Genomic DNA, 56,594 nt, shown 5'->3' on the forward strand with positions numbered 1-56,594 from the left:
CGGTACAATATTAAAGCTTGGATCATTACATTTTTTATTAAAATGTGTTATTAAAATTATCGCTTAAATTTGTGCGACTTGAAATATTGTGTGTATCTACTTGTCGCATTTATGTAACGTCGCATTTAGGGTACCTAAGGCTCAGCTTATGCTATGGGTGTCGCCTATTATCACTTTGATTGTTTTTTTGTCTTTCAGAGTCAGCCTCGAGTAAAGCCCTCGTCTATGATACGATAGGATTTTTGATAATTCACGACTGATAAGGGTTTTAATGCTGATCATCTTTCCAAGTAGAAAAGACACGAGTACGGTCTATAAAATAGAATGCAGAGTTTTCTTGTGAATGCTCATACATTGTCGCAGTATATTGTTAGTAAATGATAATAACATTATATCAATATTTTTTAAAAGATGATACAACCGATGATACGCTTTTGAAATTAATACATTTGTGAGATCTGCATGGTGCATGCCCAACGGGGTGTCTACGTCTTCCAGTGGATGTAACTAAAATTTAGTTAGTCTCTTTAGAGATCCTGACTGGAACAATTATGTGCATCAACAATCCGAGGAGCGACTTCTTCGTACGGTGTGACATTCGCTGAAGCCAACTCCTGCGCCACTTCCTTAGCCGAACTCAATACCCTTAATAAGTTCAACCCAGCCAGTTTCTGCAGGTCCTCTATGCTCCAGCCATCTTCCATTAGTTCCGCAAACAGTAGTGGGTAAGACGACACATCCTCCAAACCTTGTGGGGTACTGAATATAAACATTATATTAGTTGTCGTTCTTAGGTAAATATAACTTCAAATACATGATAGTGCAAATTTAAAATTTCTTATAATTTTAGTTACGAAAATGTGTTAATGACTTTATTGAAAACATTTCTCTTAGGTACATTAATAACAAGACGTCTTATAAAGCATTTTATATTGGTGGTAATTATGTCAGTTCAGTTTTTTATGAATGTGGAAAGATTGATGATAAACTTACTAATTAATTCCATCGTAACCAGCGCCCAGGCCTACGCTGTCAACGCCGGCAATGTTCCGGATATGATTTATATGAGCTGAAAATAAGAGCCATATTTTAAACTTTGATCGTTTATTGTTGTATATTGGTCCTGGTTGTAATATCTACGTTTATTAAGATCCCTTCGGATAATTAATTTACTGTACTTAATGAGAAGAAAGGAATTTGAAGTAGGTACCTATATAGTTTTAATAAAGAAATATTTTGACTAAACTTATGAAACATAGGTAGTATTTATCTATTAAATTTTATTTTATTTATTTGGCTATTAAAATTTAGAAGTAAAATAGTTTTTGATTCCTGGCGAACCCACTATTGAACTAAAAATGTACATATCAGAATTATGTCCTCATTGTTTGTTTAGTTAATTTGGTTAACGAACCTACTGAGATACGTGTAACTCCGACGTATGTATGTACGTGACGTTGTATCATAAGTCTTAACATAAAACTTACCAATAGCATCTTGAACGGTAGCGCTATCACCGCAAGTCAGAAAGGACGTGTAAAAGTTGACCATGATTAGGCCTTTGTTGGCCGCCAGGAGCCGCAATACGCTATCTGGTACATTTCGCGTGACGTTGCAAAGTGCGCGGGCCGATGAGTGGGAAAATAGCACTGGAGCGCGTGACACGGCGAGCGCGTCACGCATCGTCCGCTCCGATACGTGGGACAGGTCAACCAACATGCCCAATCGGTTCATCTCCTTTATAACAACCTAAAAATAATATAAACTTTACAATTTGCACCGAATACAATTAATAAAGTTAAAGCATCAATGAGAAATATTAAAATAGGTTTATTTGAATATATCTAACAATGAGGTCTTATAAGTTAATGGGGACAGCCACAATATCAAAAAGAATTTGCCCGAATTCCGGCTATCAATGTTGAAAATATAATCTAACCCAGATTTCTTTTTAAATCGCTCACTTAACTATACGTTTGGGAGGCGGCAAAATCTTACGGAATTCGGCTTTTTCGTATTATAATTTGTATTTCGATACCTTAATTCGCAAATCAGCCAACTCCACTTTTTGTCAAAATGTTTTTTTTATTTATTTTGATTTCGTTGATTTTGTTCAACGCCATTTACTATCAAAATGAACAAAAAAATCATTTTGACAAAAAGTGGAGTTGGTTGATTTGCGAATTAAGGTATTGATTTGTGAGTATTCCAACTCAATTGTCGGTTGCATTTTAAGGTGAGGGGATATTAATAAAAGGACGTTACGCTACGCCACTGGTTCCATTGTTAAATAACATTAATATTAACCGGTTTGAAGGTGGTAGAACCCTTTGTGGTTCAACTCCGGCGGCACCACCACTACACCTATGTTACGCGCTGCTGTGTTCCGGTTTGAAGGGTGTGGTAAGGGAGACAGACTTTTCCGAGGCGTTTCAGCTTAGTCCTCAGGGGTAGTGGCGCATCTGTGGCCGACCTCAGGTAGAAATATCTAATCCTATCTGGGGTTGATTACAGATGTCCATGGGCGGCAGTAGCTACTTACCCTGCATGTTCATCTGCTATTCCTATATTATAAAAAAAATCGATAGTCGTCCTCTAAAGTGTATGATTTATTTAATTTAACAAAATTAAAAAAGCGTAGTACAGCAGTTATAGCAACTTATAAAGTTCTTATAAATAACTTGTAAAGTACAATTCTTTATCGACAGAGTACCAACTAACATGAGCTATTGTTCAAAGTCGAACAGTAAATAATGTGGAACAGTTTCTCTACATCATAAACGTACTTTACTATGCATATAATTGGTACTCATGCACCGCTGGGTTGCACGCAGTGAGTGGTTTCAACAAAAGAAAATATTACGGGAAGTACCGTTGCATGAAAAACAAAGAAACTGCTTCGCAGGCAGCCGGAGTTCGTACAAAGCGAAATATTGCCGTAGCACAGGATGTTTATGATTATGGCACACTCACTCTGCTCGACGACGTCTCAATCTTTACGGTATTGTTTCGGGTACGTACCACCCTGTATATTACTTCGAATGGGTGCCAAGAGGAAAGTAACAAGACTATTAGGCATTTACTGGAAATCTTTAAGTTACTTACTCTTCCGAACGGTGTTAGACCGCCTCGTTGGGTTGGGTCGAGACGATCAGTTGACGCGCACTCAGCCCAAGGTGTGTCGCAAGTGGATGTGAGGGTGAGGTACCGCACACCAACTTGGTAAAGAGTCCTTAAGACACCTAGGGATCCACCGATGGCATGACCGCCCTCAACGCCTACTAGTGAACATAGTCGGTGATTGGCGTGTGCTGCTAGTATATCTGTAAAATTAATCCAAAATGTTGTTTGCTCTTGAGATACAGTATTCAAAATGAAAAATCAGAGCCTAGTACGATTACACATCTGCCACCTGTCCGTCTACCTGTCTTTCATGGGCGCTCTTTCTAATTTTCAGACTGTATTCAGCAAATAATACAAAATATTCGTTTTGTGCTCTTTGTATTAAGAAGTCAAATACAGATATGAACTAAGCGAACTGTGAACTAAGTGAGGCGATGGTAAATTATTAATGTTTGCATTTTAGTGAATACGTCTTATGGTACTATCCATATATCTATATCATGTATTAGGTAAATCTTAGAAATTATCTAATACGTGGTCAAGTAGACGAGTATATCCAAAGGATTGTTTTTATCCAGCCTTTGCCCCAAATGTACAATATTATAATGATATAAAATGAAATTAAGCATTCCATACTGAATTTATACCTAACAGTTTAATAGCATCTGAATTGACTGTAATCTCTTCAAATGATTCGACGAGAAAACCAGTTAAATAATCTTTTACGACTTTAAAAGTTTTATGAAGCCTTACCATGCTTTAACTGGCTTTGAATGGTAATTACAGAGCTCTACAAATGCTGCAGACTGCCTACTAACTCAAGCTGTTATGATATTAACAACATTCATGTAATATTAGTTAGCTTTTAAAACTAATTCGAATGTTATGCGAGGTGTAAGTAATGTACAAATTTGTAGAGATAAACATTTCTAAATACATATATTTTACGCCGTTTACTTTACGGTCAAGCATAGTACGTAGTTGGTTTGGATCATAGTGTTTGAAATAAAGTTGAAAAGCAAACGAAAACGAATATCTTGTTATTTATTCTGGACTGGCTCTATCTGTATTTTCCTATGCTACAGAGGTAACAGCGCATCACATTAACTGTTAGATAGCTCGCAATGAATCAGACCTTCTAAATTTAACTTTTATTTCGATTTATGAATATAAACAGACCAGAATTTACTCTCCGTGAATTCTATTTACGCCACGATTAGTTGCCGTCATGCTCGCAAATGTAGCTGCCAAAACTAACGACATTTCGCACTCGGTCTGGACTTTTGATATTTCATCTTTATACATTGAAGTTTGAGGTGGGACCAACTCCCAAAAGGTTTCCTTTCTTTTATTTCGTCCTTTTGCTTTTATCTAGTATTTTTCTTTTTTGTATTTATGATTGATATTATTTTTGTCCTAAAGTAGAATCATAACTGATTAATGTGTATTGTGTGTATAACAGTCAGCAATACGTTGAAAGGTTTTGGTTATGCTATGAAAATATTCAAGATCTATAATGTTTCATATTAATCGCCTTTTTGATGACGAGTGGAAACATTCAAAAGATACCCGCTGCGTAGGACCAACACTATGTTATATGGGATTTTTATTCACTAAAACCCCCAGTGGCTGTCCCGAGCGCTATGTGGAGGTTTCCGGCTTCTCAAATAGAATACAGCCGGAGTGCTACGAGGCGCTATTTTTATTGGATATTAGGCTCAACCCAAATGACCATTTATGCCCATCACATCTTCGCGTGTTCATTGCAGTAGGCGGTCTTTAATCCCTTCGTCCGTCCCGAGGTAGCTGGCTAGAGCTTTGAGCTCCCGTTCTTTTCAACCCTGGGAGTTGCCTCTTACGACAGACTGAGAATACGGTAACTCTATTCTGATCCCAAGACTTCAGGAATTTATATTAAATGCCTCCTTGATTTATTTTTGCACGTGAGATACAAAATTCAGCATTTTATATGCATTTATGTCCTATATAAATAATCTTTATCTAAATCGTGGAGTTTACTTTATATATTAATTTTTTATAACAGTATGTTAATGAATGTCTTTGAATAAATTGACAAAAGTCCTTATATAATAGCACTTTGCAAAAGTAAGATACATTTTATTCAAAGCTTTTAAATAACAAAAATAATTTGGCTTAAGAAAATACAGGGGTAGGTAGATTATACGAAGACTTTATGCTAATTTGAGCTTTACCGCTGATTTATACCGCTCTTATCCCATTATTTGCTAAAGAATGAATTGCAGACAATAGAATAATATTGATATTTATAAGAGAACAGAATTTGTATACCGCACAATCAAATATTAAAAATAAAGGTACATGAGAGTGATGTATCACTACTATATATTTATTATGTATTTACAGGTTATAGTATTATTCCTATACTAGGATTAGATGTCTAAAGTTTTATCTGTCTAGCCAGCCAGAAGAAACTGTGACATGATTGTTTAGAAGGTAACGTATTGGTTTACCCAACAACAAATATGATCACTGCCTTTATTAGGATATTTTTTTATATTATTGCCTATCAGATTTTCTTTGGTAAGCAAACGAACAAGGTAGTAGCAATAGTGTTAACTATTACGTTTAACTGATAAGTTATGAAAAATTAAATCATCAGTATTAACATGAAAGAACCTTCTTTTGTCCTTCCAGTTTTGATAGAGTTTTGAGCCTAGAAGTGAGGTATACGTGGGCTATATTTAAGAACTTGTAAATAATCCAAGGCTTTTGGAATACACAACAAAGCGCTCTTTTACTTTCCAAGGAGCACGAGAGGTAATCAATATTCCGGGTATTAAAGGAAATATAAGGAAGGGTGAGCGAGCCAATTGAGCGCATTCATTTCCGTAGAAATTGCCCGTATCTACTATATAAGTACAACAAGATATTATATATATAAAATAAACATAGATTAGTAAAGATTACTCACTCCTAACAAGAAAATGTAACCAGTTTTTTTGAGAATTGAATTAGTTGCGTAAAAAAGTTTTGCCACGTCTCCGTGCTAAAATGTGCCTAAAATATTTGAAATAATTATTTATTTATTATGTAAATTACGCAGTATTAGTTATTTATTCGTAAATTTCCTCTAAAAATGTTTTTATTTGTCAAGATTTCAAAAAAGAACTTACTAATAAGCCGTTTGTGGGTTCATTCAATTTCGAGGCAGCGAAGTATCTTTACTAATGTATGAAAATAAATAACAAAACAGCCGCTGAAATTTTGTCGGCAATACGATAATTACTAAAATTATGTTGTGTTTAAATAGTTCGTTTCGGTATTGACTATTTATTATTTTGATTCGTATGATAAACTGTAATGGAACGACTTAAACGATTTTGACGCAACTTCATTTGAAATGAAGGCTTTCCAGGACGAAGCTATTTATTATCCCGAAATTATTCAGGGTCTGCGTAAAAAAATAAAAACTGTGACGAATAAAGTTACAAGCATGCGAGCCTTATACGTACATAATATATCACTTGTGCTAACAGCTCGCATGTGTGTTGTTGAGCCATTCGTTATTATAATCCTTTATATATCCCATGGCAGGATTTATGCCTCAAGTGATTTATACACATAATTGAGACAATTAGATGGTAATCATGCATTACATTAAAGAGTGTTCACTCCAATTTTATGATCTGTAGCACTACCATGAGTTGGCATAGAAACGCCACTATAGAAATTGTAAATAGAAAACTATTGTCATTTTGCTAGTGAATTCCATAACTACTATCGTTACGGTATTTCTCGACAACGTCTGTCAAATTAATGACTCATGGGACCGAATTTGTATGGCAATAGATCATAATGACATTCGCTAGCGATTTGATTTCGATAGGTTTTTTACGTATCGAGTTACGCCACTACGGATTTTAGTTCTACGAGTAACCACCAGATGCGCTGTACAATTTTTCATACATTTATTTTACGCAGTCGCTAGCGAGTAATACTTTTGTAAACTCATGGTAGTGCTACTGAATTGCCTATAGAGCCACTGTAAACAGGCATAAATGAGGTTTCAACTTCAAAATTATTATTGAATGTAGGCTGCATTTTAATTAAAATCTACATGACTAAAAAGCTTGGTTTATCGTGATGATTGAGTGGAAAAGTAAATATGTTTACAGAAGAATTATTTACTTTTCTATGGTAAATCAACTTAAAATTTTTTGCATCTTTGAAATATATGACAGTAGCGAAAAAATATTATAAAGTAAAAATACATTCCCCGTTAAGCTATTGTGTAAAATATAGGTTTTACAAGCATAAAAGTCAATTATACTCTAAATAATATACTCCCACCTATAATAGGTTATTTATTTTAAGATACTAAAAGGTTATTTGAAAGGTAAATGTTGTACGGTTTGAAGGGTGCGACAGGGCAGACTGTGCAATATGAGAGTCCAAATTTAGACTTACCTACTACCCTAGTAATGCTGGGTTAACGCTAAGGCAGTATAATAGTAATAATTCTGAGCTAGATCTCACGTAGAATTGCAAGTCAATTTGGTGAAGGTAATTGATCATGGGCTATTAAAATATGCATATCAGTCTATTGCACGTATGTGTGCCGTATTAGCGAAGCCCGATACCATAATGTGACTTACTCACATGTTTGACAGTGGCGCACAACTATTTTTAAACACGATGTGATGTAATTTTCTTTGCAATTATTTCTCCTGGGCCCTCAATGTGCTCGTCATTTTCACAAACAATAGTAATTAAAATAATTCATCGCAATGGCCTAAGTATTTGCGTACATCTTTCATATACAGTCGACCTTGAGTCCAGAACAAAAATATTTAGTAATATATAATCTGGAACCCCCAGTCCAGACCCTAGGTTATGGACTCCTGGCATAGGTTACTCATTTTAGTAGAAGAGTGTCATGAAAAACACGACTGAGGCCACTGTGGGTTGAGATCGATGGAAATTAAAGGAATAATAGACAAGGTGGTAGAAACCTTTGTGGTTCGACTCCGGCGGCGCCACCGCCACACCTATTTCTGCCTAATAACAGCAGCGCTAGGCGCTGCTGTCTTCGGTTTTGAAGGGTGTGGTAAGGGAGACATACTTTTCCGAGGCATTCCAGCTTAGTTCTCAGGTAGCGGCGCATCTGTGGCCGACCTCAGGTAGGAATATCTAATCCTATTTGGGGTTGATTACAGATGTCCATGGGCGGCAGTAGCCATTTACCATCAGATAGACCGCATGCTCGTCTGCTACTTCTATATTATAAAAAAAAAAACACTGAAATACCTTACCTTCGGTAGAAGTGCACAGCGTGAGTTGTGGGTGGTACTTGTCCGTGAGCCTCTGTATCAGGTCGATCTGCTCGAACGTCAGCTGCACAGCGTCCCGGTGCTGAGCGTCGCAGGGCACGTATGCCGCCCAGAACTGATTTCAGAACATCACTTTGACACACAGTTGATTAAATGTCATGCACGACTTGCAAGCTGCGCTTTCTGAACGAGCTTTCATTCGTATTCAGCACGCACTGGCATGTAATAGGAAACGTGAGGTAGCTTCAGCGGTTAACCAAAATATATTATACTCTATATTATTTTTTATCGCGTTTCAGGTACGGGTGCCCGTGAATTTCCATTTATTTATGAGCTATTCCACCCTACTGAATTGTTCTTTGAAGTTGAAAATAATTATCAATTCTGTTTAATTAACAAGCTTGTCTCTCTAGTTTATGCTCATTGTGTCGAAATATCGCGATAAGGTTGGAGCACAAACGCGGTCTTGGTTATATTGTGTACCTATGTATAAAGTTAGCCCAGATAGGTATGTTCAAACAGTTTGTGGTTTGATCCAATGTTAAACTATTTTCATTAAACACAAAGGTATATTTTATAATGTGCAGAAATGAATATAATCGTAAGAACCGACTTAAAATAGCGTTCTAACAATATTGTAGATAGAATTTTAGTTAGAAAAAAGCATGGTTAAACAGGATGAAATTTTAGAACTTAACATTTAAGTAGCGATAGGAAATAGCAGTGGGAGTTTCTAAAAGTTGAATGTGAAACTTTTAAACTTTCTAGTTTTTCGTTAGTCGCACATTGTTGAAAATACATGGTATAATTTTATGTATAAAAGTAAATGGTTTTTAAGCTTAAGGATTTGTCTCGATTATTTATTATTTCGTACTCGATTATAGAGCTTTATAAAATTAGATAGGTTTGACAGGGAAATTAGAAATAGATATTCGATATAAAACTTCGTAACACAGTGATCACCACGAAGGGCTGCCGTGGGTAGCCATGAGTGGCTAGAGGGTAATAGAAAGAGGGTATTAAGGTAACTAGGAGAGGATAGTAGATATATTTTTAAATTAACAGGTATGTTTGGTATGTTTGTAGGAAATTGTGCTTACTTGTGCAGCAACTCTGCCTTGTTTCAGCCGCGGCAGATCGGTATGGCTCCAAGAGCTGGTGGCCCAAGGCGATATGGTCCGCAAGTCCTCATCAAACCTGTGTAATATACATACATTGTAGTGTATAAAACGAAACGAACGTTCTAAAGTGAAATGAATACTCAAAATTTTATTTACAATTCATATTTCAAACAAACCAATTTTGACTGTTTAAGTTTTAAAAATTATGATTGGATAATAAATTGCTTAATGAAAAACCTGGCCGAAAGTTTTAATCTGCACGAGTAATTAAAATTGTCGGTGTGTGCTTTCAACTAACGGCTACTTTTATCCATTCAAAAACAGTCGAAGCACACAGGTATTAAAAAGCTGGAATTTTCCAAACCAAGTAGTTTGATAAATTACCTAAAGTCTTTAATTCGGTTGTGTAAAAACTTTCTTATGTTCCAAGGTAAGTCGTTATGTCCGTCAATGAGGGGTGTATCGTGGAGGAGTCGTTCAGCGAGGCGGAGTCTCTCGTGCAGCGGAGCGCCCGGCGGTGCGCGCAGGGCCAGTGGTCCCGCCACGCACGCCGTACCCGCCACCAGGACCAGAATTGCCACACAACACCACCGTCGATGCCACGCTGATATACCTAAGATATAGTAAATTAAATGAATACTATAATATGTACTGGCTTGATTTTTACGACTATTATTTGAATAATACTAATTCCATTCATATGATATGATCTAAACGTCTTTCAAATCTCAATTCGTATATGATCTGAAATTTTCCGTATCTTTTCTGCTCTCAATTATTTTTCTTAAGTTACGCTTTTGTTAGCGTTAAGTTTCTCTTTGATAATTTTACTTGACAATATATTCAACTGTATCTGTCAAAGTCATTAAGATTATGTACGAGTACCTACCTACATTACATCCGTACATCGTAGTTATTACTCTACAAAATGAATCCAATGGACATTAATTTTATTAATCTACACAATTTCATATAATGTAATAATATGCGAATCCGAAAAAGGATGTTTTTTAAGGCTAATGTAAGTAAATAAAAGGAAAACTATAATTTTCTACATTACAGTAATAAACTTGCAAATGATACTTAAAGCTCGTTGAACCCGTACATCAGATAACGTCATATACTTCCATATCAAAATCAATTTGGGTCATAGCAATCCCGTTACGGCACGTCCGATAATCTCGCTGTCAAGCACACGACTGGTGCCCCGGCTTTCAAATACGAAATTATTGATGAATATGTGATCGACCGTAATGTAGATTAAAGTACGGATACTGTATAAATATAATCATCATCAATCTTTATACTAATGTCTTAATCAGCATTAGGTTCCGTTCCAATAGAGTACTAGCCACCCAGTTAGAAAAATCTAGATAATATCGAAAACCTCTATTTCTGTTCTGAATACGGCACGTCCGATATTCTCGCTGTCCAGCACACGACTGGTGCTACGGCTTTCAAATACGAAACTATTGATGAATATGTGATCGACCGTAATGTAAATTAAAGTACGAATACTGTTTAAATATAATCATGATCAATCTTTATACTAATGCCGTAATCAGCGTTAGGTTCCGTCACAATAGAGTACTAGCCACCTAGTTAGAAAAATCTAGATAATATCGAAAACCTCTATTTCTGTTCTGAATACGGCACGTCCGATAATCTCGCTGTGAAGCACACGACTGGTGCTACGGCTTTCAAATACGAAATTATTGATGAATATGTGATCGACCGTCATGTAGATTAAAGTACGAATACTGTTTAAGTACAATCATCATCAATCTTTATACTAATGTCTTAATCGGCATTAGGTTCCGTCCCAATAAGGTAGTAGGCACTATGTTAGAAATCTATAAAAATATAGATTTTTTTAAAGCAATCGCAAATCGTAATCAAAATCGTATATTTCAGTTCTAATTATCGTCAAATTTTAATTCAATTTCAAAATGCACTTGCCATTTTCATGCCAATATGACATCATTTCGATAAGGAACAAAGGATTTATCGGGTACTATCTGTTACTACTTTTTTTTCGTTTCCGGTTGTCAAAACAACAACACCATACCTAAAAGTGCTCCCGGTTTTAAGTGAAATAGAGTGAAAACAATCAACACTAGGCCGTCTATTGCACATCATCAACACAAATACAAAAATCGACGCGAACACATTAATGAAGATATACGAAAAACGTTGGCAGAATCTTTAAAACTACATACAAGGTACGAAAAATTATCGTATTCATTGTCTAGTTTGACACTGTCATATAACACCAGAGACAAGTTGTCATTCAGAAGCACCAACCTAACAAGTGAACTACGTTTCGTTACACGCAAAGCAAAGCGTTTAGTTCTTGCAAGATGAATACTTCCGGATTGCCGGAAGATATGACACAACTGTTCCAGATGATGAAAAATGAACTTGATAAACAAACTGCAACAATTACACAGACTGTAACGGAAAGTATCATGTGCAAGATGGACGAAAAATTACAATCAATATTGGAAGAAAATAAATACTTAAAATCTGAAGTAACAAAATTAAATAAAAAAATAAAATATTTAGAAGACAAAAACAAAAAAAATAATTTACTACTACACGGCATAAGAGAAACCGAAAATAATCAACAAGAACTGTTCAGTTTAATAAAAGACGCCATGGGGAATTTAGACATAAGTATAGAAACTTACGAGATAAATAATTTCTACAGATTGGGCAAAAAACAAGATGGGAAGAAAGTAAGACCAATACTAATATCTTTTATATCTTACTATAAAAAGATAGAGATTCTGAAAAATAAAAAGAAAATGCCAGAACAAACATATATTACAGAAGATTTTTCAAAAGAAACATTAGAAGAGCGCAAGAAATTGCAAGAAAAACTTAGGCAAGAGAAGCAAAAAGGAAAAGACGCATATATTCGAAATAATAAGATAGTAATAAGAGAAACATCAGAGGTTGAAAAGAGAAAAAGAGAAAACTCGATGTCACCTAACAACATTAATATATCACCACATTCCAGTGGCTCAAAAAATGTCATGGCACCTTCTAAAATGCACAAAACAGATGCATTTCAGTATATGAGAGCCAGGTCTTTCTCCTTGTCTGAAAAATCAACCCAAAAACATAAGGCATAGGAATCATTAGACACCGGTAACGAGATTGAATTAAACAACACAGGCGAAATATTGGAAAAAAACGAAAAAATCCCCAATTCGGTTGGTCACCGCGGGGTAATTGACCACTCCCCCCGAGAATTTACAACACTGATTACAAATAAAACAAGAAAACGTTTAAAGAAGAGACTATATATAGCAACACTCAATACAAGATCATTAAAGTCTCAAGAATGTCTAACAGAATTAGAACAAGCATTGCAAAATATCAATTGGGATATCATAGGTATAAGTGACGTACGTAGATCCGTGGAAAAAATAGAAGAACATGAAGAATACATTTTATACTATAAAAATGAAAAACCGGGACTATATGGCGTGGGATTTTTAGTCAAGAAATATTTAAAAAACAATATAATTGAATTTAAAGGAGTGTCAGATAGAATAGTTGTATTGAACATCAAGCTTCCTGGTCACACTTACCCGACTTCAATAGTACAGATATATGCTCCTACAGAAATAGCTAAAAAAGAAGTAAAAAACGATTTTTATGAAAACCTAAACAGAACAATGGAGACGTTATACAAAACAGTTATTGTGATGGGAGATTTTAACAGCCAAATTGGTGAGAGGAGAAAAAACGAAGACATAATAGTAGGACCCTATACAACCGGCAAAAGAAACGACAACGGACAAAGATTGATAAACTACGCTTTAGAAAATAACTTGCATATTATGAATAGTTATTATAAAAGAAAACTTGAAAGAAAATGGACGTGGGTATCTCCCAATGGGCAAGTACGAAATGAGATAGATTTTATAATTACAAATAAACCAAAACTTTTCTTAAACGTGGAAGTTCTTAACAACTTTAACTATTATACTGACCACAGGCTACTCAGGGGTCATTTACAACTTGTGGAGCCAAAACGGTCAAGAAAACATATACAAAAATCAAAGCTACCAATTACACTACCACTACCAAGTCAAGCTCTGGATACATTAAGGATAAAGTTAATACCAATCAGAGAACTTAAAACAGTGCAAGACAAATACGATACACTAGAAAAAGAAATAAAAGAAACCAACAAAACATTACAAATAGACAATACACGAAAAGATAAATTGGGATCAAAGGCAAGAGACTTAATTAAACAAAGGGCACTTCTTTTTAATGACCGAAAAAATAACAAACAAGAGATAACTAAAATAAGTAAAGAAATAATGATACAAATAAGAAAACACAGACAGAAACGGAAAAAAGAAACAATACAATTTCACATAGTAAAATCAGGGGGATTAAAAAACATATGGAGAGAACTTGAAGAAAATACAACCTGGATTAGTAAAATAAAACACCATAAGACCAAAAAACATAAAACTAAACGAAACGAAATACTAGAAACAGCGACCGATTTCTACCGTGAACTTTACAATGGCGTGCAAATAACATCAAATATAAACAACAACAAAGACCTTGAGGAACCAATTGCAAATATACTGAAAGATGAGGTTATTAAAGCAATAAAATCACAAAAGAGAGGGAAAGCATCAGGTCAAGATAACATTTCTAACGAACTTTTAATTGGAACATCTGAAATTATTTTGAATACACTCACGGACCTATTTAATGAAATTTTAACAACTGAATATATACCTCACCAATGGACTACGTCAACTATAATCTTACTACACAAAAAAGGAAAAATAGATGATATTTCAAACTACAGACCCATTTCACTTATGTCTAATGTATATAAATTATTCTCCAAGATAATACTAGAACGTTTAACAAGAACTTTAGATGAAAATCAGCCAAAAGAACAAGCAGGGTTTCGAAGTGATTTCTCAACTTTAGACCACATCCATACCATCAAACAAGTAATTCAGAAATGTAACGAATATGGAATAAACTATTACCTAGCATTTATAGACTATAATAAGGCATTCGACTCGCTTAAACACGATAAAATATGGGAAGCTCTTACCTCACAAGGAGTCCATAATAAGTACATTCGTATAATTGAGAACTTGTACAAAAATATGAAAGCCAAAATACGCACAGAAAAGGAAGGTGAATATTTTCCAATTAGAAGAGGAGTTAGACAGGGTGACCCATTATCACCTAAACTATTCTCTGCAACTTTAGAACATACATTCAGACAGCTCAAGTGGGAAGATTACGGTATAAAAATTAATGGAACAGTACTAAACCACCTAAGATTTGCTGATGACCTAGTATTAATTTGCGAAGACCCAATTACCCTACAGAACATGATTGAACAACTTGTATATGAAAGCGAAAAGGTTGGACTATCAATCAACACCGGCAAAACAAAGCTTATGACGAATCACTTGAAAATCCCCATTAAACCACACAACTTTATTGAATTAGACTATGTAAATGAGTTTATATACCTTGGCCAAATAATATCTACTACTGACCTCACCACGAAGGAAATCAATAACAGAATTAACATAGGATGGAAGAAATACTGGACTCTAAAAGATATAATGAAAAACTCAGATGTACCAATTAAAGGAAAAAAGAAAATATTTGATACGTGTATTCTACCAAGTATGACCTATGGATGTCCGACATGGAGTTGCACAAATAAAAACATTAAATCTTTAGAAACTTGTCAACACAAAATGGAAAGAAGCATACTCAACATAAAATTAAAGGATAAAGTTCCACTAACAACAATAAGAAAGAGAACAAAAGTAATAGATATAAAGTACCGGATCCTACAACAAAAATGGAAATGGACAGGACATTTGATTAGAAGTCATACTGTAAAATGGGCTAAAGAAGTGACGGAATGGTGTCCTAGATATAAAAAGAGAAGAAAAGGTAGACAATATCAAAGATGGGAAGATGATATTAAAAAGATGGCAGGAACGACTTGGATGAGAAAAGCAAGAGATAGATCTCTGTGGAAAACTCTCGGGGAGGCCTATGCTGGAAAGCAAGACAATCAAGAAACTGGTGTCTAAAAGAAAAATTGAATTAATTACCTACAAATGCTTAAAATAAATTAAATGTAAAAAAAATATATATATAAAACATAAAATGTAAGAATTAAGATTGTTAATAAAGGCTATCATTATCATTATCATTATCATTATCTGTTACTACAATGTTTACTAACGCAATGACATCACGAGCCAAACGGCACTTACGTGAAGAGTTTCCAGTCGCGGTGGAGCTGTGGCTGGTGGTCGAGGTGGTGGTGGTGGGTAGCCACTGTGGGGACTTGCACGCGGAGCAAGCCACCACGCGCCCTTGTGCGCGGTCCGTCACGTCAGGGGCGGGTGTCGCACGCTTTTTGCCCTGTTTTTAAAATAAATACCAAAAAAACATTACCCATAATTCTACACTCACAGCCTCACACTAGGATTCCCTGTGTCGTGGGTGCCATGGACACACACATAGACAAATACACAAACACCCAGACCCAGAAACAGAATTTAAATTCATCATTTAAACATCTGTCTGGCCGGGGATCGAACCCGGGACCCTTTGCGCGTCAGACCGGTATGGTGACCGCTCCGCCACGCGGGTCGTCTAATTCTAATGCCACATTAGGATTTTAGGCTACGAAAACAAAAACATTCATCTTAAATCACTATTATGATTTTTGCCCCGTTAGGTATGGTATGGTAACAGCTGTTCTGTCACTTGACTCATTATTCGAATTAACAAATAGCAGGATAATTTTATATCTTATCCTAGCTGGTCCAGCAAACAAATGGTACAAACATGTTTTTATATTACTGTAAATATTCCATAATGAGTATAAAGTTTATTAACACATCATATTGCACACGATCATAGAAGTACACACGGTCAAATATTGTATATAGGTGTAATTTCTATCAACATGAAGTCCTGCAGTGTCAAAGTTATGTTAGATCATTCATAATTGTGTGTTTCTAGTTCTAGATTCTAACTTTTACACCTTGTTTATTAGAATGTCATCCAGTTAACTGAGTCATATTTAGCACACACAACGACATTACTTTTACTTAAATTATTGATATTATTCGTATCAAATATTAATAGAAACTTACATGAGTGTCATAGAATATAGATGGAATTCGATCAGTGCGTGCCGGGTCGCAGGTGCAGTGAGCTTGAGTAGGCCGCGGAGTAGAGTGTATCATCCTATCACCGTCGATGAACGTTTGGGAATCGTCGTCAACTATCTCTGTGCGGATGCTTCTCGAATCAAAAATTCCCTCATCTTGAGACCATGACTGCGCTATCCGATCTCTGTATCGTTCGCTTGGGAAATCATTATATGACATCTGTCTCCTTATACCTCGGCAACGGCTGCGATTATCTAACGTTGAAAATTTCATCACCTGTCGCGGCGGAGAGCTCCTGGACAGAACTTCGTCGCTATTTTCGAATATCCTCATTTTTTGTGACGAATTTCTGCTCGTATCTGCATTCATGTTACAATTTCCAATCCTGTCAAAACACTGATCAACATTCGATGAAAAGTTTGCGTATGTTGTTACACTGTCTTTTAAGTCGTCTTTACTTTGTAGAGTTGAAGAGAAAATACAACTCTGGCTATCGACTTTCCGTTGTGACTTATCGACTAGCGACAACATCGACAGTTTCTTGAGAGAACTTGTAGAGCCGGCTGTTATCTCTGCTAGTTGGACTGCGTTTTGATGTTTCTTGGAAATTGCTTCGCCTCCGATCTTTTTTAAATTGCACAATTTCTTTTTAATCTTTTGAACTAACGTGTTTGTGTGGTCGTAAGCTATTAGCTGTTTTGAAATATAACTTGATACTCCAATTGTTTTACTTTTATTATGCCTTCTGTCTAGACTGCGATGCGATCCGATAGCAAGATTACTTCGTATTGTATCTCGTTTCATTCTTTCCAAATCATAAATATTTAATGTATGGCCCCTTGGCTTAGGAAGGTCCCTATGACAGTTTAGATAGTTGTTCTGTTGAACATTGCAGTTACACACTAAATCAAAATCATGATCTGATATGTGTTTATTTATACACTGTCGTTGAGCTGCTAAAGCTAGACAGGCCTCACAGTCTACGCCGAGAAGTAGCTCAAGACTCGTGTTTCTGATGAAACCATCACTGAATGTTCGTGAGCGGAAATGTGCTGCATGCTGTCCGAGTTGAGACTCAAAGTCAGATACAAGCCCTGCTTCTGTCCCGCTCCCATTGCCCACACCAGTCGACTCATCATCCATCATGGTGGCAGCGTCGCGGTTCACTTGAATGACGCGTGGCTGTCGGAATACACGACTGTCGCTGCGTATTGAGCAACGCGATGGTGATGGCGACGGCCGTTTGAAATTATCCAGTTGAATCATTCTCTCGTATTTCAGCTGAATCAGCGATCAGTTTCTTTGAAGCATCCTAAAAGATAAAACATAATGTTATAGTCTGGATGATAATAAAATTAATCTTAAACACTGATACACATAAACACTGATATACTTTAAAATGTTAGTATTATTTTGTTTTCTTTTCTGTAGACAGAAGAAATAAATTACAATATCAACATAAAGTTTATCGTTTACAATTAAATGATACGCAGAATAAAATTAAATTCCACGGGAAACAAAATGTGTGAGGTTAACAATTTGTCGCTATTTTGTCGTAAGAGGGTTGGGGCTTTGTAAGGCCGTACAAATGACACATCAAAAGCTCTGAAGATTTCTCAGAGATGAATGGTTTAGTTCAAACAGGGTCATAATTAATAATTATTTTAAATTAACATGGCAATAGCCCTTTTATTAAAAATGTACATTAAAGTGCTTTACCTATTTCATGTTTATTTTAATAAAACCTTATTTATTTTTTATTATGTTGTTTATTTTTGAGTTTCCTTTGCTTTATATTAATAATAATAGGCAAGTATTACCGTTTAATGAATACTGTAGGTAGGCTTTGTAAAATTGGTTTCATCTTCCTATTTGCATTTGTCGAAATCTGTAAACTTATCTAATTAGTATTTAGAAACAGGAACACATAAGATTTCTTAGTATAAACTAAATTCTTTCAATATATGGTAGACATTTTAATGCTTAATTTTTGTATTAGACTAATAGTGATTTATATTTCAACTATATTGTATTTATTGAATGAATGAATGTAATATCTAAATTGTAATTTCCTCCGATTATGCGTTAATTAAAAAAACAACTGTAATGCGTTCGCTTTTAAGAGAAATTGTCAAAAATTCCGAGTAGGTACTTGCGAAGCACCTTAAATATCTTTGCATGCATAACTTATTTCATTGTCGAGGCACAATTTAACAGAACATTGGCACATCTTTTCCGTCTTAATAAATCTTTCTTTCCTTACGTTTAAATGCGTATAATTAATAAGATAAACGAAATTGAAGATCTAAGGATAATTTTGTGGGAATAACTTATTGTATTAGTGACGATTTGTTGTGGATAAATGTTAAGAGGCTTGTTGTGGTTACTAGACTAACGAGATTCTAAGAAATTAGAATACAAGATTCTTCGTTAGAAAAGAAATTCCGTGATTAAATTTCAATACACACTATACAAAGAATCCTTAAAACTATACAAAAAGCCTTAGAATGAAAACGTTTATAAGAAAACCTTAAATAAAAAAGTTAAAAGTTAATAAGGTTATTAACTTAATAGTAATGCTATTGAAGCAACAATGTAGCAAAAACATTTACCATTTTCACAGACAGTAGGCAAACATTTTAAACATGTAATTATTACCTACTTCACACTGAGTTGGCAAGGAAGCGCAGATGTGGAGTTTATTTAAAAATTCATGGAAAGTGAAGCTCAGACAGACAAGTATGATATGTGGAGCTAGCATATACGTGTGTGGCTCTACATTTGTCTCTACAAGCGACCAAATGGACGCTGGGGGCACGTTCAATGTTATTAGCGAGTTGTTTCCGTTGAAAGCATAGCTGTTTACCTTGCAATGCTTGTTAACTAATCTACTGTTCATTTAAATGCTTGTACATAATAAGACTTCAAGCTTACAACTATATAACTTTTTTTTATAATATAGGAGTAGCAGACGAGCATGCAGTCCACCTGATGGTAAGTGGCTACTGCCGCCCATGGACATCTGTAATCAACCCCAGATAGGATTAGATATTCCTACCTGAGGTCGGCCACAGATGCGCCGCTACCCCTGAGGACGAAGCTGGAAAAGTCTGTCTCCCTTACCACACCCTTCAAACCGGAACACAGCAGCGCCTAACACTGCTGTTATGAGGCAGAAATAGGTGTGGCGGTGGTGCCGCCGGAGTCGAACCACAACGGGGTTCTACCACCTTCGACTACGTAAACACGTACTTGCTCTTTATTCTTCGTGCTAATTTGTTCGAGTGTTTTAAATAGCGTTTGTTATTCCACTCAGCTCATATTTTAATTAATAATATGGAGAATTTATAATGTATGATTATAACAAAGTGACATCGAGCATACTTATTTACTTACGTGATTTCAAACAATATGTAGTAAAAGAGAAAATGTGTAAGATTAATAAAATTTTAGAGTGCTTTATCATAGTTTTATGTTTCAAAGCTTTCAGACGTTTGTTGTTACTTTTAAAACCTCAACGAAAAATAGGGGTTGATAAGTTTAAAGTGTATATCTGAGTGTCTGTCAGAGGCATCATCCCTTCTTTACAGGTGAACGGATTTTAATTTTCTTTCTCTTTGAAAGATGTAAATCTTCAGTTGTTTGAATCATTGGGTATTTTTGATGGAATTGTAAAAGTTTTTTATTTTTTATTTAGGGTATTTGTGTTAGTAAAATTTATTATTAAACATATTCATCATTATCAACCCATTAGTGTCCCACTGCTAGGCACGGGTCTCCTCTCAGAGTGAGAAGGATCAGTTCATAGCCCACCGCGCTGGCCAAGTGCGTATTGGTAGACTTCACATACCTTCGATATATTTTTTTATAAATCTCTCAGGTATGCAGGTTTCCTCACGATGTTTTCCTTCACCGTCTAGCAAGTGATAATTATTTTCTAATACGCACATAACTTTGAAAAATCAGAGGCCTGGGATTTGAACCACGGACCCCTCGATCGAGAGGCCGAGTTTCTTAACCACTAGGGTATTACTGCCTTAAACAATATTAGTAATCAGTTATTTAATTTTTTAGTGACACACTAATATAATACAGCAGTATTTATTGTAGATAATTTATTATTAGGCGCTTATTGTAAATTTTGGGGGTTCAGTACAAGTAGCCGTTAATTTCAATTTATCTATTTGAAATGTCATTCCTTTGTAACAAAGGTCCGGACGGAAATTCGCAAACATTAAAGTTGCCGATTGTTGTAGTTGTCGCAGAGTTCTGGGCGGTAAATATTTATGCATACTTAATCATCATACATAAAATTTAAATGGTAATTTGAAACTAGTAATTTGAAGTATTTTTAAAAAATTAGTAGGAAAAAGTAGGAGATAAAGCAGTGATAGCCTAATGGTTTCAAATTCAGCCTTTGAGCTATTTCTTCGGATTCACTTCTGATTTTTCGAAATTATGTACGTATTAAAAAATGATTATCACTTTAGTTCATAAAGACTATGAATTCGTATTTGACTAGCGTGGTGAGCTATCACTTCCTTATTATGAGGAGACATTCGTACCCAGCAGTGACAATAATGGGTTTAGGATATTATGATAGAACATTTAACTAGAAATACATCGTTTTTTAAAAATTAGTTTAATTAATTTAAATTAGTCTACTGTACGTAAATAAAGTTTTTGGGTCAAGTTTACGCTAAGTTAATGAAAAATATCCTTATTTTAATGCTCTACGGGTACGGCCGCCATTTGATTTATTTTTTTAATTTAAGAGCTGTTACCCGCCATATTCAGATAAACGTGAAATATTAAAATTATACCTTATTTATGTTATTATATTGTGCACAATCATTTTTCGAATTTCGGGCAGAACTTAACTTTATTTCCAAGTACTTATACATTCACTAATAACTTTATATTCTACATTCGTCGGTTAGTCCTACCTATAAAAATCTTTTGAATTTCTTATACTGTATCTTTAATATTAAGAGAGTAGAAAAAAAGGAGAATATAGTAGGTAGATAAATAAATAAATAAAATAAAAAGCCTTTTATTTCTTGCATTATATAAAATACATTTATACATTATATAATATTTAAATTTTAGGATTGAATGAATATTAATTCTAATATTATTTTAACTATTTTTAATTTATTCATTATTTTTATTATTTTAAATTAATATTTATAATAAATTTGCAAGTAGTAGGTAGATATACTAACAAAAAATATATATACGCGACGAATAGATAACCTCTCTTCCTTTGAGAAGTCGGTTGATAATAATAAAAAAGTAAAATACACCACGCGCTTCAAAAATCAATACATCGTGCTACACTGTGCTAACCAACCAAATTAAAAGTGTTATGTATTTCCCCCAAAAACAGTTACCATACATTTAATTTGGGAATAGCGCGGCACCGACACAATCCACCGACATAATCCATTTTTATCATTGTTATTTTACTTTAGACAAGGCGAAACTCTCCAAATCACTTATGAAGGTAACTCTGCTTATGGGTGTATACGTAGAGCAATGTATACGTGGGGTTCAGGATTTCAGAGGGGGCGACAAGGACAAGGTGACTGAAAGATATTTGGGAGACGCGACGGCGTTAACGGACGACGATAAGTCATTTTGCTTTATGTTTGTTTTACCACTCCGAAATGTACAATCTGGCTTTTATGTGGAGTGTTCAATGTTGCATTCATTATCATCAGATTATACGCGCGGTGAATAACAATGGGTTTCTGTTATTAAAGCTACGAGTGGCCTTGCTATATGTCTGTTAAGACGGGGAGATAAAAATATTTTTCATTTGAGTTTTCTGAATAGATATGAGACGTAAGACCTTACATTCCGGAAAACTAACGGAGCTCTGCGAAAGAAAATTCATTGTTTTAAGAATACAATACATTCAGTACTGAAAATGCCTTTATGCGTTTATTAATGTTAATAAGCTTGATTAAATCTCGTTCGCAAGATTCTTGCCTTACTTCATTTATAAAGGTAAATAATGTGTTGTGTTTTGTAATTCCAAAAATTGTAAAAAGGTTAAAATTATTTGGTACTGTCCTTTACTCTTATTTCTTATTCATAGATTACATTTAGGTAAGGCAAAACAGCTAGCACTCCAATACGAGGCGTTAACACTTTACTTAGGCTTCAAGAATAGCAAGTATGTATTGATATTTTTTTATAATATATAGAAGTAGTATTTACCACTGTCGCCTATGGACATCTTAGGACAAGATAAGTTTGGAATTCCGTCTAAGGGTAGCCACAGGTGGTCTCTACACCTGAGAACTAAGTTGGAATGCCTTGTCTGATAGTCACTTACCACATCCTTCAAACCTGAATATAACAACCCATACCATTGCTGGTTTAAGGCAGTATTAATAACGGTTGGTCAGAAAAAGCCTATTTTAGCATTGACCGCGTAAAGTCGCACTTTTTTAGATCTTAAAGTCAGCGATAAAAAATACATAAAATGATCAACGTTAATTTACTTTGGCCGCATCAACATTTTTTAATGAACGAATTAATTCTTCTGAAGCACCTACAATTTTTCCTCAGTTCGTGTTTTCATTAAAGTGGCCTATTTATTTTTGTAGTCAGTTTAAAAATGACAAAATACGCAAAAAATGACTGCCATTTAAAGTTTAATATTTAAATTGCTACATAGGCAGTGCATCTTAAAATCCGCAATGCCGTCGTTGCAAAAGGATTTTATTTTTGTTCGAGCTCGCTTCGTGCTCCTGGGAACCAACTGAAGGCATCGTAACTCAGGCATCAACATCAAATTCCGTTGTTTTCCAATGTTAAACTACAATATCTTTTACATGAATTACTTTCAATATTTTTCCTTTCACATTTTTACGCCCACACACACATAACTCAGCCACATATGTAACGAATCCCGTCGTCGTTTAGATAGGCCTTCATTGTTTGGGCATCTCTGAACACCGTTCCATTAACAAAATAATGGAAGTATCTGCAGGAAGGAAAATAAAATGTAGGAGAGAGATTTCTGTACTAAGCGGTCATTTGTAAGCGGTCGAGAAAAATGCTCACTCGTCTAGAAAAAATAATCGAGAGCGGTAAGCGCGTGGTGGCTTCAGAACACACATCCTTCAACCCCGCCAAGAGTACATTGTAAGCTCTAACCTAATTAGGGGTTCCAAGCGATTGCACCGTACAAACCCGCAGTAATCACAGATGTTATTTGCCTGCTTTTTGCTTCAGTCTTACAAGTAATGATTGTGACCTTTGGTTTTAGTAATATCCACAAGTACTAGTAACTAATATTAGGTACTATTATAAACGTTTTTTTAATGTTGGCCTCTGTACTGGGATCCGGGGTAGGTATAAAACGACACACGTCTGATTTTACTTAAACAAATGATTTCACGGCTTTAACATGCCTAAAAGTTCAATAAAAACATTCTCAATTGTCTTTTGTTCTCTAATTTTAGATTTAACCGTGAATTAGTAAAGAAATCGTTATACTCAGTAATAATCCATTTCACATATCAATTTACATTTTTCCAAAATCATCTAAAACTGATATTTGATATGTGATGTTTAATATATTTGTGTTATTATATTAAATCTACGGTATATTTATGATATACACTACAAACTAAAGTTATCTACCTATCTATCGTAGTACGTGTTGGGAATAACAATCGCGAGTTCAAGCTTGGCAGAAATATTTTATAAAATCATATTATATTCAGAGAATAGCCCAGAAAATGAAGAATTCAATGGAAAAGCAATGTCTTCGCATAATGAGAGACGCTGGTCGATCGGTGGAAAGACTGAGAAAGCCAGGAGATTGAGATGGAAAGCCACTATGTATATAACTTTATTAAACTAATACAGAACAATTTGAGTTATTGTATTTTTTTTAATATGCAGCAATCGATGGTTAGTGGCCCCTGCAGCCCATGTAAATCTATAGATATCAACCTTATATAGAATTAAAATTTTACTTAAACTCGGCCACAGATAGGTTGCTACTCGTGAGTACTAAGTTGAAATGCCTCACATAAATATCTCATCTATAAAGATGGTATAGGTATAAACCTATATCCCTTAAAATACAACGCAGCAGCATATAAATTCCTATTTTATTATTGAAATAGGTGTAGCAGCGGTGGATCCAGAGTCGAACAAATTTGAAGAAAAACTTAACAAGTAAAGACGTATTTTTTTAAAAGACTTGGCACTGCTTGGAGAAAGCATTTACTTTTACGAAATCGGTTTATCCAATTAGAGGATAAACCTAATCATTAAGGCAACGGTGAATAGGCATTTTCTAGAAAAGCTTTTCTTATCTTAGGCCGCTTTTTCATCAAGCGAGATTGCATTCAAACGTTATTAGGAGACTCCATGCTTACTCGTGTACGCCATGATCACCTAGTATTAACAAAATAGAATACGGCTTTTGCTATTTGGCAAAATTGAAATATTTTTCATATTTGTTGCAAGCAGCCGCAACGCTTACATCCAATATGTTTGTGAATTGATAACTACGGTTCTTTTTGCTCAGCCATTTAACAAAAATTGAATTCAAAACCGCAGTGACGTTGATTTAAATGCCGCTGCTGTGTCCGACATGTAATATATAAACGTCTATCATCGATGTATGCATGGACTCGTTAGTGTTCATAGTTATTAAATAATCATAAAAATAAACAGAAATAAAGCGAATTTTTCGCTTCGTCATGATGATGAAACGAACTGTGAAAACGTAGTAAAATTTTCGTACATATTTTCATTTTTATAGATTGGTGTATTCAAATACCGTGGAAGTATAAATTTCTTTTCCACATTAAATCCCGAATCGTAGAAAAAATTAATGTTGCGTGCTTTCAAGTGCCGTTTTCATTTGTAAGTGCTTTTTAACGTGCTCTACTATGTTTGAAGCAAGTGAAACGTTGTATAAACCATTCATGATTTTTTTCGCATTAATCTTTACTAACTTGAACACGGCTCAAATACTGTGTAAACAATATATATTTTCGCTAAAACGTGTATTCGTAATTCAATGAGGATTCGGTGCGGATGTCATCAGGACTTAGATTTACCTGGATTATCCGGCAGTGACATGAGGGCGACACGTTTTTATGGGATATCTACGATCTGTGAAACCTTCGAAAGATGTGAATTTATTTTTATTTTTACGTAAGAAAATAGAACTTTATTTTAGCTCTATTATATATAAATGATTTTCTACCATTGTTGTAAACCCCGTCTTGACCGTTTATAAAAATAATTAATTGTATGAAACGTAGTCCATAATATAATAAGAACAATGTTTTAGGTATATAATTATATTCTTGTAGAATGTTACTTTGAGTTGACTTTACGAAAATATTTCACGTAATAATAAGTTACGTTATTTGCTGTAGGTACGTCTGTTACGTTTGTTCACGTAAATGAATTTAATGTAATAAATATAGTTCAAAAAACCAAAAAACACGCTTTTATGATAAAATCAACTAAAAAGTAGAAAAGTATTCTATTCCGTTCCTTCATACATGCAGGATAAGATAAGGATGTATTTTGATCTCTTTCTACTGAAAAACGGAGTTACTCACTGACAAACATACAAGTGAAGCTAATATAAAGCGTGTAAAAAATGATGCATTAAAGTGTCTTTCGTCAGGATCTAGATTCTCGACTAGGATGGATATGTATATATGATTAAGTATGTAGAAAAGTCTTATCATTTATTTAAAGTTATTTATTTATATTTTTTTTTATTTTCAAATTTACACAATGCTAGAAACTTGTCACGTGAGCTATACATAACATGTATGTTTTTACAGTTATCTCTGTACAAAAAACAGTTTTCAACAATTTGTATAATGGTTCCTTATTACATAACTACTATTATTATTGTATTTATATTGATTTGAAATTGATTTCTCCATGAATATTGTATTCCAATACATATGTTTTTGCTACATTAATACCAAACTCAAAGCAAACAGTTCATGATTTGCTTCATTTTATTTTTACATACAAATTCCTACTTCTAGTTGAGTGCTACTTAGCTTCGTTAGCATATGTAATAATTAATAACTTCTTGTTACTGTAACTCAAACCCGTGACCAAGTTTTCATTTCAGTTTTTTCAGTCATAAATATATTAAATTTTCGCTCGTGGAACTATTAGTTGACAAATTGCAGATTTGTTTTTTTTGCCAACTGCTAGAAGGATTAGTCTTTGATTAGACGTACCAGACTAGCAGAGTCCTTAATTTCACCCAACAACGGGTCATACCAGCTACAGGCAGTTGACCTCGACAAGTTGCCCGGGTAAAAAGGGGACCCTCGAGGCTCGAGCTCCCCAACGCGGTGTTGTACCTCACCGCAGGATGAAAACGCTAATTATTTACATATTAAAATCTATTGATCATAAACTTTTGGAACCAAAACATAGCTAGTATATCTCTTATTGGACGGGAGTCATGTTATATTTTGTGCTACTTAATGTAGACATTTCAGGGAGTAATTTTATGAGAATAACATAGCATGAATAAAGAACAATGACATATGAAAAGGTATTACCTAGAAATATAATAATTGAGATGGATCAAAAATAAGAAGGTGTTTGATAAATTATGATTTTTAATCGACTTCATCTATCTATTCCTAATCCAGTGGTGCTTTTTCTCTCAGGATGGGACGGGTTACAGTTGAAGAGTTACACAATATAGAGAACACTCAATCACGTATGTGCTCACGATGTTTCTCATTTTCTTTAAAGTAGTAAATATCACTAATTCTTAATACGAACATAACTTTAAAAACAATATCTTACAGCAACATATCACGTCTGTAATATTTTAAGATAAGCTTCTAATTTTAACTTAATCATAAAAATGACAAATTTTATCAGAAGCACATGAAAAATTGAGCGGCCCAATGACTACATTGAGCAATTAATTTGACCCGCAATGGATACGTGGATACGCGCCCTGACCAAAACAAATTTTGGTTAAGTTGTTTGTATTGAGGTTAATGGAAAGATTAAACGCGTGGTCTACGTTATTTCATTGTACAACATTAAACATTTAACATACATTGAGCCGAAACCGAATTTTTGTTGTATTAGGATTTCGAGAGAAAAAAAATCACACTTGTGACTTTTACACATTTTTTATGAACATTAGGAAAATTTCGGGATAAATATAGGCTGGAACCCTTTTTATATGCCACTGTTTGTCCCTGTTATCTTACAGCTACTAAAGGTTAGTGGTATATACTACTACTCTGCCCCAAAAAATAGATGGAGGTACGAGTAAATAAGTACCTATGTGTTAGTTCAAAATCCGAGTTGAATGTTTTCAACCCAAAGGGTCTCCGGTAAGGTTTAATGGCTACTATCCAATGTTAACATGCCGGACCAATAGCTTAACGTGTCCTTTGATGCATACGAGCGTGCGTGAAACTTAGCCATTAGCGGTCAACCATCTAACTCTCGACCGCGCTCGGTGTCGCTTAATTCTGTAGATCAAGATCAGTTATGATTTATACGAGTCACAGGGTACAGGGTAGGTAACCGTTTCATAGGCTTTATCTACCGTAGTTGATATTCCTTTTGAGTGAAAATCGGTTGTTTAAATTAGCTCTAAATACAGAAAGCTAACAGTAAATTTTTTACTAAGGTTAACTACGAGACATACTCGTACCTAAGCACAATGGCTTACATACAATTAAATTTGAAAATCGAAATAAAAATAGGTAAAGACAAAATAGTTTAGTACCTTTTTTGTCAATTTTTTCACCAGTTTTGTTTTGTTTTGCTTGGTAGTATTAGATCCATATCAATAAACATTTCTGGATGCAGAAAATATGCGAAAAATGCAAATGTTATGATTGAATTTTGATTACTGTCCAAAAACTAGTATTTTTAAACAACAGAGAGACGCTCCAAATTTGTTTATATATTTTACTAACTGACCCGGCAAACTTTGTACCGCCTCAAAATCTATTTATCAATTATATTTTGTATAAAATATAGCCTATGTTACTCGTGGATAATGTAGCTTTCGAATGGTGAAATAATTTTTAAAATCGGTCCAGTAGATTTTGAGCCTATTCATTACAATCAAACAAACAAACAAAGTTTTCCTCTTTATAATATTAGTATAGATTAATCTATTTTAGTGTAATATATTATACTTTACATATACAGAGTGTTCTTCTACGATTCTAATTGGCTCCAGTGAGCTACGCACTTAAGTCTCCTAGTTTGATGTGTTAATTTATCTTTTTCGGTTGGCTGACGTTGAGCGATTCGTTATACAACTGTATTTGTGTGCCGTAATGAATCTTTACTGCCAATCATTTATATTCCCAGGCATTCCCGGTAAGAAAACAACCTTGTATAATACTTATTTGTTCAGTCAGTAGGCGCTAACAAACGGCGTTGGAACGCTCAAAAACTCTTAAGAAACAATTACTTTGTCGAGGAAGTTGCCATGATTTTAATATACTAACAACGGGTTGTAGACGTGACTATATTTATGTAATATGTATATAATATGTCTATAAGTGAAAAAAAATCGGGGAAACACAAAAAATATAAGTATAAAAGTAATTATTTTGGTGCCGAATTGAAAGTCAAAATTTGATTTAATAAAAACAACAAACCCGACAAATTTAATAAAAACAAACCATTCCCGTTAATCAAATCGGGATTAGCTGTGTCAATTTCTACATTTTTTAATCACTCAGTTTGCATGAACATAGAGAGGAAAAGTCATTATAGCTAGTTTTGTTGCAAAGTTTTTTTTATAATTGCTAAGCTAAGCTCGTCTCATCCCAACTGGGCTGGCTGTCTTGGGTGAATGTCTTGAACTAAGAGTATTTATCTGTGATTTTCAACGTTCATATTTTTTGTAATTTTTAAAATAAAGAATATCATGGTAGCTTTTTATGGAGGTCATATATTCAAAGATCGTAATATAGTATAATAAAGTAGATTGTACAATATTGCTGAACTTTTACTTTAAAGGCCGCAAATACTCATATAAACCGCTTGTTATTGTCCATGTACATAAATAAACTCGCTTTAGTTGTTATTTTTCTTTCAAAATATCAACACCACACCTACACCTTTTTTACACGAACTCTTCTTGTACATGGAGTTGGCCACAAATCTCCATATGCCTATGGGCAGCAGTGACCACTAACCATAACGTACACTGCAAGCTTTTGCTCTTCCACTTTCGTAAAACAATAATTTAATATATTTTGTATTAAAATATTTAGGTGAATGATTGAAACACCCGATGTACATTATTACAAAACAAAGCTCTTCGTTGTGCCAAATTAAATTCTATCAAATCATTTAACATCCGTGTATCGAATTTCCCAATCCAAAACACAATCAAATTGAAATTGTAACATGATGCATGTACTTTTAAATTAAAATTTTTAGGTATTAATTGAGCGTTTTATATTTTGGAGAGTCATTTGGAGTAACATTTCAAGTGCTTAACTCAGTAGCGTACTATTATAAGTATATTCAAATTAAACTATTACTGCTCCACTGATGAGCACGGGTTGCGAGATATTCAATTCATTTTATTCAATTTCAGTTTTTCAAATAATAATATCATAACTAAATTGATAGTAGAATATAATCTTACATTGGTTAAAATACGATTCTATTGCAGACGCCATTGTTATTAGGAATTCTGAGTTAAAGGAATATTGGATGCACTGCTGGATTATGATTTGATATGCAGGCAAGACAGACTGCACAAACACGACTTACAAAGAGAATTTACCTCTGGGTGAGCATCGCATTTGCATTGATTTCAGGTAGGGTTACAATCATACTAATATAGTAAGTAGTATATGTCCAAATGTTTCAGCAAGGGGTATAAATAGAAAGCTACACGTGTATTCAATTAGCATACGAGCATGCAGTGTACATGATAGTAATTGTTCACTGCCTTTCATGGAAAACTGTCATCGAATCTTTTTTTTTTATATTCTCCTACTTGGGGTAGCCTGGACTAAGTTGGAACGCTTTGTGTTACTGTGTCTCGCTAGAACACCCTTAAAGCTAGAACACAGCAGCGCTTAACACTGGTTTTATAAGGCAAAATAGGTGTGGCGATGGTTCCTTTGGAGTCGAACCACGAAGGGTTATCGGGTATCGGTATTGAAGGGAGTCGAAACACAAGTAATTAATAATACCATAACATACAAAACTGTCTTTAAAACAGTCAGATATGTACAATGGTACTTAGTATTTTATTGATAAGAAACAATGTCTATATCCCTTTACGGTACGGGAATTTCAAAAATGAATGAATGTATGAAAACGTGACTAAGAATTTATGCTAAATTCAAAACGGATTCATTCACTGTTCCGTTGTTAGAGAGACATCAGAGGGATTTACGGCGCACGGAGAATGAATGCGACGTATGATTGCACTGCACAGATGTACGAGTAGTTTTTTGTGTCACCGTCTGAAGTGACAATATGTAACCAAACAGATTGTCTTGCATGATTTGTGGGAACACGCGCATAATGTGCTGGCGGCAAGTTTTTCAATTGGTTTCTTAAATATGTCGCTTTATACTAGGGATAGTCTTCCTTTGTTAGACTAAGTTACAGTTGCCTAGCTTTAAAAGGTAGTACAGGTACTCTTGTAATATAACTTGAAATATAAAAGGTTAACTGATATAAGATATTATTTTACAGGCTATTCTTAAGATCTGAGTGAAATCACAGAAATTTTAAAATCGTTTTTATTTGTGGAAGCATTTATATGTAAATGTACCTAACTATTTTATATTTTACCAATAAAGTAATACCCAACTAATGAACCACGCAAGAATATTTAAATACAGTCAAGTAACAAATGATCACGTTGGGAAGGTAAAAAGTTTTATGATTGTATTTACATCTATGTTATGTGGATTTTTGTAACAGCCTTTAGCCCAACTTTATGACAGACTTGAAGTATGATTTGAAGTGTCATTAGATTTATCTTCATCTCAGAAGTTTTATGGGTCTTATTCCATGAACCAGAAGCAAACTTTAAGAAATATTTTGAGTGACATTATAGGCACATACGTTCTTCAAATTAGGTATGGGTTCTTTTTAGTAAATGCATCTTTGAGTTCTCTAATTTATGCAGTCGAATTTATAAGATTTGTAGCTCGAAGATTGAAGCCCTTGCGGGTAAAGCAATAAATCTTAATTAATTAATTTCTTAATATTTAATAGCTAAGTAAACAATTAAGTTGTTATATTAAGTATTTTATTATTTAAGTTTTAATTTACTTATGCATAATTTACACGTTATTTAAACAAATAGATACGTAACACACACGCGTACACGCATAACATTTTATTCTAGCTGTAAAATGCAAACAAGAGACGCTGTAGAATTCCAAATAAATATAAATCTTCGTTAAAAATATAACATGCTACATTTTATATTCGTTTCATAGAGAAAGATTAGAGGGATTTGCGCTACATGAAAAATGAATGCGGACGTGTGATCGCACTTGAATAAGTGTACTTCTTTGTGTTAGCATAAAGTGAAGTTCTTATATTTATTACGACAAAAATGAATAGTTTTTTCGTAATTGTTCGTATAATTTTAGAAGTCGTCGTAATTAATTATAGCGAATCTTCGTTTTTCATTTTGAAATTGAAACGCTTTATAACATTAGCCCAATATTAATGAAAGTAAATATAAAGGTAATTTATATTTTGAAATATATTTGTACGTATTTACGTATATAACAGATTTTTAATATTACCTTTTAGTGGTAGTTGTAGGTAATTCGACTGGGGCAGCACCATCTTTACCTATATTTCTACCTTGAAAGGACTTTTAAGCGGCTGCTTTGTGGTTTAAGGTTGCGGTAAGAAAGAAATAGTAATACGCGGTATTTCAACTTGGTCAGGTAGCAGCACAACTGTGACGACGTACGGTAGAACTCGTGTTGAGATTAGATACCCCATTTAGGTGGGTCCATGGGCGGCAGACACCCACTTTAGGTAGTCTGCTCTACTGCTCGTACTGTATAATCTTAAATGCATTTTTATTTTTATTTAATGTATTTTTATTTATATAAGTGCATTTTTAATTTTGTATGGGTCTCCTGGGAATATGTTTAGCTAATAATGATTTTTATAAAAGTAGTCGTAGCAAATAAAATAATTCAGTTTGTATTTAAAACATAACTAGATTTAATAAAAATATGTGTAAGTGATATATAGCCTTAAAAACCATTTGAAATAAAATAAATCAAAACTATTTTAAATCTGAAATATAATCATAAAATTTATAGAATATAAATAAGCTGTTATACAAATTATTTAAATAATTTCTATACATTACTTAATTCTTAATAAAAATAAAATAATCGTAAGCAACCGTCAGAGCAGAAAATATTTAAAAGAAACAATAATATAAATAAAAATAAATATTAAGAATAATATTATACATAAACAAAAGTTTTAATAACTTAACTCGTCATCGTAATATAAAGGAAACCAACTTTTCTTCTTAAGTAATAGTTAGGTAAATAATAATAAAATACTTACGATAAGCTTAGATTAGGCAAGCACAAAGTCAGTCATAAATTGCACAAAAATTAATGCTTCCACAGGTGCTTTTCATGATAAATTAATGTGGTATTAGTCTCGTCATTTGAACACAATGGGGCCTTTATTAATGGCATTCTTTAAATAACAACGCTAAAGCAGACCCAATGTTACGGGTAAAAGGTTACATTCGCGGGCCCCGAGCGAAGTGCGGACGCTCTACGCGGGTCGACGAGCTACGAGCTACGAGCTACGCGACGCGCGCCGCTACGTGCAATGCCGGCGCCGACGGAGCGAGCGACCGCGAGGAGCGCGTGGGTCGCACTGGTTCCGCTTGCCGCTTGCTGCGAATAATCCATACCCGAGAGGCGAGGAGGCTGTATTTACCGGACCAGAGGGCGGTCGGGCGACCAGCTCCGACTGCCGCCGCCCGGAGCTCTGTTAGCCAAAGCCGCGCGACGTGCCTTGTGTACCCCGCGGGCATGTTGACACAATTTCAAATAATGTCACATAGGTAATTTTAGCGACTGTGGAGCGATAAGTATTTTAAACGTAAAAATCCGATAGAAACGATCGGTTCAATTTAAGTTACAAATGAAACACAGAACTCTTGACAGGCGAAGAAGGATCTATCCTTAACTACATACGTAAAAAGTTTTCGCTAATACAGTTGCCATTAATCACTTCGGACTGAATGGACGGGACAACTGCAGACCCCTGCTTTCTAAGCAAATAAAAAAGATAGAGAAAACAATAATTCTACTTAATATTTTAGAACAAGTGCGTTTTGGGATTGGGGTGAATATGGTAATTTTACAACGATTGGTAGACGATTTACAAAAATACAGGTATGAGTTTACCTGTTAAAAACTCACGTATGTGCAGTACATTTTTTTTAATCTTTCGTTATTTGTTGTGCCATAAAAAGTCATTTCCTGAGTTGTCGGTATCAAGAACATACATATCTATAAAATATAAAGTACACAAACCGGTAATCGAATCGGGGAATAGCGAGGCGGCACAGCCGTTCTGCCACACAGGTCATCGATTTCATTATTAAAATGTATGAATGACGAGCAATTCGCGCGGCCCCGCCCGCGTGCACGCTCGCGATATATTTTTGATTTTCATACAGGTATCGAAGACATTTTCGTAGTAGTAAAGCTTACATTTCTCTTGTAGTGTTATTTATCGATGCGTAAATTATCGTTGAAGCGACGGACAGAGAGACAAATGCACAAACATGCAAATAATGTTCTTAAAAATCCAAATGAATCATTAACACGAAAGGGTTCTGTTTTCGAGAACGTCAATATTATCGACAGCCAAAAATCTGTTTGTTTTCCTTCGTATTTCTCAAGAGCATTGCAAATATTAAATTACTTTTATGGTAGGTAAACTCAAAATAGCATAGAGTTAAGCCAAAAGTATTTCATTAATCAAGAACCGCGCTTCATAACTAATTCAAACCAATTTTTGTTGCAAGTGTTGTATAAGTTCTATTACTTACACGAATTTTTTTCAGGATTCTCCACCCCATAGTTGGAAAGTTAGAAGGGGACGCTTTTTACGACTTTAGATGTGCATATTTCACCAAGTATTGGAATAAAAGTGACGTTTAAAACTTCTATATCCGTTTCGCATAAAACCCACACGTTCATGTGCATTTAAACTTTTTTTCATGTCCTAGTTACATGTATATATTTGTTTAATTTTTAAATTATTTGTGGTTATATACACGATTTTAGAACTATCCCGTATAGATCCAATAGCTATTGGGTGAAATGGTTGTGACCTAAGTACAGACAAACGTACATAATGAAATAAGATGGGTTCGGCTTTTGCCACTTAGCTACGGACTCCTAAAAAAAGTTTGTGTATTTAATTGTCTATACACAAAGAATATTTATATTTACAGTTATTTTCTAATCATACATATTTAAATTTTTATTTACTTCTCTATATTAATTCAAAAAAATAGCAGCAAATCACTGTGATTATTGAGAGTTACAAAAATATAGAGACGGTATGTATTATTCACAATCTTTGACAGTACGACTCCTCGAAAAACACTCGAGACATCAAATTAGATTGGAGGCGAGGATTTTTGCCCCGTGTTGTTGCGATAACAATAAATAACGTCAACGTGACCGGTTTATTAGTCGCTGCATTAGGTAGGTGTGGTCGGAAAATAAGATATCAGATTTTGGACGCATTTTTGGGATATTGTCTTGGGTCCAAAGAAAAGTAATCCACAACAATAACAAAGAGTACTTGTAATTTCCAAATTATTTTGTTTTTAACCCGGCGAAAAGGTAAATATAATATTAATAAGTAGAACGTGCCTGGTGATATTTATTATTATTTTTTTTTAAGTGTGTCTTGTGACTATCATTAAAGAAAATTCATTCAGTTGTTCAAGGATAAGCTTTTTTCCAGTCAGAATTGAGGATTTTCTAAATTTTTAATTAAAGTTTTCTTTGTGTAAATAAAAAAATGAATGAGGAGTGATAGCTAATGAAACCGCGTGGAGGAGCTCGCAAAAATATAAATTTGGCACACATAATTTGTATTGTATCAGCTATGTACGTCCAGTATGTGAGTTTATTGACCATACCCTTTGTATCTAAATGGCTTTTCAGAATGATTTACAGCTCGTGTGCCCCAAACACATCTTTATTAGTTCCTCTTTATTATTGCAGCTTGTGTAACATATAATGTTAGTTATTGTAGGCGAATTATAAAATTATATTTTGAATAATAATAATATGTAAAGAGACAACGCAATTCAGTACCTTTTGTCTTTTTTAATAAACTTTCCAAAGGAACAGAGGTTATCTATTTGTCGCGTATATTTTTTTGTCCGCTAGTAAAAATATACACCAAAAAAACCAACCCAATAAAAATCCTCAATTTTTCATCAAGATAATGGCATAATTTAGTTCGCTCGACGAATACTATCCCTGAATAAAACTAAAAAATATATGAATTCTTTTTCCCAACAGAAGTCCAATGGATGGGACACTAAATGTATTTCGCCCGTCCCGACACTTGCCTAACAATAAATGTTAGAACGAAAATGGTCATACTGATGTGCCCAAAGTACCTATAAACGATTCTTTCCGAAAAGGAAAGGAAAGATACGTAAGAAGTAAGTTGGTTGACACGAAAGGCGGTTGTGCCTCTTGAGAGTAGGGTAAAAGATGTTTTGGCTGTGTCAACTGACGTGAACATTTATGAAGGGTTTTACCCTCTTCGGCATGTGCAAAGATTCAAAGTATCGATGTCTTTTAGTAGGAAGATAGCTATAACATTATAAATGTTGTCGTAATATTTTATACCTACGAAATATTTTGGAGTTTTTGTTTCGAAGTATCACCAAATTTGGGTTTTGTAATTACAATTATCATCTTACCTAGGTACGACTTACCAGGTTATATTAAGAATTTATGTAACACAAAGTACTTTAAGTACTTTAAAATATATACTTATTTCAAAGTCATTTTTAGCTAAATAACTTATTGGTGGTCACAGCTCTACCCAGCAACCAAGGGGCATACTCCATCAAGCTATTTCAATACGTTGGAGGATAATTCTCTAAAAGCATAAAATAATAAAACAAGAATCTCCTCTAAAAGGCATCGCTTACATCTATTTTTACTTTAACATTTAGCCCTTTCAACATGACCATGTTATTATAGGCAGATCTATATTAGATATCTTATTATAATGTCACAGGTGCTACTTGTTAAAGGTATGTATTATTTATAGTATGTATATTATGTAGAAGTACTTCCATTGATTAGTATATTTTTGAATGTAAATTTAGCTTATAGCACACAATATAATATGTTTCAAAAGTGGTAGTTATATTGCTACATATAAGTGGTTCATGTCATGTTTTTACAAGCTTACATTTAACTTGCTCTGTTGGTTCGTAAAAAATAATGTTATTATTGATAATCGTTTGTGTAAAATTGTATATAGGTATCTATTTTCCTTGTAGGTAAAGAAACCATGGTGATTTATTGGATTTGCAAAACGGAAATCTGATGGAAACGGAAAGCTATCTGTTACAGCCTTTTCCTCTGGCATCGCTTCAAAGTCAAAGTCAGAAGTTTTTTATTCAATTAGACTTTCACGAGTGCTTGAATGATAAAACTTTAGCGTAAGAGTTAGACTTGAATGTCGGATTGGAACAGTGGAATTTTGGCACATTTGATATTTGTTTCGGATGGAACGGAGACAGGGGTGGGCGCAAAGAATGAAAAGTTAAATTCAAAATTTTGCGAGTAGTTTCGTGCAGCGAACGGGCTGACCTCAATTTAAATTTTTATCCTCATTAAAAGTTGCTCATTGGTTCCAGGTATCAAATTAAAGACACAAACAATTCACAACAAACTCATAAAATGTTATAAAATTTCTGTAATTAACTCGCAAACCGTTCCTAATTGTAATTGAAAACATAGGTTGTACTAATTATGAAAAATAGTCATGTTTTTAAACTTAAGTTTTAAAGGAAAATTATATATTAGATAGGTATAAAGTGTGTATAGGCTGTTAAAATTATACAATATGATGAAATTTAACTAACATCGTCTTAAAGATTTTAACTAACTATTAAAACTGGGTAACTGCCTCATAACAGCAGTGTTAAGCATTGCAGTATTCTGGTTTGAAGCATATGTGACCTTAGGTAGGAATATCTATTCCTATCTGAGGTTGATTACAGATGTCCATGGGTGGCAGTAGCCACTTACTATCAAGTGGACTGCATGCTCGTCTACTACCTATATTATAAAAAATAAGCTGAAATGTAGTAAATTCGTACATATAAAATTCTTAATTAGGTACACCGTACATTTCAAGTGTTTCAAATATACAGCTACATTTAGTCTCGCGTTGAATATAAACTCGTATGTATTACTCAATACGCTGGTATATAATATGTCTCAGGTACAATGAAACCTCGTCGGTACAACGTATCGTCAGATAATGAAACCTGCATTAATTACGCCCGCGGTTTGATGAGACATTAGCGTAAAGAAACAAAGATATTACATGGTTACAAGCTTTGATTAACTTCAATATGAATACCTCGCTAAAATGGTTTTGTTTTGTTGTTATAAAGGTTTGGTTGCTAAAGTTTATTATGTAGGTGGTAGAACCCTTTGTGGTTCGACTCCGGCGGCACCACCGCCACACCTGTTTCTGCCTTATAACAGCAGTGTTAAGCGCTGCTGTGTTCTGGTTTGAAGGGTGTGGTAAGGGATACATAATTTCCGAGGCATTTCTGCTTAGTCCTCAGGGGTAGCGGCACATCTGTGGTCGACCTCAGGTAGAAATATTTAATCCTATCTGGAGTTGATTACAGATGTCCATGGGCTGCAGTAGCCACTTACCATAAGGTGGACTGCATGCCCGTCTGCTACTCCTATATTAAAAAAAATGTAGTTTTGAGTGAATACGTTTACTTTTATGTTTACTATGTATGAGCTTTCGTTCGTGGCTTAACGTATGACCCTTGTTTGGTGTTCTACATATTTTTTTTTATAATACCGAAGAAACAAATAAGCATGCAGGCCACCTGATGGTAAGGGGCTACTGCCGCCCACGGACATATAATATAATCAATCTTGCTTCCCCTGAGGACTATGTCTGAACGTCTCGGATAAGTACCTACCCACGTATGGTGCACGAAATCTACGTATTAATTGCTCTGTTAAATTCTCTATATCAGGGCAATTATTCAGCTGTTTTTGTTTCCGTGTAGATTATAAGTAATAGACAGTGATATACAGTCAGACAAAGATAAAATGTTTTTATAAAAACATGAAAGAGCATAACTTTAACAAACCGCGGCAATTATGTAATAAAATTGTTTTAATATTTACAGAGAAAATAAAAACAAAGGTTTCTGATTATTCCATTTGTTTATAGACTTGTAGATGACTTAGCTGCTATAGTACGAAATAGGGCTAAATCTGATTTAATACTTAGATTGTTGTATCAATCGAACGAATTAGTTTAAAGATATGCGAATTGTCATGAACTTTATTAACACCTCTTCATTTGCGCAGAATAACAAAATATAATATGGTTTGTATGTTTGTTTTATTATACTGAAATAAACGTGACATGTATGTACTAATATCTTTTTAATTTTTTGTTGATATTGCCGCCCTGTAAATCAACAAAAAATTGCCGCCCGATATATGCCCCTTGTGACGCTTCCCACGGTCCAGAACGCTACGTATCTCGGACTTATAAAAAAAACAGCCAAATGTCTCAGTATCTATATGTAATTTTGTTATTTTATAGAAGTAAAAAATCAACGGGTTGCATTCCGGGAGTGCTGGTCGAAGTGAAAACTTTCGAAACCTCGTGTCACAAAAAGTGCACAACACCGCTAACGAAGTTTTCTCTTCAAAAATACGTATTTTTTTCATACACTCATTTATTAATTACCAACTTTAAAAGTGATAGAAATGCTACTTCAATTGTGTTCCAGATAAATCAATAAAGTATCCGTGCTTAAGTTGAGCGTTGGTTTTACAACTAGGAAATTTATCTTCAGTTTCAATTACCCTCTAAATTTAAATTGGTCGTGCCGCACCTCCAGACTGGGTTTACAGGAGGGCTATACGCTAAGAATATTTTTGGTTTTAATTAAAGGATGACATACTTTAAGTGTTCACGTAAATTTCCTTAATTCATATTAAGGTCATGTTTAGGCATTACCATAATTGCGTAGAGTTGATATTAGGTAAACACTATTCTAGTCGTGTCGGGAGCATGTGGCAATTCTGTTAAGATGGAACATTATTTTATCGGGTAGGTATCTGTAACCGTTACCTTAATCCCGCGTAAGCTTACCAGTAAATCTACTGAGAATATTGCATCTGTGTTGTGTTTAACGATTATCTACCTGCTACTCGTACTTCAATGTTTAATATGGTACATTTATTGCTTAGTTCAAACTGTTAGTGTTTTAGTGCTTTTAGGTTATTCAACTTGCGATATTGTAGTGTAGATATTTTTTTATGTTGGTACGTACGTGGCGAGATCACAGCCGTACCTTTCCTGCTACATAGAGTATGATTACCTGCTTCCATAGACTTCTTCCTTACAGTATTGTAGATGCTGACTGACTTATTTGGCGACTAACATAGTCTTCAGGAGATGCCTGTACACCCGTTTGATTGATAACATTAAATTATATAAAAGACAATAGAAGTATGTTTTGTACAGTGTTCGTTAGTGATGTCCAATCCATAAAAATATGGACTTGTTATTATCAACTGAAACGTATGACCATGTGCGCTATGTGCTATGATGTAAAAAATTAAAATCAGTTTATAATATATTCCCTGTGTGTCCGTAAAGCCCACTAATCTCAATAACTACTAGTATACTTTTAATATGTTTATTGTTGTTAATATATTTAATGCGAATTGTGAAATAATACCTTGTTCGTAATAATTAAAATTAAAACCAAATCGTTTGATTTAGCGGAGTCAGCTTAAGACCGAAGTGTCCCGGTAAAATCCGGGTTGCCCGGTCCCATAAACCGCACTCAAAATTATACATACACAAACCAAATTTGCTAAAATTTAATTTAAAAATAAGGATGAGATTTGCTTGTCTTTTCGAACCTTGTCCTAATTTTATAAGCATTCTAATTAAATAATCACGTTTTTTATTTAAATGATCTAAAGGAGTTGTAAGCTCCCTACTAAAAAGTTAGTTTAAGTCATTATTGACATTAGGATGGCATGTGTCAAAATGGGCCTATTAAATTGTGACGACTATAACTGGGTTTAAACATGGGGGAGGTTAATACGTTTGCCGTTTCCATTTTTTTCAATTAAATCTAACTACCGTGATACTACTATACTCTTATTTAAACTTTACCAAAATCTACTCATAAACTTGACTCAGTTTGCTTTTACATCCTTTCAAAGCATGAGCTACACATTTTGTTTTCGAGAGATCAGAGAGCATTCATTAAGGGAGAACTTTTTACGGCCGCGTCAGCCAGGATAGTACGTTTACTAATAGGAATTCTTTCCGAATACTGTAAATGGAAAGACGTGCTGGGGACACTGTTATCTGATTCGTATTATTTTTGCGCTCCTCTTGGACTCGGTGGCTTTAGCAGAAAACCTTTTTGACGAAGGTATCGCGGCTGGGTTAAAGGTAATAAGGTAGTATTTGGAGCGAGCTTATTATGTGCTGGATATTGAAAATAGACGGGATTGTCGTTTGCTGATATAATAAGCGAAGATAAAATAATATACGTATATAATTAATTAATGATATTGTGACAATGTTAACGTATTACATTTTTATGTTCGTACAAGTATTAAATGATGACAAATGAAAATATACAATCTATAAAAAATAAATTAAGTTTTTAAATTATTGATATACTAAAATGCGTTGGTTATTCACTGACGTTCTTAAAAACGGCAATCAGCACAAAAAGGGTGACACTTTAGAAGTAAATTCCAACAAAAATGTGAGATTTGAGTTCCAAAGTGTCGCCTATGTAGTTTCTTGTTTACATAGGCTCAAGTGACCCTGAACAACAGGATTGAGAAACTCCGTTAAGGCTGTTGACTTGAAAATATCAAAGGAACTTTAATAGTTTCATAACATGAACGTAAATGATTAAGATCCTAATATATAATCGACCATGAGAGTCTGAAGAAACGAGGGAGGCGATATTTATGATCCAGCGAACGGTATGTTAAATCGCAGCATGTCATGCGGCTCGCTATTGTATGGGATTTAATTAAAAAACATATATTACTCACAGGATCAATACGTTCAACGCGATAGAAGATCACGTAATAAAGTTTTTAAAACAAAAAGGCAGCTCCAATAAGGAAAAATGGGAATCCGGTGCAATTTTTTAGCGACGAAATATTTGTATTCATCCAAAAGGGCTGCCCGGGTCATTGGTACAGCTGAAGTAACAAAGTTTCCTTCACAAAATTGAATGCTAGAAACTAATGAATTGGATTACGATTGCAAAGCGGATTTGTTAAATATTATAATTTATCTCACACTTTTGTGTTAATATTTCTCAAGCTTCTTGTAAATTCTAGCTATTATCTTACAAAACACCGAACAGAAAGACAAATGACAAAGGTAATATTATAAATCAACGGAGTATCGAGAGCTCTGTGGTCTCGACCTTTATACCATCTGCAAAAGAATGAATAAAATCCCTCTATTGAAAAATAACCTTATTTGTTGACGTCTAGTGCTGCGGAGGAAAATAAATTTGCTCTGGTGGATATGGAAAGCCTCAAGGTACCATCCAACAATATCTTATTGAATGTAGATCTTGGCAGTAACATATACGTTATCCAGGTATAGGTAAGGCTATCCACCAACGTTACTTCGTGGGTAGAGCGGGCGGGGGCGGAATCCTAAGTGGATCCAAACTTTAATCACAATAGGCTATCAGATGCAGCTTGTGAAACTTTTTAATTATTAACGCTCATTGTAGTTAGCCCAGCTTTGTTCAGGAACTTCTTGTGATCGCGTTTAGCTGCAGTTTTAAATTATACAAAAGAGTGAAATATTGTTCAAATGCGCAGTGTTTTTACAACTAAATTTGCCATTTACTGCCATACAAGACTGCTGACATTAAGTAAGTTATATGTTATTTAAACGAATGTTGGTTCGCCAATTGAACATGCTACCAATCAAAAATATTGGTAATTTTAAACATATGTGGTATGTAGCGGATTTTGTTAGCACAAATATGTATGTATGCTAACAAAACACGTAACAGATATCTGTGAAAAAAATATCAAGATTGCTTTTACTCTATATTGAAAAAGCTCTCGGCTATTGTCCCCTTTATTGAGCCGTAATGTTCAGCCATCAGGCTGACCTAGCTTCAAAATTCTACTACAGCCATATAAAATTACAGCCTTTACGAAATACGGAACACTATAGGTACAAATAACAATAGGTCAGTTTACCGATGCCTGCGGACTTCTAAACGAATTTGTCCATTCGGGTTCGGTTGCAAGCATCACAATTCTTATCTAGATATTGACGTGGGAAGAGCTAATGTTTCTTCTTATTTAAGGAAATAGGTTATAAGTCCATTTTTTAGCCCATTAAGTTGGTATTTAGACGAAAGTCACTGCTCTTAAGAAAACGAAACCGTTTGGTAAGGACTAACAATAAAATCAAATTAATTTTAAAAATTAAATGCTCTAATATGTATGATAATTGTAATTGTACCTATACATATTTTCGAAATTACAGTCAGACGTTTCAATTTGGTTTATTTGTATAGACAAACAAGTTAAAATATAGTGCAGCTATATAAAAGTGTGTAGCCGATCCGCACTCGCAGTGGATCATTGATTTATTGTTAGATTGGGACTACACGATATTTCGTTTTGCACATTATTCACTAAAACATCACGGAACCGCAGAGGGAACAGGGGAAAGGTCTGTAAAATATGGGTTACTTATTCTACAGAGCTGAGTGAATTGATTTCATTTTTATTACTTCACTAAAGGCGCTATTATTCATTAAAATGATATATATTTTTTTGACAAAAATCATTGCTGACTTCAATATCACTACGCATATACTTACAAATACATATACTTATAAATACAAAAGTTAAGTTGAAGTTGATTAAACAAAAGATTTAGGTCAAAGCATTAATAGCGTCAAAGAGTTCATTCTTAAATCTATAACATCTCAGTATGAAATTTATCGAAAGGAACAAAAATGTCCTTATGACATTTTTCTAATAAAAATCAAACATTAAAAAAGGTGCAAATTACCTCAGAGTTATACGTAGTTATGGATAAAAGATTCGTCATTCGTTGATATAGTGTGTCTAGCACCTTATACGATGTTTTGTATATAACTTCGAAATATTAAATATACAAATATACACAGCTTCCTTCTAAAACTATTATAAGGCCTAAAATAACCTAGCCTAGCAAAGGTTACTAATATCATGTCAGTTGTGTCTGCTTTTATTAGAGAAAGAAAATAAACTGCAGGAAAAATGTGCACCGCAGTTGTTGTTGTTGTTGTTGTTGTTAGTATAATTCTAAATTTAGTGGCGCATATGTATTTTCATATCTCATAATTTACTATATGGTATCGTACGAGTGTATAGGTATTTATTGTGATATCGAATTGTACCTTACTATATCTATCTATCTAGATATCTGTCTTTGTATTCTTATCAGACTAATAAGAAAGGAAGGTGGTAGAACCCTTTGTGGTTCGACTACGGCGGCACCACCGCCACACCTATTTCTACCTAATAACAGCAGTGTTAGGCGCTGCTGTGTTCCGGTTTGAAGGGTGTGGTAAGGGAGACAGACTTTTTCGAGGTTTGTCCACAGGGGTAGCGGCGCATCTGTGGCAGACCTCAAGTAGGAATATTTTATCTTATCTGTGGTTGATTACAGATGTCCATGGGCGGCAGTAGCCACTTACCATCACTTACTCTTACATTATATAAAAAAAGACTATGTTGATATCAAATGCTTTGCATCGATAAAAAGAAAGACATAATTCGATATATTATATATAGACTACAGTAAAGTAGTAAAGTTGAAAGTTTATTATATCCGCTTTAAAGTTCGTTGGGTGTCTTTTTTTTCTTAAAATACAAGTAGGAGCGCCCGCCCGGTCCTCTTAAGCCTAATGTAGCGGCGGCGGTTTCACACTCTTCCTCGGTTTTGGGCACTTCATCCAGCCGCGCCAACGCGAAAGCCGTTATATCCTCGCAGCACATCATGCCCATGTATCGACCGACTACTTTCATTCTTACATCCGCGAATTTTATCAACGGCTCTGGATATGGCCTGGCTGAAAATAGAAGAACTCTATAATTCAATGTTTTATCACGTAAAATTACAATACAAACATATAGTAAGGTTCAAAATACACAGAAGTAGTTGTTTTTATAAACTTTACAGTAAAAACGTATGTTTTCTTTGGAATAACTATTTTGGATAGACATGTCAGTAATTTAGTGTTTTCATTTCAATAAGAAAAATATTGATCGTAAACTTTTCTGGTAATTGTAAGAAATGTTATCGTTTCAGTTATTAAAGCTGTTATTATTCCAGCTCTTTGATAGGCTGGCGTGAGTGCCTATCGTTGATAAAATATACTCGTGCGCCCCGTATTGTTACTGTAAATAGAGTCACTGTTATGATGGTACATTATCATAAACTTGAGCTTTACTGCTAAGCGTTTAAAAAAACACTTGTAGGTTTTTACGGAACAAAACATAAATTGTTGATGTACGAGTAATATTCTTGTAACGAGTGAACCCGCTACCTTCATTAGCGGACGATCGTGAAGAGAAAAAACGTTTAAAGCGAGCTGTTTATTATCATTATGAGTGGAGTCGGGAAAGTTAGGAGCGGAAATGGCGGGCGAGAGGGTAATATGGGGGGCGCGTCGTTCGTACCTTTATGACGCTGTTCTTGCTTGATGAGCGCGCGGAAGGCGCCAGGCGTGCCGGCGTACATGAGGACCACCTGAATGCCGGGCCGCGGCTCCATAAGCAGCGTCGCTTTATGCCACTCCACGCCCATATTGGGGTCTATCGCGTCTACTACTCTTTTGATTTTATCCAGCCGCTGTAAATATATATTGTAATGTGTCAGTATACTACTCTTTTGATTTTATCCAGCCGCTGTAAATATATATTGTAATGTGTCAGTATAATTTTGTGGTAATGCTATAGGAGTGCAAAGGTTTAAAGAGTGACCTGTATACCTGTGAGGACCATGAGTTTCTAGTTTATGGCTTAGAGTCAGCCAATGTTTTTAACAATCGAATCTTACAAGGTAGTATAATATAATTTTGATGATTGAGTTTTGTGAGAAACAAGATAGACCTTAAACAGAAGCTCATGTTTTCTTACTTGATAGTTATAATATTTTATTTACGAATAATTTTATATCAAATACTATAAGAATATGGTGTATGGTTTTGAATTTGAATATTCCATAAGTAGACACCATCATATATAAGGAAAATAAAATGATTCAAATTCTTTTTAACCGATAAAGTTGTGTTTTGAATAAAGGTGCTAAAGATTTCAAAACATTGGACAAGGGTGGAGTCGCGACACGAGAGCTAGTATGTTATAAATAAAGGAATTACAAGGAGCGTCGGTTATAAATTAATCATGTTAGCGTTATTAAATAGCGCCTCCGTTACCTTCGTAGCACAACACTATTAACACTGACGCCTTTATGCTTTATTAAGGAAAACAATTATCCAGAGTAGATACCTTCGCTGAACATCACACCTTATTTGATACTGAATAGAAAATTTGAAATATTTACTTGTTAATTTTTTTATCAAACGGAATTTTAAATAATATTTTACTCTATCAAATATATACCTAATACCAAAAACAAGTATATTGAATTTTTTCCATATTTTTATATACAGCATACTTATTAAATATATTTTGATAAAAAATACAGTTACTGATATGTATGCACACAATTAGGGAGATCCCGTCGGTCATTAATTTCATGAATTTTATTAAAACATTTTATTTATCGGAGCATGCGTTACCTACTATCATTCACGGCTATGAAGCCACAGCAAGACGCAAGCATAAGTTGAGATTTATTTATTTATTTATTTTGTACAAACTTACATTTAACATTACAGGATTATCCTAATGCGTTAAAGTAGATCTTATATCATTAGTTCTAATAAACTCTATAATTTAAAACATAGAACAAGATAAGTACTATAATTTATAATTTGCCTCTGTGAACTCATTCAGCGTGCAAGTGAATAGATCGAATCATTAAATCAACTACCTACACATTACAGAATATATTAATATTTCATGGCTTTCAATATATCATTTAATTTACCTTTTTCCCAAGCAGCGAGAAAATAATCGGAGTCACTTCTGATGTGTCGGACCAAAAGTAGAATATTTTCCACATGGCATCGACAACGTTTTGAGGATTGAACTTGGCACCATTTTCGAATTCTTCACAAGTTGTGATGTTGTACAAGCTTGTTGCCCACACGGTACGGTGGAACGCGAGCACATTGAACATGAGCATCAAGTTTTGTGTAAACATTCTCCTGTTGTTGTTCATATAGCAATACCGCTCTTTCATGTTTACGTGCATTTTATACATTTCGGAGTTATGCAAAGAGTGAATTCGTTATAGACAATCCAGCTTTAATACCTATTTTAATCGCACCTCCGTAGTGCATATCCGCGGGCGATGTTTTTATGAGTGGGTCGTAAATGATATATATGGATCATAATAGCAGCATTCGAACTGTGGTTTTTTACCATGTAACTCGTCACATTTTACTACGGAACTGCAAAAGAGGAGCTATTTAATATTCAACTTTTTTATAATGAAGATTTTGCATAGCTTTTAGTCTATATCAGAGAAGATACAATCTACTTTCAATCTTTGGCGTCATCGAGAAAAAATAATATTGACTTGCAATAAATATTTTTCTAGACTGTATTTTTATTTCTTTTTGTATTTGCTAAATACTTTTAAAATCGCGGTATTATTCTAGGTCGACCCACTTATTTTCGGTACAAAGCAGCGCAAACAAAGACTTAAAGTGCATTAAGAGCTTCATGACTGTAAAAAGCACAGAGCCGAAAATGTAACGAATGTAAATGTAAGCGATTTTATCGTATGTGCAGTAATCTGAACAAATTGCACCGACGCTGTGGACCGGCGGCGCATTGATTGCGGCACTAACCCACCGCTGCTACTGCCATTTCTTGCGGATTCGCCTAATGTGTGATCTATTGCATATTCGTGTACTTGCATTTTCACCTCAAAAAGACATAAAGGATTGTTAGATCTATTAGTATTTTCAACTTATAGCCTATTTAAATATAAAAGTCTGCTCGCGTAAAGTTCTTAAATTTTTATAACCTGACATTTCATTGCATGTATTTTTAATGTATCTGCAATAAAAATATGTTTTAATATCTGTGGAGAATTCAGCATACTTTTATATCAATATTTTCTATAAAGCTCAGTTGGGCGATAAAAATACAGTGAAAGTCTTTCTACAGCAATAAAATAACCCCAATTTTATTTCTTTTTTCCAATTTATACTGCTCTATCTTTGTATATTCTATGACATATTAAAATTTGTTTGTTTTACCGAGTGGCATGGTTTGTTTTTATTGATACGAATGCGAGCCGAAATACAATGCAAAAACAAAGATTTCGGAAATGAATCACAAATGGACGAATGAATAAACTGAATTAAAATAATGTTGAATTGACCAGGTTTTGAATGCTTACATGCGGAAAGATATTAGGTACTCTATGATGTGTGCAATACGTTTCAAAGTAGGTATATTAAGAAAATGTAAAATCATTCCAAAACCGCCTTACGAACTTCAGTCACGAAGCTAAGCTTTGCATGTGTAAAGTCGGAATAGGTTTCTGATTTGCACGACAATAGTCGTGTTGCATCGACGACCGGGAACAACATTTTAACGGGCTCTTTGAGTCACCGAGACGAAAGACGTAGCTTATGAGCTACTCAACCACACAATGGATCGTTTGCCCGCGAGTCACCTTGGAACACTTTTCAGTATGTATTTCCAAATCAGAGATCTACCGGCGGGACTTCGGGGTTACAGTAGTTAGAAATGATAGTACTTTAGAATCTTTGAATTTTAAACCTAAAATTTTATTCCAATTTTGTGATTCTGATTCCATGCTTAAATAATGTTGTTTGCTACGTGTTTTTGTAGCCTCTTTAAATTTATCATTTAATGCATATAAATTATCGTCAAACGTATGTTACCAAAACATATTTACGACAAAAAAATGCATATCAATGCGCAGGCCAAACCATTTTAGCAGTACAAGTTTTTTGTAACTGCAAGCGGTTCGTTTATAAAATAATAACATTGAATAATGTATGAAAACTGATTTAAAATCACCACATTTGGTGGTTGCTTTTGACAGAACCGATCCAATGTAAGGAATAGCTCGGCTCAAATTGTGAAGTGAAGTATGAAACTGGAACGCAAACCAAAGGCAGAGATTCTATTACAAACAATTTTTATATAAATTTTATAAACTCGTAAAAAGTGCATTGCGTTGTTAATAGAGTCGTGCATTTTGGAATTTCAAAGCCTGTATTCGATTTTTATTTTTATTACCGCACGCCGTAGGCTGTGAAGAGATAGTGCGATGAAAAAATTGTCGGCATATTTGTGATATTGCTATTTTAATTGTAGCTTCTGTTGGCAGTTTTTGATACGAAATATTTGAATATATGAGTGCTTTTACATTTAAAATTCATCTATAAAGTACTTGTTGAGAAGGCTGATTTCAGCAAAAATGACACTGTAGGAAATTTATTTTTCTAGCGGATTTCTGGTGGATACTAGCTTGCTACTTCATAATAATATTATGAAGGATGTAGAACTCCCGCAATATTTCTTATTAATTATTTTCTCATCATCAAATAATTATGAATACATTCTTTATTAATTATTATCGTTGACAGTCGGGTTGCGTGCTTGAGATTTGAACCTCAGACCCCCGATGAGAAGCCGAGTTTTCCCACTGTTTTTCTTTAACGTATCTTTCCGTATACATTTTTATTACGTACGTAACATCGGAAAATCAGAGGCGCCGGACTCTAAAGTTCAATAATATCCCGTTTACAATATTACAGTACCTATTGTAGACAAAATACGGCTACGATTTTATATCAGTTCGTATAAACTAGCTGAATGAAACCGTTTATCTAATATCACAATGTATTTCCTGGTTAAAGTCGAAACAACCGAAACTTACTCATATTAACAATAACGCAGGTAGGTTTGAGGTACGCTCGTGGTCGCTGGTTGGAATGTAAGCTTACATATGCATGGCGGTGTGGTATCTACATGTACGGGTATATGTAACAAAACACCGTCTGCAGTGCGCAGCGCACTGGGATTACATAACTTCCAATCATCATCGTAAATACTATATATTATTCAATATCTCCACTATAGAAATCTCTAGATTCTACGTTTTCGGAATGGATTTTTGCAGTGCCTTCTCAATATTCAATTCGCTGTTTAAACAAAGAAATTGGATCGTTGTAATACCAACACGTGAGTTATATTGAGGTATTTACATTAAATGTTTTGTTAATGAAAAATGAAGCTAGCAATTTTGCAAATGCTTGGGATTTTTTTGACATATTTATCTAAGTAAAGAATTATAGATAGATAGATAGATAGATAGAGCTGAAATATGTCAACATTTTTATTTCACGCTGGCCTATTTACAATATAAAAATGAGAATATATAGATATCTGTGGGATCATAAAATAAAATATTATTTTGATTGTCGGTACCCATAGATGGGACAAAGAGATCTTAGCTCAATTTAAATGCAAATGAACTTGCCTTTTTAATACAGAAATGAAAAATTATAGCGAAGTAACGAAAATACAAGCAGAACTCTACCGTCGCTAAAACCTTTTACTTATTATATTTTGCAGGGTTTTATTATTTACTGGCCCTGGCTCAGTCATCGGAGTCAAGAAAGAAAAAAGATCCTAGAATTAATTTGTATAAATTTAAGGTTTGTCAGACGATTTTAAGAGCTAACATTTTCGGATACTGAAACAGCCACGAACAGAACGAACGGGCCGTGTAACGTTCACAAAACAATAGAGTGGGATGGATGCATTTTTAACTTGTTTTTTTGATTCCACGTATGAACATTGTGGAGCCAGATGTAATACCATTTGTATGTGCATACGTATGCTTATTTCCCTGGAACTTTTAGACGAAGCAAGTTTAAATTTGGAAAAGTTTCTGAGACTCATTTTGTAATATGAAATTGAGATTAGCTTTAAACATAGGTTTGTTATTTTCAGGCTGTTTTGTTCTAAGATGACCAATATGTAAATCGTTAAATGTAATTAGATCTTCTACTACTAAAACAGAATGCGAGTAGAGACCGAAAGCGTCTAACCGGGACGAAGGGATGAAAGGGCTAACAGGGAATTGGACAAAACTCGACTTGGACTTTGACAGCTTTTCCATTTTAATGAAACGGTGTTTCTACACTTCCGTAAACCATCCATGCAGATGTTTCAACTACGTATAGACGTAATAGCGGTAGACTTAACAAGATCTTTAATATTCATATGTACTTAATTTTTTGAATAGGTCTTGGAAACCGATTTCTTGCTGTTTATGCACAGTTTTAGGTTAAAAAACGTTTTTTTTTTGTTTTGTGGCTTTAAATTTAACTCCAAATATACTATTTTTTAAGGCTAGATGTCAATTTCTAGATTTTCAAACTAGATAAAAACTCATATAATTAATTATATCGTTAAAATATATCTCTCCAAATATGAATATATATGATTTTTTTCCTTCCTTTTCAATCATTCAGTATTTTCCTACCTTACAAATGGAGCGTAATATGTCCATCGTCTGACGCTTTGCTCTCTTTGATTATATTTGACTGCAAAAATTTAAAAATATAATGCTACTTATATAAAATACCCGTTTCTTTCCTTTACGTTGTATGGACTTTGAACATTTGTTTCGCTTCATCGTATATCACAATTTTCCGCAACTCGAGCTAATCCAGGTTCTTAAACTGCACGTTTTCTCGACGGAATTTATAGTGGGCTAAAAGCCAAAATAGATAATTCAGAAAATACAGGTTTTTCGGTAATACAGAAGTAGTAAATGAGCATGCAGTACACGTTAGTAAGTGGCTACTGCGGCCCACGGACATCTGTGATCAACCTCTTGACAAGATATGAGTCCTGCCTGAAGTCGGCCACAAATACGTTGCTACATCTGAGGAGTAAGTTGAAACATTTTGAGCAAGTATGCCTTCCTTTTTAAACCGCAACACAGCAGCGATTACGACTGCTGTTATTACCTAAAAGTAGGTGAGGTGGTGGTGCTTCATAAATCGCACAACAAGTCCTACTACCTTCAAATGTCACATTTCTCGATAGATTCACGTCGGAACAATAACAATTATAATAATATTTGCGTACACACAACATTAATTACCTGGAACTGGAGTTATCAGTTATATTTACAAGTCTTAATGAATGTATATTCTCTAGTAACATAGTGTATATATTATATTTCAATCCTGACGTATTTATCATATTGATTTATGAATACATAGTACTTACAATGTTGTTGATAATATAATGACCACATGACATGACACGTGTAGGTACCTACATATCGCCTGAAATGGTATCTTGGGGGTGATACTTCGGTACTCAAAACAATTTATTTGTAATGATATATCATATTGCATCATCTTCATGCGCGGTCGTTTTTTTTTAAGATAAAACTTTCTAAAAGGTTAACTGTTAAGTGAACTAAAGTTATGTTCCCGCTTTGAAAAAATGATCTTTGAAAAATCAGCATAGAAATCTCATTATTGAAGAATATTGAAGAACGCAACCAAGTTATCCAAAAGTCCAGAACATTGCATTACTTGTAACATTATAGAAAGTATTTTACGGCAAGATCTTGACCTATATCTATGACATCGCGTGGATAAATAAAATTCTATGTTCATGAGCCAGGTGTCTATAGCCCAGCCAGAGTCTTTCGTTCTATCGAAACAATGTATTTGTTGACATTAAGAGAATACGTTAGTTGACGCTAGTATCGATTATAATTAAATCTCCAATAGATAACGGCTTCATTCGACTCACGTAACCATGAAAACCGAGGACAGTGGCCATATGTTTTTGGGTTGTTATGGAAACAGTGGGCAGTGACCGGAGCACACACTTTTCACGTATTCTCGTAGTAAATTATGATTTAATTCGTAATTAATATGTAATTAAAAGTATGTGTACGGTGAACTATTAATATTACTTTTACTGTTCTGGTTTCTCGCCCGATTACCCACGCATTATTAATCCACGATTCTACATTGATCGTCATTTGTAATAACTTATTGAAATGCCCCTTGTGTTGGTACGATTGTCAGTAATGTTCGGAAGTGTAATACCAATATTTTCTTTATCTCTAAAACTTTGAAGATCTTAAGGTGAAAAACAGTTTAAAAAAACGCGATTTTAAATAATGAGATAACGTTACGTTGATATATACCATAGAGTACATTACCTTATCTTTATTTAAGAGTAATATGTTAGGTATTTAATGTAAAAATTGATATGGGTAAGTTTCTGGTTGCAGCGCATTTACTTTTTATCTACAATACAAATATATGTGCAAAAGTATAAAATGTGAAAACACGTGTGTCCTAAATGACATGGTGGCCTGCGCTCTTGATGAGTAACATTTAACCCAACTTTACCTACATGGGCATCTTTCATTTAATGTTCAAATTTATTATTTATTTTATTAACCGACTTCAAAAAGGAGGTGGTTATCAATTCGGCCGGTATCTTTTTTTTATGTATGTACAAGAATTACTCCGCCGTTAGTGAACCGATTTTAATAATTCTTTTTTTATTGTGTAGAGACGAGCTGGAAGTTGGTCCCACTTAACTATGGTTAGGATCCATCGATGGGTTCCGGAGAAAATGAGGGGAACTGAGATGAGAAATATGTACTAAACCAACATTTATTTGAATTATTTTTTACTTTGTAGTGACAGTCGGTTGTATTTTTTTTTTGTTAATTTTTTTAAGATTAAGGTAGCAAACAAGCAGGCAGACTATGGAATAATCCTTCTCATTCTGAGAGAAGAACTGTGTCCAACAGTGGAACACGCAGTCCACCTGAAGGTAAGTAGTTACTTCCATCTATAAATATCTTTAACCTATAATTCCATATAGCCTGATGCCCGTCAGAGTTACTACTCTTGAGGGTTACGATTTGGTTCCACCATGTGTAGGTTAGCCGGCACTCACTCCCTTCAAAATTCAAGATTTCCTTCACTTTACAAATAGGAGTGGCGATGGTATTCCCGTTCGAACCACACAAGTTATACCATCGTTCAATAAGGTACATAGGTGAACAATTAAATTGTATACAATTGATATACGAATGTAATCTTTTGTACTACATATACTTATCAAAAGTTCAAACAACATTAGTTCACAAACTTACGATATTACTATTTAATGCAATAGATAAACAGCAGTAGAGATAGCGGTGTCTGGCGAAACTGTAGTTACATTATTAGCTAACAGATACTCAGTCTCGTTCGTGCTGTGCTGGGAAGACAATTGAATTTTAACTCAATTTCACCGCGGAATACGTATAATCATGTTAAATAGTTTTGGCTCAAACTGTAACTCGTTTGTACTAAATTCATATTGTATCCGAGATCAGATAGCTAACAAGGCGGCGGATAGACGTAATTGACTTGCATGAGCCCGCTATTGTGATTTCTAGTCAAGAAATAATGCAATTCAATATTGCGAAATTCGAAGCTTTCAAATTGCTTTATAAAAGTTTTATATAAGCAAGTTTTATATTATACGAGTTTGTAAATAGAATATTATTTATTCATCTTCATTGTGATAGAATTAGAAAGAGAAGACACGAGGATATAAAATAATGAATCATGTTACCTAATAATTTATCTCTTTTCCTAGAATTACCTACAACATCTTAGAATAGCTGTAAGCCCCGGCTTTGTTCATTATTTCAGAATATTAGCTCTAGGAAATGTACTCGTATTTTTCATAAATGATATTAATGTATATCTAGGTATATGATTTGGAAGGCTAAACTACTATTGGTTATATGATTAAAATACTCTATCCATAAAAAATCTGAAGTTTTCTGATAATACTGGTTTTTTTTTATTTCAAATTGTTCCGCGGCGTGTCCGTATCGTATGAGGGTTCAAGCAAACAGTGTATTTCTACATTTTTATTTCTTCAATACTAGTATACGAATATACGAGGTTTCCGTTATAAAATTCAATATAAGAATCTTAACATATTTTTTTCCATGAGCACAGGGGGGTGATCTCTTAAAGAGATTGATCTCTTAAAACAATATTATTTTAATCATACTTTTACTTTTTTACAGGAAATTTAACTTTTTAAGCAAAATATGACAATTTCAGTTGGTTTTATACAATGGATAAGCGAAAAATTAATAAGGGTTTAAGTTTGTTCAACTGTGTATGACGGAATATTTTTTTTAAATAGGAAATAAAACTTTCTTGAACTATGATGGTTTTTAAAAGATGGTGGTAGGCCAGGGGGCCTAGAAATGTTTCTTTACCTTTAATCTTAACACCTGACGTTGAAATGGGCTATTAATTATAATTGGTATAAAAAGTATTGAAACAAAAAATATTAAGGATTGGTCCTTTGATGTTTCCGGAAAATTAGCTTACGATAAAACATCTACTTAGGTAATTCTTATGAATCTGAGAGATCGCTTCTATGTTTTCAATACTATCTATACTGAATTTGCTAGTATATGTGGTGAACTAAAAATGAATCTAAGCTATACGAAATTACATATTACTGTATGTGTTGTGTAATGTATAATAATAATTGGTTTTTTTTTATAATATAAGAGTAGCAGACGAGCATGCACTTCACCTGATAGTAAGTGGCCACTGCCGCCCATCGTAGCCTGTAATCAACCGCAAAGAAGATAAGATTCCTACCTGAGGTCAGTCACAGACTCGCCGCTACTCCTTAGGAATGAGTGGGAATGTCTCGGAAAAGTATTCCCTTCAAACCAAAACACATTAGCGCTTAACACTGCTGTCATTAAGCAGAAATAGGTGTGGCGGTGGTGCCGCCGGAGTACCACAGAGGTTTCTACCTCATTTAGTATTAAGTATGAGAATAAGGTTCCGATGGGATATTGCGATCTTCATTTTGCCTCGTCTTTATAGATCAAGGCCTCCATATTCCATGCAATTATGTACATAATGAATCAACCTTGGGTCTATTTTGATTTTGACATCTACAGTACATAGATAATTTTATTTCATTTCCCTTCGAATATTGGCGATATTATTACTTTGTCCTATTTTTTTATCGAGTAAAACTATTGACTCAAAACGTCTTTATAATCTTAAAGTACTTAAAGATCGGCTTCGCCCTGAGGCCCCGGTGTAGTAGAGTAGAGCCTCCCCCTCTCTTCCCGTGGGTGCCGTAAGAGGCGACTAAGGGAACCATCAGTGCAGCAAGAATTCTGAATAAGGGTTCATGCATAAATATGGTTTGGAAGAC

At 34.3% G+C, this 56,594-nt stretch overlaps 2 protein-coding genes and 1 long non-coding RNA gene across 3 annotated transcripts; 1 reads left to right on the plus strand and 2 right to left on the minus strand.

The window, feature by feature from the left end:
* Positions 1-433: 433 nt before the first annotated feature.
* LOC140748195 (uncharacterized) lies at positions 434-33,709 on the minus strand. Its single transcript, XM_073080946.1, has 10 exons — positions 33,364-33,709; positions 16,747-18,076; positions 15,856-16,006; positions 9,941-10,169; positions 9,536-9,632; positions 8,418-8,550; positions 3,106-3,323; positions 1,488-1,749; positions 994-1,069; positions 434-759 (listed from the first exon to the last, which is right to left on the minus strand). Exons 2-10 carry the CDS (start codon positions 18,028-18,030, stop codon positions 528-530), a joined length of 2,682 nt encoding a protein of 893 aa, XP_072937047.1. The 5' UTR covers positions 18,031-18,076; positions 33,364-33,709; the 3' UTR covers positions 434-527.
* Positions 33,710-41,975: 8,266 nt separating this feature from the next.
* LOC140748374 (uncharacterized) lies at positions 41,976-42,436 on the plus strand. The gene is made up of 2 exons (XR_012102947.1): positions 41,976-42,110; positions 42,185-42,436. It is a non-coding gene; the product is annotated as an uncharacterized LOC140748374 (long non-coding RNA).
* Positions 42,437-44,948: 2,512 nt separating this feature from the next.
* LOC140748333 (uncharacterized) lies at positions 44,949-47,734 on the minus strand. The gene is made up of 3 exons (XM_073081174.1): positions 47,281-47,734; positions 45,846-46,017; positions 44,949-45,235 (listed from the first exon to the last, which is right to left on the minus strand). Exons 1-3 carry the CDS (start codon positions 47,554-47,556, stop codon positions 45,000-45,002), a joined length of 684 nt encoding a protein of 227 aa, XP_072937275.1. The 5' UTR covers positions 47,557-47,734; the 3' UTR covers positions 44,949-44,999.
* Positions 47,735-56,594: the final 8,860 nt, after the last annotated feature.

Source organism: Epargyreus clarus, unplaced genomic scaffold, assembly GCF_041222505.1.
Source record: "Epargyreus clarus isolate Ecla_fem2 unplaced genomic scaffold, WU_Ecla_fem_2.2 ptg000015l, whole genome shotgun sequence".
Lineage (NCBI taxonomy): Eukaryota > Metazoa > Arthropoda > Insecta > Lepidoptera > Hesperiidae > Epargyreus > Epargyreus clarus.

Bases quoted from the DNA above. Each gene is read 5' to 3' on its own strand.
- LOC140748195 (XM_073080946.1), bottom strand. From the start codon at position 18,030: ATGATTCAACTGGATAATTTCAAACGGCCGTCGCCATCACCATCGCGT. The intron at 16,007-16,746 runs GTAAGTTTCTAT...TTTTAAAAACAG, and splicing joins CTATATTCTATGACACTCAT to GGCAAAAAGCGTGCGACACC. The intron at 8,551-9,535 runs GTAAGCACAATT...TTCTGAAATCAG, and splicing joins AAGGCAGAGTTGCTGCACAA to TTCTGGGCGGCATACGTGCC.
- LOC140748333 (XM_073081174.1), bottom strand. From the start codon at position 47,556: ATGTATAAAATGCACGTAAACATGAAAGAGCGGTATTGCTATATGAAC. The intron at 46,018-47,280 runs GTAAATTAAATG...ATATATTTACAG, and splicing joins TCTCGCTGCTTGGGAAAAAG to CGGCTGGATAAAATCAAAAG. The intron at 45,236-45,845 runs GTACGAACGACG...TTCTATTTTCAG, and splicing joins GCAAGAACAGCGTCATAAAG to CCAGGCCATATCCAGAGCCG.